Below are 72,089 nucleotides of genomic sequence, written 5' to 3'. Positions count from 1 at the left end.
GGGATTGTAGGGGAGCACTACCATGCACAACTAAGTCTCTAGCTAATTGTTTTTATGTGCATGTGTGTATGTAGAGACCTATGTGTACACGTGTGTATGTACAGATACATATGTGTGCATGCATATGTGTACATGTAGAGGTCAGAGGACAACTTGAGGATCCTGAGGATCCATCCCTGTGATTTTTCCTAAGACAGGGTCTCTCACTGGATTGGAACTCCTGTAGCCCAGTCTGGCCTCAAATTCCCTATGTAACCAAGGATAACCTTTAGCTCCTAATCTTGCCTTCATCCCCCAAGTGCTGGCTTACAGGCATGTGCCCCCACTCCCGGCCTTTCAGTGCGACGCTGTGCTATGTCCACACAGTGTATAGATGCCAGGTCAGAGGGCTTGGCATAGTCATTACCTCAAATGTCCGTCATTTGTTTTTGCTGAGAATATTCAAGTCTTTTCTGCTGGCTATTTAACAATACTCAATTGTTGCCAACCAAAGTTGTACCGCTGTGTACTGAAAGATAATGTCCCTCCTGTGCAGCCATGCCCACTGTACCCACTAGCTATCACCTCGGCCACTCCTTCCTTTTCCCAGGCTCTGATAACTCTGCCATGAGCTCTGATTTGAAGCTTCTCCACAGAGAGGTCTTTCTGTGCCCAACTTACAGTTGTCTTTATTTTATTTTCTCTAATTTCTTTCCCACTTTCTGACAGATAAGTTTTTTCAAGTGGTGTGTGTGTGTGTGTGTGTGTGTGTGTGTGTGTGTGTGTGTGCACTCTCCTGTGTGTGCACATGCACAAGCGTAGGTACACAGCATGCATGTGGAGATCAAAGGAAAGTTGGTTGTCAGCCTTCACCTTCCACCTCGCTTGAGACAGGGTGTGCTCTTTGCCACCATGCACACAGGACGCTGACCTATGAACTTCCGGAGGATTCTTCTGTCTCTATCTCCATGTTGCTGGAGAAGCACTGGGGTTACAGACTCACAGTGCCACATCCAGCTTTCACATGGGTTCCAAGGGTTCGAACTCAGGGCCTCCTACTTGCATAGCAAGCACATTTACCACTGAGCCGTCTCTCCAGCCCTGTCTGTCCCCTTCTGTTTTTCAGAACTAGTTCTTCTTTTGAGCAGTGATGTAATGTTAAAATTCATTCATTTGTTCATCGGTGTTAACTAATATACAATGGACTGACTGTAGGAAGCAGAGGGAGCTCTGAGGGAATGTGTGCAGTTGATATTGATGTAGGCATGGCTATGTCAGTGACCCCAGAGCCTCAGACCCATGAGAAAATGGCAAAGCCTTCCTCTGGTCTATATGCAGATATTGATAGTGTAGGCATAAAACGTCCACCATAACTTTCTTCCCCAACAGATATGTACAGCCTGAAGACTGCTCCCCTACAGAACCTGGCCTCCGCTTGACTGTGTATAATATACAAACTAGGCACCCTGGGTGTTGCAGTTTCTCGATCAGAGAGCCCAGACCACCCGAACGCAGCTTTCTGTACATGTCCATTTCTTTACTTACTCATCACACCCAGCCAGGTCAAGTCTCTGAGGCTATACAAGCTAGGAATACATCAATTGTATTAACTAATTGAGACAATTAACATTGTCCATCATTGCCAAGTGATCCCACCTAAGAAGATACAGTTATCCTTCATGAAAATGTTTTTATTCTTTCCCTAAAGGAGGAGTCTTGGTCCCAAAGGTCAGTCCTAGCCCTGAGTATCCAGCTACCTAAATGTTGTGGAATAATCTTTTTGGACATTGTGAAGATGCATCTCTACCAAGGCACCTTCTTTTGGTTTAATAAAGAGCTGAATGAGGGCTGGAGAGATGGCTCAGCAGTTAAGAGCATCTGGCTGCTCTTCCAGAGGTCTTGAGTTCAATTCCCAGCAACCACATGGTCGCTCACAACCATCTGTAATGAGATCTGGCACCCTCTTCTGGTCTGCAGGCATACATGCAGACAGAACACATACATAATAAATAAATTAAATCTTTAAAAAAAAAAAAAAGAGCTGAATTATCCAATAGGTAGGCAGAAAAGGATAGGAGGGACTTCTGGGCAGAGTTAGGAACCAGAGAGGTGAAGATTAGCCAGCCAGACACGGAGGAATTGGGACACACAGTACTCAGCAAAGGTAAAAAGCCATGTGGCAGAATGTAGATTAATATAAATGAGTTAATTTAAGTTTTAGGAACTAGTTGGGAACAAGCCTCAGCTAAGGCCAAGCTTTTATACTTAGTAAGAAGTCTCCGTATCATTATTTGGGAGCTGGCGGGACAGAGAAAGTCTGAGTACACCTAAACTCAACATTGTAAAGCCAACTTCCAACAACTAACAAAAGCAAAAGTGAGAGAAAAGGAAACGATTTGAATATACAAATAAACATGAATATGTTAAGTAATCATGTCAAGCTTTATATATATATGGCTGTCCTGGAATGATATTTTGTATTTAATTTGTGTCTTAGTCACTGTTCTATTGTTGTGAAGAGACACCATGACCAAGGCAACTCTTATAAAAGAAAGCATTGAATTGGGGGCTTGCTCACAGCTTCAGAGGTTCAGTCTTTATCATTCATGGCAGGGAACATGGCGGCAAGCCTGGTACTAGAACAGTAGCTGAGAGTTACACCCTGATCCTCATGCAGAGAAAGCAAGGCTCAGTTTGGCACAGGCTTTTGAAACCTCAAAGCCTACCCCAGTGACACACTTCCTCCAACAAGGCCACACCTACTCCATGTAACCAACCCTTTCAAACAGTTCCATTCCCTGGCAACCAAGAGTTCAAATGTAAGACCCTTTGGGGGCCCATTCTTGTTTAGATCACCACACTTTGTTTATATAGGTGTATGAGCCACAGCATAAGTGTGGAGGTCAGAGGACAACTAGTGGGCATCCTCTCCTTCCACCATATAGTGCCCAGGGATGGAACTCAGCTTGTCAGGCGTGGCAGGTCTACAGTTTTGTTTTTGAGACAGACTCACTGTGTAGTCTAGGGTAGACTTGAACGCATGGCCTTTTGTCTCAATCTTCTGAGTGCTAGGATTACAGGCATATACCTCTGTGCCTGGCAGACACCATTCTTAAATCCCATCTGTGGAATATTTCTTTACGCTGTGTGAATATATGTCACTGTGATTGGTTTAATAAAGAAGCTGACTGGCCAGTAGCTGGACAGGATAAGGTTAGAGGGAGAGCCAAACAGAGAATGCTGGAAAGAAGAAGGGCGGAGTCAGGAGTCTCGACCAGATGCAGAGAGAAGCAAGATGGGAATGCCGTACTGAGAAAAGCTACCAAGCCACGTGGCAAAGCTACCAAGCCACGTGGCAAAGCATCAATGAGAAATATGGGTTAATTTAAATTTAAGAGTTAATAACAAGTCTGAGCTATTGGCCGAGCATTTAATAAGTAATATTAGGCCTCTGTATGGTTTCTTGGGAGCGGCTTGTGGGACAGAAACTTCCACCTACACCCATCACATAGCAGCCACCAAATTTCATCCTAGTCGAAGGTCAGTGATTTCAGCCAGTAAAGTAATTCTTTTGTTTACAGTTTGTTCAATCCCAAATGTCTCATCTCCCAATACAATAGAACCATTGTGTGTCACCTGGAGGGAGAATTCCTCCCATGGGGCCTGAGACCTCTAAATGAGCAGAGCTCAAAGTTGACAAAAAAATAAACAAGCAGGCCGTGTATCATTGAGAGTAGAATGGGACCCAGTTCCACACTTGGTCCTGATGTGTGAGTTCTGGATGGAGAAAACAGCATCTCAGAATGGTCTCTGATTAAAGTATACTTTCTATCCTGTAAAATGGAACCTCGTTTGTTATAGTTTGAATCTGAAATTTACTCCCAGACTTGTGTGTTTGAATATTCGGGCCTTCACTGGTGGTGATTTTTTTCCTGCTTTTGTCTTTTTGAGACATGGTCTTGCTATGTAGCCTTGGCTGGCCTGGACCCTCCCCATGTATACCATGCTAGGCTTGAACTCAGGTCTGCCTGCCTCTGCCTTCTGAATGCTGAGATTAAAGGCATGCACCATGGCCTTTTGACCATTTAAACTTTTAAAATTTGCCTTCTTCATCATCACCATCACCATTGTGTGTGTGTGTGTGTGTGCGCGTGTGCGAGTGCACACGTGCACGCGTGCAGGCAACCCCATGGAGCCAGTCCCACTTTGGCAAAGGTTCTGGGGATCAAACTCCCATCATCATCAGGCACGTACAGTAAGTGTCTTTCATACTGAGTCATCTTACTGGCCCTGGTGGTACTGTTACGTGAGGTTGTGAAACAAAGAAATGAAGATGGAACCGAGCTGAAGGAAGCAGGTCAGTGGGGAGGCAGGCCTTGAAGTTTTATTTATGTATTTAGTTATTTATTTTGAGATGGTCTTACTGTCTAGCTCTAGCTGGCCCAGAGCTCACAGACCAGGCTGGCCTCAAACTCGGAGATCTGCCACCTCTGCCTCTGGGGTGCTGCAATTAAAAAAGGCATGAGCCGGGCGGTGGTGGCGCACGCCTTTAATCCCAGCACTCGGGAGGCAGAGCCAGGCGGATCTCTGTGAGTTCGAGGCCAGCCTGGGCTACCAAGTGAGTTCCAGGACAGGCGCAAAGCTACACAGAGAAACCCTGTCTCGAAAAACCAAAAAAAAAAAAAAAAAAAAAAAAGGCATGCCCGACCACACCCAGCGTCCTTGAAGTTTTCTAAGTCAGCCCTACTTCCTGCCTGGAGGCTGCCTCGTGATGACAGACTTGGCATAACCACCTGCATATGCTCCTGCCACCATGGAGCTGCCTGCATGCATGCCTTCCAGGTTACGATGGGCCGTATGCTTCCAAGCCGTGAGACAAATCCTTTCTCCTTTAGGTTGCTTTACCTGTTAGTTGGTCACAGGGACAGGAAAAGTGACTAATACAGAAAACTGGTACATAGAAGTATTTATTTGTGATAAACATGACTGTGTGGTTCATGGGGCTTTGAAACTGGTTTGTGGGAGGAATGTGGAAGAATTTGGAGCTATGGGATAGAAAGACTCTAGGCTATTGTAAGAGAGCTTACATAGGCCATTTTGGAAGACGTTTCAAAGACCAGACTGCTGTAGCAGGCTTTTTCTTGGGCCACCAACCAGCTCCCAAATCATGACATGGAGACTTCTTATTAGTTATGAATGCTCAGCCTTAGCTTAGGCTCATTTCTTTTTCTTTTTTTTAATCTTTTTTTAAATTTTTTTTTAATTTTTATTTTGCAATACAATTCAGTTCTACATATCGGCCACGGATTCCCTTGTTCTCCCCACTCCCGCCCCCCTCACCTTCCCCCCAGCCCGCCCCCCATTCCCATCTTCTCCAGGGCAAAGCCTTCCCCACAGACTGAGATCAACCTGGTGGACTCAGTCCAGGGAGGTCCAGTCCCCTCCTCCCAGGCCAAGCCAAGGGACCCTGCATAGGCCCCAGGTTTCAAACAGCCGACACATGCAATGAGCACAGGACCCAGTGCCACTGCCTGGATGCCTCCCAAACAGATCAGGCCAATCAACTGTCTCACCCACTCAGAGGGCCTGATCCAGTTGGTGACCCCTCAGCCATTGGTTCATATTTCATGTGTTTCCGTTCGTTTGGCTATTTGTCCCTGTGCTTTATCCAACCTTGGTCTCAACAATTCTCGCTCATATAAACCCTCCTCATTCTCACTAATTGGACTCCCAGAGATCCACCCGGGGCCTAGTCATGGATCTCTGCATCCAGATCCCTCAGTAGTTGGATGAGGTTTCTAGCTTGACAATTAGGGTGTTTGGCCATCCCATCACCAGAGTAGGTCAGTTTGGGCTGTCTCTCGACCATTGCCAGCAGTCTGTTGTGGGGGTATCTTTGTGGATTTCTGTGGGCCTCTCTAGCACTTTGCTTCTTCCTATTCTCATGTGGTCTTCATTTACCGTGGTCTCCTATTCCTTGTTCTCCCTCTCTGTTGTTGATCCAGCTGGGATCTCCCGCTCCCCCAAGCTCTCTTTCCCTCGACCCTCGCCCTTCACTACCCCCACTCATGTCCAGGCTGTTCATGTAGATCTCATTCCATTTCTCTGTCATTGGGCGATCTCCGTGTCTTTCTTAGGGTCCTGTTTTCCAGGTAGCCTCCCTGGTGATGTGAGTAGCAGTCCAGTCATCCTTGTTCCACATCTAGTATCCTGCTATGAGTGAGTACATACCATGTTTGTCTTTCTGAGTCTGGGTTACCTCACTCAGGATGATTTTTTCTAGATCCATCCATTTGTCTGCAAACCTCATGATGTCATTGTTTTTCTCTGCTGAGTAGTATTCCATTGTGTATATGTACCACATTTTGTTTATCCATTCTTCAGTTGAAGGGCATCTAGGTTGTTTCCATGTTCTGGCTATTACAAACAATGCTGATATGAACATAGCTGAACAAGTGCTCTTGTAGTGTGGTTGAGCATTCCTTGGGTATATGCACAAGAGTGGTATAGCTGGATCTTGGGGGAGATGGATTCCCAATTTTCTAAGAAAGCGCCATATTGATTTCCAAAGTGGTTGTACAAGCTTGCATTCCCACCAGCAGTGGAGGAGAGTTCCCCTAGCTCCACATCCTCTCCAGCATAAGGTGTCTTCAGTGTTTTTTTATCTTTAGGCTCATTTCTTGGTAGCTCTTATAACTTAACTTGTTTCTCTTCATCTATGTTTTGCCTCAGGGCTTTTTATCTTTCTTTCCTTCTATATATCTTACTTTCACTGCTTCTTGTGTCTGGCTGGTGGCTGCTGCTTTCTCCCCTGTTCTCGTCTCTCCTTTTTCTCTTGAGCCAAGATTTCTCTTCCTACTCAATTTCTCTGCCTACCAGCCCCACCTATATATCCCTTTCCTGCCTAGCTATTGGCCGGTCAGCTTTTTATTAGACTAATCAGGTGCCTTAGGCAGGCAAGGTGAAACAAATGCAACACATCTTTACACAATTAAACAAATGCAGCATAAACAAATGTAACACATCTTTACATAGTTAAAATAATATTCCACGGACTGGAGAGATGGCTCAGAGGTCAAGAGCAGTGGCTGCTCTTCTAGAGGTCCTGAGTTCAATTCCCAGCAACCACATGGTGGCTCACAACCATCTATATATAATGAGATCTGGCTCCCTCTTCTGGCCTGCAGGGATACATGCAGACAGAACACTGTATATGTAATAAATAAATAAATCTTTTAAAAAAATTCCACCATTGACTGCTGATGGAAATGTAGACAGTAAAGACAGTTAGTTCTTACTAGATTTCAGATGAGAAATCTGAAGTTTACTGGGAAGTGAGCGTAGAGGCTATTTTCATTTGAATGTGTGAGTTACTCGAAGTTGTGAGCTGCCTGATCTGGTACTGGGAACCAAACGCAAGTTCTCTGTAAGAGCATCAAGTGCTCTTAATCACTGAGTCATCTCTCCAGCTCCACCCCTTTTATTTACTTTCTTTTCTATCATATCATCATCATCATCATCATTTGTTTTGCTTTTTGAGACAGGATTTCTCTTTGTAGTCCTGCCTGTCCTGGAACTCACACTATAGACCAGGAAAGCCTCGAACTCAGAGATTGCCTGTCTCTGCCTCCTGAGTGCTGTGATTAAAGGCATGTATCACTACCACTTGGTTTATTAAGACCTCCTGCCTCTGCCTCCTGAGCAGAGGGATTAAAGGTGGGTGCCAGCACAACCAGCTGCTTCTCTCTCTCTCTCTCTCTCTCTCTCTCTCTCTCTCTCTCTCTCTCTCTCTCTCTTTGGTTTTTTGAGACAAGGTTTCTCTGTGTAGCTTTGCGCCTTTCCCGGGACTCACTTGGTACAGGCTGGCCTCGAACTCACAGAGATCCACCTGGCTCTGCCTCCTGAGTGCTGGGATTAAAGGCGTGCACCACCACCGCCCGGCTCCAGCTGCTTCTCTTTTTCCACCCCCCCCCCCATCCACCCTGTGACAGGGTTTCTCTGTGGAGCCCTGGTTGCCCTGGAACTTTCTCTATACAGCAGGCTGGCCTTGAACACAGATTCACTTGCCTCTGACTCTCAAGTGCTGGGATTAAAGGCATTTGCCACTACACCTGGCATTGCTTTCTTCTTAAAAAAATTTTTTATTCTATTTCATATGTATAGGTGTTTTGCCTGCATGTATGTGTATCACACGTGTGCATGCCTGAGGAGGCCAGAAGAGGGCATTAAATCCCCTGGAGCTGGCGTTACAGATGGCTATGAGCCACCATGTGGGACTTGGAAATCAAAGCTAGTCCTTTGAATGAGCAGCCAGTGCTCTTAACTGCAGAGCCATCTCTCCAGACCCTAGAGTCTCTCCTCTTTATCCAGTCCAGGACCCCCTTCTATTAACCCAATATGGATACTCCCTCACAGGCATGCCTTGGGGTTTGTCTCCAGTTGGTGGTCAGTGCTCAGCACTGCAGGCAGGCGTTGTCAAGTACAGACAACAGCCTACACATTTGTGTACTTCTGTACATTGAGCGCTTCTAAGACTTTCTTTCTTTCTTCCTTCCTTCCTTCCTTTCTTTCTTTCTTTCTTTCTTTCTTTCTTTCTTTCTTTCTTTCTTTCTTTCTTTCTTTTGATGTGCATTGGTGTTTTGCCATGGGTGTGGGATCCCCTGGAACTGGAGTTACAGACAGTTGTGAGCTGCCATGTGGGTGCTGGGAAGTGAACCTGAGTCCTCTGGAAGAGTAGTCAGTACTCTTAACCACTGAGCCATCTCTCTAGCCCCGAATCTAAAGATTTTTATTGGATCATTTATTTGATATTGGATCTCTACAACACTTCTACTTTGCAGTTTAATAATCTCCAATGTAAATTTAGACAGGAGTGCATCCACAGGAGTGCATCACTAAGTGCATTGTGAAATGCAGAAGTCTGTTGAATATTAGCTGATGTTCAAAATGCTATTGGAGCTGTAGTCTGAGCTTAGAAAACACAGCTACTGTAAGTTTGTGGGAGTGAAGACTTTTAGTGTTTTGGGTTTTCTGAGATTTTTTTCCACCATAATACTTTTATTATTTGGGAATTTCACATTATGCACCCCATCGTACTTCCCTGGCCTCCCATGCCCACTTCCACCACCCCTGTGACCTCCCCCCTCCAAGAAAAAGAAGAAAGATATAAAAGAAGGAAAAAAGGAAAAATCAAGCAAGTCCAATTTGTTCATATACTCATTGGGGAGCATGGTTAAATCCCAGTGGGCAGTCCCCTAAAGGACCGAGTCCTTCCCCGCCCGCACCCCCATCAGAAGCCAGGACCGGGTCCTTCCCCGCCCGCACCCCCATCAGAAGCCAGGACCGGGTCCTTCCCCGCCCGCACCCCCATCAGAAGCCGTCAGTTGTGGAGAGCTATATTTCGGCATCCTTATCACAGTTTTTTGTTGTTTTGTTCTTTTTTTTTTTTTCGAGACCCTGTTTCTCTGTGTAGCCCAGGCTGTCCTGGAACTCTCTGTAGACCAACCTGGCTGGCCTCAAACTCTGAGATCTGCCTGCCTCTGTCTCCCGAGTGTTGGAAAGGCTTGCTCCATTACCACCTAGTAGATATGCACATCTTAAGATAGGCAAATGGCCGGGCGGTGGTGGCACACGCCTTTAATCCCAGCACTCGGGAGGCAGAGCCAGGAGGATCTCTGTGAGTTCGAGGCCAGCCTGGTCTCCAAAGCGAGTTCCAGGAAAGGCGCAAAGCTACACAGAGAAACCCTGTCTCGAAAAACCAAAAAAAAAAAAAAAAAAAAAAGATAGGCAAATGAAAACTTAAGTCAGATCGAACTTAGGAAGTTAGCTTTGAAATGCAAAATTTATATACCTTAGATTTAGGCATTCCTTATGAGTTTAGGAGTAATAGGTCTTCATATTTAAATTAACTTTTTAAAAAAGATTTTATTATTTATTTTTGTATATGAGGGCTTTATCTGCATGTACAACTTTATGCCAGAAGAAGGCATCAGATCCCACTAGAGATGGTTGTGAGCCACCATGTGGTTGCTGGGAGTTGAACTCAGGACCTCTAGGAAGAGCAAGCAGGCAGTGCTCTTAACCTCTGAGCCATCTCTCCAGCCCTAAATTAACTTTTTAAAAAGATTTATTTTAGCCAGGTGGTGGTGGCGCACACCTTTAATCCCAGCACTTGAGAGGCAGAGGCAGGCGGATCTCTGTGAGTTCGAGGCCACCCTGGTCTACAGAGCGAGATCCAGGAAAGGCACAAAGCTACAGAGAAACCCTGTCTCGAAAAACCAAACAAACAAACAAAAAAAAGATTTATTTTATTAGTATGAGTGTTTTGCCTGCATGTATGTCGCTGTACCACGTGTATGCCTGGGTCCAGTAGAGGTCCGAAAAGGGCATCAGATGCCCTAGAACTGGAGTTACAGATGGTTGTGAGCTGCCAAGTGGGTGCTCGGAACTCAGGTTCTCTGCAAGAGCTCTCGGTGCTCTAATTCACTTGAGCCATCTCTCCAGCGCCTTAAACTAACCCTTAAAAACAAAGTTAAAAAAACGGAAGACCAGACTGACTACGTACCATGTGACAACTGCTGGCCAGGGAACATAAGTTATTTATGTGTTAACAGCGTGAATCCGCTTTAAATCCTTGGCATGAATTGTGGGGCCTGGATGAAAGCGGCCGAGACAGGGGCTTTAGCGAGCTGGCGAAGCGGAGCACCCGGAGGAGCAGGCGCGCCGGCGGGAACCCCGGTGCCAGGGAGCACTCCGAGGAGCGGGTGTGCGGGCGGGAGCCACGGTGCCAGGGAGCACCCGGAAGAGCGGGTGTGCGGGCGGGAGCCACGGTGCCAGGGAGCACTCCGAGGAGCGGGTGTGCGGGCGGGAGCCACGGTGCCAGGGAGCATTCGGAGGAGCGGGTGTGCGGGCGGGAGCCACGGTGCCAGGGAGCACCCGGAAGAGCGGGTGCCCGGGCAGGAACCACGGTGCCGGTGGGGCGGGGGAGGCACAGTGAGAGAGTCCCATCCAGAAAGCTGGTGCGGGCTGACCAGGCTGTGGAGGGAGGACGGCGGGCGGCGCGACAGGGCCTGGCGGAACACAAGGCTGCGGGGAGCGGAGGACCGGCGGAGGGCCTTGCTGTGCGCGACGCATGCGCGGAAGGGGGGTGCGGTCTGGGCTGTGCAAGTCTGAGATTGGGGAGTGTCAAGCGGGTTTCTGAGCTGGTTTGTACCGTGAAAACAGCATTTTGGAGAGGTTGAGGCGGGTCCTCGGACCTCGTGGACAGGTGCCTGCACGGAGAAGGGTGCACTCCAGGGAGTTAGTGCTCGGCGGGAAATACGGCCGCTAGGAGAGAGACGGCCAAAGCAAAGGGCAATGACAAAGGTTTTTTTTTTTTTTTTTTTTTTTTTTTTTTTTTTTTTTTTTAATGGAGTAGCAGAACTTGAAAAGCAGCGCAAGACTGGCAAAGGGAGGGGCAATTTAATGAAAGGTTTTGGAAGAGGGTAGGAGAAGTAGGGAAATGCCATTTGCTGCTACTGTGTATCTGAGTCGTCTTGAGTCCTTAATTAAGGACTTGGACGTGACAGATACCCGTTTAAGACCACGGAGACTACCCAGATGCTGTCTCCCTGGACAAAGCAGTTTGAGATTATGTACAAGGCATATGAGAGAAGAGGCCTTAGGCGCTTGAGACAGAATGGCACCCATGAGGTGCCCAGACGAACAAGCGGAGAAGAGCAAGAGGGACGAGGTCCTCGAGCCCCAAGGCCAAAGATAATGAATGTTGTGTGACCTCCGATAGTGTGTGTGGTATGGCCTGGTCCTGAACCGAGCCATGTGACCCAGCGCTGAGATTTTACCTGGTCCAGACAGAGACTGGCAGGTGTTCCTCGAAAGTTGAAAGACTCACCAGACAGGATGAAGGCCTGTGTTGAGTATAAAGAGAGCGCTAAGAGGAGGGGGAAGTCCCCAAAGTGAAATCGTTTTCAATGGTGTCAGATCCGAGTCACCTCACCGTTATATGAGGGGTGGGTGTGGAAGAGGACACCAAGACAATTAACTGCGGACTAAGGAATTTGTTGGAAGAGTCACTAAAACCATGGACATACATAGAGAGGGGTAACGGCATGTAGAGGCTCTGAAGTGAGTTCAGGCCCCACCACCAGAGGCAGACAGCATGATGGGGTCTCAAGCATGTCTGAGCCTGTGTGGAGAAAGGAAGTCTTGTGAAAGGAAGTCTAATGTCGAGGGAGGTTTACAGAAGAGCCAAGGCCAGGGTCTCTGACTTCAGGTAGGCTGCAGGTAAGAAGGTGGAGAACATGACGTGGCATTCTTTGCTGTAAACTCACTATCCAGGTAGTGACCATGGCTAGGTAGGAAGTCATAACCCGTGTCTTAGGTGTTTGTGGGTTATCTGCCAGAGAGGGAGAGCTGCAGCAAAGAGGTAGCTAGATTCTCACACAGAACAATAATCTGTCTACTTGTGGAATTCCATGAGAGACCTTTATGTCTCTTTTTTCTTTTTTTTTTTGGTTTTGGTTTTTGGTTTTTGGAGACAGGGTTTCTCCGTGTAGTTTTGGTGCCTGTCCTGGATCTCACTCTGTAGACCAGGCTGGCCTCAAACTCACAGAGATCCACCTTTACTTGAGTAAACAGGAAGTGTAGAGCTGTGGTAAAATATTGTGTCCCCTAAAATACTGTGCACACTAATAAAGCTTATCTGAGGATCAGAGGAAAAAGCTAGCCACTATATTAAACATAGAAGTCAGGCAATGGTAGCACACTCCTTTAATCCTAGCATTCAGGAGTCAGAGATCCATCCGGGCCACCCTGGGGAACAGAGCCAGGCATGGTGACACACGCCTTTAATCCCAGCACTAACCATAGAGGTCTGGAGATCTATACAGACAGACAGGAAGTGATGCAGCTGGGCAGAGAGAGGAAGTGAGATGCAGAACAGAAAGGCATATAGGTGTGGGTATACAGGAAGTAGGTCTCTTTGGCTGAGGATTTCCAAGTGGTAAGAACGTGGTGCCCCGGCCAGCGGTGTGTCAACGGGGCGACCCACCTGCGGGAGAGAATGAAAGGGACGGGGAGACACAAAAGAAGACAGCAAGACAGTGTTCTGATCAAGCTGCAAATTTTATTCTCCTCAGCAAGGCTTATATAGCATGGGAGGGGGAGGGGGCAGGAAGGAGGGAAGGGGTGCACGACGTGCCATACGTGCATGCCTCGACCCACGCAGCTGGAGCACGAAATCTGGCCAGGGACGCCGAGGTTAAACAGCACTCTAGACACCCAGTTCAGTTCGTCAGGGAAGCAGCTCTCTTTATTCATACCAACATGGGCTTATATACCCCTCTAACAGCAGAAGTCGAAAAATGGTTACTCTGTATCCGTAGGCAAGCCAGACACTGTTTCCCAAACAGGAAAAACCACAGGGGAACTGATCCCCAGCACCCTCCGGAACCCAACTGCACATTTTTCACACAAACAACTTAACTGGGACAGGACAAAAAAGGGCATTTGAAATTAAGGCAGCAAACTTACTGCTGCTGACACGTACAGGTGAAGGGAGACGTGCAAGTCGTGAGGGTGTCGTGCTAGGTGGTAAGGTCACTGGTCAGGGCCCATTGTTCTGTTGCTATGCTACCTGACCTACCTGACCTGTTCTTTATCTTTGGGGGCATCTGGTTTAGGGCAGGGGCTTGTTCTCTGGCCTAGCTAGTACTTTTCCATGGTCCATGTTTGGTCCCTGACAACGTGGCTGGCTTCTTTCTGGCTCTGGGTTTTTATTTTATTTTTTTAATTTTTTTTTAAATTTATTATTATTATTATTATTATTATTATTATTTTTTTTTTTTTTTTTTTGGTTTTTCGAGACAGGGTTTCTCTGTGTAGCTTTGCGCCTTTTCCTGGAACTCACTTGGTAGCCCAGGCTGGCCTCGAACTCACAGAGATCCACCTGGCTCTGCCTCCCAAGTGCTGGGATTAAAGGCATTCGCCACCACCACCCGGCCTGGGTTTTTATTAATAAGACCATTTAGCAATCTGTCTTACATAGAGCAAACAACTTCCAAAAATAAGAAATGACAGAAATAGCTGACTGTCTAGACAGTCACCCAAGGTTCCTCTGCAATGTTGGGGCATCCATCTTTGGCCTACAAACCTAGAATATCTGACAGACTTATCTATGAAGCAAGATTTTTGAAGGACTGACCTACCTTGTCTTGGCAAGTTCTGCAGTCACTTTCTTTTGTGACCTGCTTGTCCAATTTGGACAGTATACTGTCAGCAGTTGAGGCAAGGGCAGTTTCTTGCCCAGGAGCTAACCTTTGCTACAAAGAAAGTAATCTCCATATGGAGTTTCTTCGATGCCCATCATCTTCTCTGAAGTGGATTGGTGCTGCCAGAAGCAGACATGTCTCATTGTCATAAAAAAAAGAACCTTACGTTATTAGATCATCTTAAATACCATATTTTTGTAGATCTCTGAAGTGTTTGAAGACCACCTGTCTATCTAAAATTATCTCCGTTTGACCTTGAAAACATACCTAACCTGACTACAAGTTTGATTGTTATAGGTGACTAACTACTAACCTGCATTCCTTTATTATCCTAAATAATTTGTAATAATAACTTCAAGGACTAGAAATTTACATTACATTGTTAGATGAGCTGTATAGGTACAATATCTTGAACAAGAGTAGAAATGTATGTACAGTATGTTCTAATCAAAATAACCTTAAATTTATATCAATATCAATGTAAAATATTTAAAATTAGTAGTTACTTTTTAAAAGTAGATTCAAAAATCTACTTTTTATCCTATTTCTTTTCTTTTTATTTATTTGTTTTTTTGAGACAGGGTTTCTCTGTGTAGTTTTGGCTGTCCTGGAACTCTCTCTGTAGCCCAGGCTGGCCTCCAACTCACAGAAATCCACTTGCCTCTGCCTCCTGAGTGCTGGGATTAAAGGCATGTGCCACCACCTCCTGGTTTATCCTATTTCTGTATCCCCCCCCCTTTTTTTTTCTTTTTAGAACAAGATCTCTGAATCTAATCTCCTTTGTTCAGCTTTTTTCCTGACCATTACCAATAACAACTTGTAACCAATCCCCCTAAATAATGACAAATATCCATAACACACTGAACGACCACAAACTACCCACCCCACCTCTTGGGAATGTGGGTGCTATGTTCTTAAAATTACTTCTTGCTGTCTGGGGGCAATGGCATCTTTAGGGGACCCTGAAAAAAAAAAGATAATTTTCAAGTCCTAGGAGAGCTAGCTGTATCATTTGTTGTCCAGTCTCTGTGTAATGGGAAAGTGCCGGGCTTGTCTCAAGTCCTGGCTAGGGTAGTCTGTGAAGCTGGATCATCTCAGTTATCCACCTTGAAATTGTCCTGAGCAGTTTGTAGTTCAAAGCCAATCTTTAGATGGTGTTTGTCAGCTTAGTGGTGTTACCACAGTCCATGTGGAATCATCATTGTGGGATCCCATCATCTTTTTGGAGACTTCAGAGATCACATTAGGTCAGATTATTCCTTTTCTTGGTAATTTTTTCTGGGTAGTTCTCCAATCTTTGAATGCTTATTTGTACAAAGGTCTTTAAATTCTTAAAGATGGTTGTTTTTATTTTCCTGGAAAGACAAAACAAAACCCTCCTCAACTCTAACTTTGGGGAGTTTCCCTTTTGGCAAGTTATATCTGATCAAATGAAAAGCATTTGTTAATTTTATTAGTTTAGATTGAGTGGTCACGCTGTTTGATGAACTATCACCTCTTGTAATCAAGAGGTCTCTCTTGTTCAAATATCATCTTTATCAATTTTTGTTTATGGTTTTCTCTGAAATTTTTGTATTATTTTCTAAAGCTGTTCTATTTTCCAGAGCAGTATGGTTTTTTACAATAGGCATTAGATTCTTTAATTGCTCTGGGAAGGAGTTTTCTCCACAGTGAATGACTGAACCAAATTTGACATGGGGGCCTGAGAAAAGCCCCTTAAGGCATTTCCTGACAGCAAAAGGTTACATTGTCTGCCCCTTGTTGATCTGCATTCATTGGTCCAACGTCTGCCTTTGCCATACGTTTTGCATACTCCAGTAGGGAGGGGCCTTTTGTTTGGATTATTCCTAGAAAAAAAAAAACATTGTTTCTAGGAATGCTCTATTTTCAATACCTTTTTAAGGTACCTTATTTGCCACAATTAAAACGCCTGAAATTTTTCTTCAAGCCTTTGGAAATCACCTCTCCTATCCAAGCATCATCATGAGATTCAATATTGATTGTATCTCAGATCCATTCCTCTATGGGTGCTGATCTTGCTTTTAAAGGCCTAACTACCCTTTTGCATTGAGAATTAGCATTTTCAAAAGCCAAAGATTCAATTATTATTTGTTTAGCTTCTGAATTTGGAATCATTCTATTTACAGCTGAAGTCAATCTTTGTATAAAAAAACAGTGAAGTTTTCTTTTGAGCTCTGTATAACTTTAGTAAATGACTCAGTTCTCTTTCTGACTTCCTTCAATTCTGTCTCAAGCATTCAAAGCTGCTGCATGGCATAGAGCCAGGGTGTTCATTATATAGAGACTGTCCTTGTAAATCAGCATAATCACCCTCTCCAAGAAGTTGGTCTTGGGAGATTTTAATACCTCTAGCCCTATTACTTTGTTAAATGGTCCTAGCCTCATCTTTCTACAAGGTCCTCCACTGTAACTGAGGACCAGGTTCCAATACTGCTGTAACCAAGTCTCTCCAGTCTTGTGGGACAATTCTGCTACTAATTGACCATAAATTTAACATCTGCTTTGCAAAAGGTGAATGAATACCATATGAGACTATAGCTTCCTTGAATCTCTTTAAATCTAACATTTCCACAGGAATCTAGTCAGCTCTTACACATCCCTGGGGATACCTGTCATTTGGCAGTTGTTCCTGTAAGGTGACTGGATAAATTACAGTTGGTTGTTTGATAACCTTGGGCTGTTACTCTCTAATTTTATAATGTAATGATGAGGTTGGTTCCCCTTTAAATTCCTCTGTCTGGGTCTGATTATCTATATGATCTGTTTTAATACATTTTTCTAAAGTTTGTATCTTTGCACTCATATCAACCAACTTTTTTAGGGATAAACCAAGAATTATCAAACTGATAATAATAATTATCAAAATGATAATTAGCATTATGTCAATCCTGGTTAAGTTGATTATCCTTCATTTAATTGTTCCATTTTTAAATTGTTCATCGTGTAATCATACAAAGACCTAATTCTCTCCATTGTAATAGTGTTTCCCATTTTTTAACATGGGAAAAAAACTTTTTTAAAACTAATTCCCTCCTTTAAGAATTCCTGAGGGGCTGGGTGGTGATAGCACATGCCTTTAATTCCAGCACTTGGAATCCACAGGCAGATGTCTGTGCATTCAAGGCCAGCCTGGTCTACAGAGCGAGATCCAGGACAGGCACCAAAACTACACAGAGAAACCCTGTCTGGAAAAAAAAAAAAAAAAAGAATTCCTTGGGGGACAACTGGGGGTCAGGGGATGGGAGGAGTGAAGAGAGGGGGATTTGTGGTTGGTATGTACAATGAATAAAAAATTCTTAATAAAAAAAAGAATTCCCAATTGTCTCACCAAATCTGCTGATGATGCTGAAGATGATGGCAAAGTGTGAGGCTGACTGCTGCTGCATAGAGCAGTAGGAGCCCAATCGGATGTCAAGGCAGCTGCCTAGTGTGGCAGCAGCCTGAGAAGAAGGCCAAGGAAAAGCCCACAACCCACAGGAGAGAAGAAGCCAAAGAGCCAGCCTCTGCAGGGGGAATGTGTGAAAGTGGCTAACCCCCAGAGGCATTTGGAGCCCAAGTGCCTGTGGAGTTTGATGCAGAGAGGCGGCAACAGAAAAAATTCCAAACTTGCTCAGAGGCTTGGGGACAAAAAGAAAGGAAAACCTAGCTAGGATCACTGCCTGGCCTCTATAGCTAACTAGTGGCTAGCTCCACTTTCTGATTTCCAGCCAAGCTTTATTTGTCAGAACACAAACAAAATATCACACAACACATGATATAAAACACACATAGAATAAATAAAGAGAAAGTTAAAAAAAATCACCTAAAAATAGGTGCTTTGATGAGTTAATTGTTTGAAACCTGGGGCCTATGCAGGATCGCTTGGCTCAGCCTGGGAGGAGGGGACTGGACCTACCTGGACTGAGTCTACCAGGTTGATCTCAGTCCGCAGGGAAGGCTTTGCCCTGGAGGAGATGGGAATGGGGGGCGGGCTGGGGGGAAGGTGAGGGGGGCAGGAGGGGGGAGAACAAAGGAATCCGTGGCTGATATGTAGAACTGAATTGTATTGCAAAAAAAAAAAAAAAAAATAGATGCTTTGATATACAAAAACAAAAACAAAAAAAAAGCCTTGTATAAGAGACTAATACTTCCATCTGGCAGCACCTCCCAATCTTCCAACTTTAGGTGCCCATCACCACAGCAGAGAAAAACTAGGTGTTTTGTTCTTAGGCTTCCGTGTGTGTGTGTGTGTGTGTGTGTGTGTGTGTGTGTGTGTGTGTGATATCAAAGGAGTCATGGCTGGTGGAGATGCAATCCAGAAGTGTGTGTGATGGCTATTCTTGGTTGTCAACTAGACTACATCTGGAATTAACTAAAACCCAAGAAGCTGGGTACATCGGTGAGGAACTTTTTCTTAATATCATACGAAGTGGAAAGACCCACTTTTAATTTGGATCTTTTGAGGTGGGAGGATCCACCTTTCATCTGGGCCGCCTTCTGCTGGCAGCCTCTCTAAAGGACACTGAAGAAGGAAGCTTTTGCTGCTTGCTCTCACTCTCACCAAGTCCACTCCTCCGCTGGCGTTAGAGCCGACTTCTTCAGGATTCTGGTGCATACTGAAGACCCGCTGAGACATCCAGACTAGTGGACTGAATAACCACTGGATTCTCAGACCTTCCATTGGCAGACAGACATTGTTGGACAAGCTGGACCACAGCCTGTAAGCCACTCTAATAAATCCCATTCTATAAAGTTCAGTTTTTATAGAGAACCCCGACTAATACAGGTTTTTGTACCAGGAGTGGGGAATTGATGAGACAGACCTGACTGTGTTGTTTTTGGGAGGACTGTGGGAGGACATTAGAACTTCTGAGTGTTTAAAGCTTGGTGAGCTTTTCTGTAGGAGCATGGAAGATAATGTTGAGGGCAATGCAGAAGATGGAGGCCTGGCCTGTGAAGTTCCAGAGGGAAGTTTGAGAGTCCCTTAAAGACTCTATCAGGCATTTGGTATTTTGAGTTGAGAATCTGTGGTTTTGGTTAGCTGAGGCTAAAGAATCACCCATGATTAACAAGAGACCAGCATGACTGAAGTAAAACCTTTGCTTTACTGGAACATTGATTGTTGTTTTAAAAATGATAAGTAAGGCAGTGGTGGCGCACGCCTTTAATCCCAGCACTCAGGAAGCAGAGGCAGGTGGATCTCTGTGAGTTCGAGGCCAGCCTGGGCTACAGAGTGAGTTCCACAAAGGGTGCTAAAGCTACACAAAGAAACCCTGTCTCAGGGGGAAAAAAAAAAAGGACATAAAAATGATAAGCAGCGCTATGTACCGTGCAGGAAGGTCATGAGGCACGAGCCATGACAAAACCCAGTATCAGAGCTTTATTGGGAGGAAGGACAAAAGAACCAGGCCTGGGGAAGAAGCACGTGCAGAGAGCAGAGAGAGAGAACAGAGAAGAGATAATGGTGGGGAGGAGAGCACAGAGAAGAGGGAGGAGTCTGTGTCCAGCTTTTAAGGGTTCCCGTGAACACGCACAGGTGGGTTTACAGAGCTACAGAGCTACGCCACGCATGTGCTGATTGCGTGACCATGCAGTGTGCTGGCACGCACTGATGATGTAAGACGCAAGACCCCTTGCTTAGCTCCTGAACTGCGCATATGTGGTCATGCAGCTGGAGTGGTGGCAGAATCCTAACATTGATACTGGTCATCTGGGGCTGAGAAATTAGTGGATTTAAAAAGAGACTAACAGCTGGGTGGTAGTGGTACATGTCAGGCGTGACTGCTTCACAGAGAAACCCTGTCTCAAGAAAGAAAAAAAGTGAGGGAAGGGGGAACTAACATCACTGAGGTAAAATCTTCTGGGAATTGTTTCCTGAGAGTGAGCACACAGAAGCTGTGTTCCAGTGGTAGCCAAGACTGTACCTAAAGCTGGTAGCCAAACTTGGTCATGTATAAGAGTCACCTCACTCAGGTGGTACTGGCTTGGAAGGCATGAAGGTCTCATGGGGAGTGGCTGAGGCTCGGCACTGAGAAGCCATTGGTAAAGGTGCAGCTCAGTGGCAGCTGAAGGCCCAAGACTGAAGGGGTCCTGCAGAGAAGTTGAGAGTTAGCACACGAAGAGAGCCCAGGAGAGGCTGTTGGTGAACGTGCTTCCCAGCGGCAGCAGCAGAGGACCCCGGCATTTTTGAGATCCCAGTATCATGAGATGACCACCAAGAACAGCAGCAGCCATTTAGTGGGGCAAGCTGGAGCCTAGAAAACAAGCTGTGTGTGCAGCCGATGGCAGAGCCAGAGAAGTGACCCAGGCCCTTTGGAGGAGATCAGAAGATCGTAGGAGGATCCCAGACATTAGACGTTGAGTTATTTACACAGTTTAGTTGTGCTTCAATCTGATTGTAACTTTGTCCTGGTTCTTCCTTGTTGAAGTAAGAAATCATTTAATTTATTTTTTATTTTATAAATTTAACAAAAATTGTTATTATTTTTGTTTTGTTTTGTTTTTTGAGAAAGGGTTTCTCTGTGCAGCCCTGGCTGTCCTGGAACTTGTTCTGTAGCCCAGGCTGACCTCGAACTCAGATCCACCTGCCTCTCTCTCCGAGTGCCAGGATTAAAGGCACGCACCACCACCCGACTTAAATAGACTAAATTTTAAAGTGTTTGATTTGTAAAGTCTGTGGGACTTCTTAAGCTTATAAAGTGTTTTGTATTGTGATGTTTATGTCAATGTATGGTCTTGAGGATGAACAAGAACGGAAAGGGTGTGGCTTAACAGTGGTGTTTGTGTGTCAAGGTGACATGGGGTTAGTTGTGTTGGCTAATTTTATGTCAACGTGACACAGCTATAGTCATCAGAGAGGAGGGAGACTCAATTGAGGAAATGCCTCCATAGGACTGGGCTGTATGAAAGCCTATAGGACATTTTCTTAGTTAGTTATTGATGGGAGAGGGACCAGTCCATTCTGGGTGGTGCCAACCCTGGGCTGGTGGTCCTAGGTTCTATAAGAAAGCAGGTCGAGCAAACCATGAGGAGCAAGTCAGTAAGGAGCACCCCTCCACTGCCTCTGCATCAGGGACCTCCAGGGTCCTGCCCCCATTGCTTTTGATGAACTGTTATATGGAACTATGAATGAAAAAAAACAAAACAAAACAAAACAAGACCTGGGCTAGAGAGATAGTTTAGTGGTTAAGAGCACTGGCTGCTCTTCCAGAGGATCCAGGTTCAATTCCCAGCACCTACATGGCAGCTCAAAACTGTAACTCCAGTTCCAGGGGATCCAACACCTTCACACAGACATATATTTAGGCAAAATACCAATGCACATAAAATAAAAAGTAATAAATTATTTTTAAAAACACACACACAAAAAGCCTTCCTCCTCAAGTTGCTTTTGGTCGTGGTGTTTTACCACAGTAATAGTAACCCTGACTAACCGCATGCCAATGCAGGCTTGTTCCCCACGCTGAGAGAGATGTGCTAACAAGAGACCGCTCCTTTTCAGTTCTGGCCCTCTTTCTCCCAAAGCTTTCTCCCAAAGCAGGTATGAACTGATGCGTTCCCAGTTGCCAGGGCTGGTGGTGGGGAAGCCGGTGGGAATGCTCAGGTTTGTGGGGCCTGGCACATTCCCTTCTCCCCTGAGATTTCCTTTGCTCTTTCTGAGGCCAATGCCCCACAATTAACCTACAGATGCCAGGATGCCTAACACAAAATTTAGCCACAGAATAATTGCAGTGCCTGAAGAGATGGTGGTTAAACTCGGGGAGGAATCGTCTCATCCCCTTTACTGCAATTAGAAAATGGGAGCTAGGGAGGGGGAGCTTCCCAGACAGGGTGAGAGCATATTCCTTTCTCTCATAATCACTTTCCAGGATCTAGGCAGAGGTACTGTCACAGGTGAGGGAGAGAGGGAGGGTCTAAGGAAATACGCTCTGTTCTAAATCCCTTAGTCTATCTGTGTTTAAAAAGGAGAATCCCGGCCGGCAGTGGTGGCGCACGCCTTTAATCCCAGCACTCGGGAGGCAGAGCCAGGCAGATCTCTGTGAGTTCGAGGCCAGCCTGGGCTACCAAGTGAGTTCCAGGAAAGGCGCAAAGCTACACAGAGAAACCCTGTCTCGAAAAACCAAAAAAAAAAAAAAAAAAGGAGAATCCCTTCCAGTCAGTTCCACAACACAAGCCAAGAAGTGATCTTGCTCTCTCAGAGAAAGAAAGTTACTCAGTCAATGAATCAAGGCAGGTCATGTAGAGATAGCACATCACTGGCAGAGTCAGGATGAAGATGGGATCAGGGAACCAGTGAGATGGCTCAGCAGGTAACTTCACTAACCACCAAGCCCAATGACCTGAATTAGATACCTGGAACCTACTTGTTGGAAGGAGAAAATCAGCTCTTACAAGTTGTTCTCTGATCTCCACACATGCCCTGTGGCCTACACATGCCCTCTGCACAAATAAATAAATGTAATAAAAAATGTTAACTCAGTATTGAGGGAGACCAGCTTCCCCCAACCCCTTACCCCCACAGGGTACTCGAGCAGGGAGAAATAAGGACTATGTAGATAGAAAATATAGAAAGGAGAGAGACAGTTAAACAAACAAACAAACAAACAAACAAACAAACAAAAAACCCCACAGGATAGCCTTGGGAGGGCCTGCGTCAAAACCTACCAGTCCTTCTGTCTCTACTAATGGGCTTCTAAAGGAATGCCAAGGGGTGGAACAAAAGACCTCCCCCCAGCACAGCCAAGTGCAGACCATTCCAGATACCTGGTGACTGTGCATGTTGTCAAGCCATCCCCTAACGCAGCCCTGCTGTGTAAAGCAAGCTCAGATCTCACTAGGAAGCTTTTGTGGGTCCCCACAGGGTATCAGTTATGTCAGGTAAGTCAAAGCGGGAGAACTGCCAGCCTGAAGGGTGATGGTCTGGTGTCAGGTGGAGCCCAGGGGGAGGAAGGGTTGACTTAGTTCCCCTTCCTGTTGCTGTGTTTGCTGTGATAAAAACAACCTGGTCAAAGTAGGTTGGCTCGGAGTTCTAGGTTACAGTCTGTCACAGCAGGGGAGTCACAGGGGCAGGAGCTTGAAGTGCTTGAGAGCAGAGAGCAATGAATGAATGCATCCATGCTAGTGTTTGGTTTGCTTTCTCTGCTCTTAGACAATGCCCAGGGAATGATGCCACCCACGGTGGGCTGGTCCTCAGTTAACGTAATCATGGTAATTATTAACAGAAATATTCATGGGCAAACCCAATCTAGACAATCCTTGATTGTGATTCCCTTCCTAGGTGATACCAGATGGTACCAAATTAAAGTCAAAACTAACCATCACACCTGGTTCCTCGTAAGGATGTGCGTGAACTCCAAAGGGAGCTGGCCTAGTGCTGCCACCTGCTGGGAGGCTAGGCTCTGGTCAGCAAGCCACAGTAGAGATTCAACTCTCCTGCTTTTCTTTTCAGCATTGGGGGCTTGAGTTTTGGCTGGAGGACCTTAGACAATCTGGAATGGCAGCTCTTTTTTTTATGTTGGCCTTTAAAGGTGTGTGTGTGTGTGTGGAAGTCAGAGGAAAAGCTGCAGGAATTGTTGTTCTCCTCCCCATGTTGGTCCCAGGGGTCACACTCAGGTTGTCAGGTCTGGTACCTCTATCCACTGAGCCATCTCACCTGCCTATAAGAACTTTTTCCAGATACAGCTGAAGGCGGACATGGTGGCACATGCCTTTAATCCCAGCACTTGGAAAGCAGGGGTCCCAAGGTCAGCCAGGGCTACATAGTGAGCCCCTGTCTCAAAGGAAAATAAAAAAATAAATAAATAAGTTCCAGCTGGAAACTGTCAGAGGCTGTAAGCCAGTGGGTCAAGACTTCTTTGAGAGTCAAATGATCTTTACACAGGGGTCACCTAAGACCACTGGAAAACACAGTTTTATCTATAATATCTATTAACGTTATAATTCATAACAGTAGCAAAATTACATTTATGAAGTAGCAATAAAGATAATTTTATGGTTGAGGTCACCACAACATGAGGAACTGTATTAAAGGGTCACAGCATTAGGAAGGTTGAGAACCACTGCCATAAGGCTTCTGTCTGACCTTGAGTGATAAACATCACCTCAGGAGGATAAAAACAGTAAGGTTCCTTCGTCTGACACGCCGTCTGGTTGTCAAAAATATGATCTGGTAAGAAGGTCCACAAGCAGTGCCAGAGGGTAGCTCTTGCCAGAAATCATCAATTTCTTTACAATTTTCCCCCAGTCAAACCAGGGCATGTAGGAACTTTTGTTTGTTCGGGTCTGTGAGACTGACTAGCTGCCTCAAACCTCATTACTGTCAATATGATCTCGAACCAACACTATTAACCATTAATTAAGAACAGGTAAGTTTTAGCTTAAAGAATGAAGCAGAGGTGGACATTAGTGTTGCACATCTATGATCCCAGTACTTGTGAAATGAAGGCAAGAGGCAGTTCTGGGCAAGCCTGAGCTCTCTCTACAGAGAGAGGCTCTGAAACCTTTAAACACTTTTAAAAAATGTATGTTGTGGGGCTGGGGTCAGGGGAGATGGCTCCGTAGTAAAGAGTTTGTACTGCTCTTGCAGAGGACCTGGTTTGGTTCCCAGCAGCCATGTCAGGTAGCACAAACCTGCCTGTAACTGCAGCACCAGGCAGGGGTGAAGTGGGGGTCTGAACTCCTGGCCTCCTTGAGCATCTTCATGAACATGTACATAAACACACCCACACTAAGAATAAACCTGAAAATCTGGGTGTGGTGGTGTACACCTTTAACCCCACCACTTGGGAGGAAGAGGCAGGTGGCTCTCCATGAATCTGAGGCCAGCCTGATCTACATAACCAAGACAGCCAAGACTATAGAGTGAGACCTGTCTCAAAAACCAAAAATAAACGTTTAAAAAAAATGAAAATGGTCTTAGTTGGAAACTTAAGGCCAATTTTATTATAATTGTCAGGCAGACTCCAGGTTGGCTCATAAGGAAGTACGTTATGTGCATGCCTTGGCTGTTGTTGGTTGGTCTTTGGTCTTTTGGGGGGGCCTGCCACCCAGCTCCCAAATAAATCATTCACAGAGGCTTATTCTTAATTATGAATGCCCAGCCTTATCTTGACTTAGTTTCTAGCCAGCTTTCCTTATCTTAAATTATCCCATCTACCTTTTGCCTCTGGGCTTTTCCCATTCTCTTACTTCAGTAAATCTTACTATTACTCCATGGCCTGATAGTTGTTAGTTGGGTGGCTGGCCTCTGATGTCCTTCTTTTTCTCCTTCTCTGGCTGCTAGATCTCTCCTGTTCTCCCAAACTTCTTCTTCTATATATTCTCTCTGCCTGCCAGCCCTGCCTATCCTTTCTCCTGTCTTGCAATTGGCCAGTTCTTTATTAGACCACTGTTGGGATCAGAATGGCTCTGACCCCTCTAAGATTGCCCCCACCTCCCCTGTTCTGAGTGTGCCGAGGTCAGGCTGTTCTGCGGATGTTTTGCTGTTTGGTATATCTCGTGGTTTGACAGCTGTGGCTTCCTGGGGCATGATGACCATTCCTTGACCCTGGGTGCTTGATAAACAATTTTGTTTGTTCCTCCTGAAAGGGTATATAAGATGGGGAAGAAAGAATAAAGCTAGTCCTGATGCTTGCAACTTGACTGGTGTGTGCTGTGTTCATCCCAACTTCCCTTGCCAGGTTTTAGGCCCAATTGCTGTGCAGGCATGGCAGACCACCAGGTGTTTTAGACAGGCACAGTAACACAGCTTCACAGAGTTAAACAAATGCAACGTAAACAAAAGTAACACACCTTAAAATATTCTACTACACTTGGCAACTGGTTTGAGCCAATTTCCTCCACCCTATGGGCCTGTCCTACTACAATGAGGAATTTAAATGCCCCATCCCAGGACCAACAAAATGTATAGTTGCTAAAATACTTATTAAAAGAACATTAGCTGCACAATTATTGCAAATATTAAAGATACAAATAGAATGGCTCCTGAGACAAAGAATAAGTCAAGGGAAAAGGCCCTTCCTCAGGGAAAAGGAGGGGGGAGTGTTTAATCAAGAAAAAAAGATTTTCTTGATAGAAGGGAAAGTGTTTAATCAAGGCCTACAAATAAAAGGGTCCCATAAATAAAAAATAGAGGAAAGAAAAAAGCCCTCTTCCTAGTAGGAATAGAGAAAGGGGAAAGGCTCTGATAAAAAGAAGAAATTCATGTCAGCTGGAACACAGCGCTCTCTGGCTGCACACTGCCTGTCAGCTCTGTCAGCCAAGGGCACACCAGCACAGAGCAGCATCACCTGAACTGTCAAAAATGGCAGGCAGGGCTCCACTGCGGCAGCATCAATGAGCTAGCATGGCCCAGCACTTAGAAATTTTTGTTTGTTTACTTAATTATGGTTTAAAGGCTTTTTGTTTTTCCCTCAGTGGGAATAATTCAATATCAATGGTCCCTTAATGGGAGAAAAAATTAAAACAAGCCCAACCACTAGCACAAAAACAATCACAACCAGGGAATAAAATACTGAATCAATGCTATTTAAATTTCTAGAGATATCCCAGGCCCAGAACCAGGGCTATGAGTTAGCCCACCCCAACATCCGCCTCATCGATGGACTGCTGGAGCATGGGAAGGGGCTGGACCTGAATATCTAAAGCTACAGGATCTCCATGACACAAGGCAACAACAGGATATCCAAAAGGAGGGCCCAGTATTAAGGGTGCAGCAGAAGCCAGAGGCCTTGAACCAGACCAACGACTCATTTTAATAAACACAAGTAAAGATGTATAGACTAAAGGGTATGCTGTGTGGCTCACTGTGTCTGTCACACCACAGCTTCCATGCTGAGACTTCGGGTTTTTTGTATATTAGTTAGGTTTTTTTTGTTTGGTTTGGTTTTTTGTTTTCTTTTAAAATTTATTTTATTTTGTGGGGGAGTAGGTGGCAAAGGCAGAGGAAATGAAGGGTTGAGATAATGGGATTGGGATGCATGATGTGAAATCCACAAAGAATTAATTTAAAACAAAGTTAAAAAAAATTCCCAGAGGAACTAGTCATTCAGTATATGGAGGATGTTATCTTCTCTTGATTGTTTGATTGATACTTAAATGAATGCTTAATTTTTATGGTAAATAAACTAAAAAAAACCAAAATTCATAATTTTGAACCATATCATTGGGTATGTTCTTGTCTGTTTATCATGACTGAGGACTTGGCTCTGCTCTTTAAGTTGCTTTCTGGAGACTCTTTGCTTAAATTCTAAAAAAAAGTAGCACCTGAAACAGAATGGGTTATTAGCTTACTAAATAATATGGATGCTAAGGCAAAAACTCATAGAAATAATCTCTTGCTGACAAAGAGCCTACAAAAATTATTTTTCCACTAAAAAACGCAGGTAGATTGTTCTACACAGTGAATGATTGACAGGTCACATTAATGTGTTACTTGGGATCTATAAAAAGGGATCCTCTTTTTAAGACTTTATAAAAATACTCCTTGGGTATTTTTAAAGTTACCTCTTAAAATCCTATAGACATTGGTTTTAATGCTTTTATAGATGACTATGTAGAGAGAAGCTGATGATAGAATTGCTCAATTATATATATGTGCATATATATATATATATATATATATGATCTGGCTGCAGAAGCCAGCCCTTCGCTTTTATTTTATTTTTATGTATTTTTTATTTAAAAAAAAGATTTCCTTTCCTTTTACATACCAAACTCTGTTCCCCCTCCCTCCTCTTCTCCCACTTCCCCCACCTACCCCCATCCCCTCCTCATAGAGAGTTACTCCCATATCTTAAAGGTAAAGCAGCTCCAATATGTAGGACAGGAGGTTTTGGAAGTTCTGGAAAGAAAATATAATTGTTATTAATGATGAGAGGCCAAAGCTAAAATTACAGGTAAATAGCATTGAGATTGAAGGTTTAATGGACACTGAAGCTGATGTATCTATAACATCTCAAGAATCTTAGAATCCCAATGGCTTTTACAAAAAGTCTCCACTTAGTTTTTAGGCATTGGAATATTATCTCAGGTGAAACAAAGTATGGAGTGGATTAAATGTATAGGATCTAAAGGACAAGTAGGGATATTAAAGCCTTATGTGGCTGATACAGCCATGACTTTATGGGGGAGAAATTTGTTACAACAATGGGGAGCTCAAATTAATATTTCTACAAGTTAAGAAACAGCTCACAGCCAGGTGGTGGTGGTGCATGCCTTTAGTTCTAGCACTGAGGAGGCAGAGGCAGGCAGATCGTGGTGAGTTCAAGACTAGCCTGGTCTACAGAGTGAGTTCCAGGACAGCTAGGACTGTCACACAGAGAAACCCTGTCTCTAAAATCAACAACAACAACAACAAAAAAAATTAGCTCATAAAATGTTGTTAAAAGTAGATACATTCCTGGAAAAGGTATTGGAAAAAAATAATCAAGGAAAATCACAGGCTATACATGTTGTCCAACAACAGGACAAAATAGGAATTGGCTATCCAAATTTGTAATAAAGGCCACTGCCAGTAACTCAATTGTTCTGCCTTTAAAGTGGCTAACTAATATGCTTGTATGAGTAGGGCAGTGGCCCTTAACTAAAGAAAAATTATAGGTACTTGTTCTTTTAGTGGTTACCAAAAGAACAGTTAGATACTAACTAAACATTGAGGAAACAACTAGTCCTTGGAATTTTCTTGTATTTGTAATAAAAAAGAAAACTGGAAAATGGAGAATGTTAACTGATTTGAGAGCTGTAAGTAAAGTAATTCAACCTTTGGGATCTTTACAGTCTGGAATTCTTTTACCATCTTTATTACCCAAAGACAACTATTATGTTATTGATTTGTTTCTTCACTATCCCTTTACAAGAACAAAATAGAGAAAAATTTGTGTTTACAGTCCCTATTTATGTTGTGGGATATTTGTACACTGTGTGAAAATATTTTGCTGTGATTGGTCTAATAAAAAGCTGAATAGCTAATAGCTAGGCAGGAGGTATAGATGGGACCTCTGGGCAGAGAAAAGTAGGAGGAGATAATCAGGGCACAGAGGAGACACCAGTGAGACGTGAAAGGAATCAGACATACAGAATGAAAGAAAGGTAAAAAGCCACATGGTAAAATATAGATTAATAAAAGCAGGTTGATTTAAATTATAAATGTTAGTGGAACAAGCCTAAGCTAAGGTCAAGCATTCAAAAATAGTAAGTCTCCCTGTCATTATTTGTGAGCTGGCAGCCCAAAGAAAAAATCTGATTACATACTTATAATAATGCCCAACCTATAAAGAGTTATCAATGGAAAAATCCTTCCTCAAGGAATGTTAAACAGTCCAACATTAGGTCAATATTTTGTGCACCAACCACTGGAAGTGGTTTGTAAACAATTTCCTCAATGCATTATTTGCTGTATATAGATGATATTTTATTATGCTTCTGACAGATACCTTAGAAAGAATGTTTAATGTAGTACAAGAAATTTTACCTTGTTGGGGATTACAAATTGCTCCTGAAAAAATACAAAGAGGATATTCTCTTAATTATTTAAGATTTAAATTAAGTAAACAGGGAATCCATCCACAAAAGGTACAGATTAGAAGAGATCAATGTACTCTTAATGATTTTCAAAAATTATTGGGTGACATTAACTGGTTGCAGCCTACCATGGAGTTATCTACTCAAGAGTTAAGTGTAGCCGAATGTTTTTTTCAGGTCCCGCCCAGCCCTGTGGTCCTGCAGCTGCTTATCAAATAATCATTCAGAGTCTTAATATTATTTACAAACTGTATGGCCTATAGCAGGCTTCTTGATATCTAGCTCTTAAAACTTCTTTTTAATATATCTTATTTTTTTTAAGATTTTATTTATTTATTATGTGCACAGTGTTCTGTCTGCATGCATGCCTGCAGGCCAGAAGAAGGCACCAGATGTCATTACAGGTGGTTGTGAGCCACCATGTGGTTGCTGGGAATTGAACTCAGGACCTCTGGAAGAGGAGCCAGTGCTCTTAACCTCTGAGCCATCTCTCCAGCCCTAGCTCTTATAACTTAACTCAACCCATAACTATTAATCTATGTATCACCACGTGTTCCATGGCTTTATATGAGTCCCATTACATGTTTTTCCTTCAGTAGCTGGCTTGTGTCTCTCTAGCCTCTGCCTTTCTCTTTCCTGTCTCTCTCCTTGGATTTCCCACCTGCTCTAAGCTGCTTTGCCATAGGCCAAAACAGCTTATTTATTAACCAATGGGAACAATATATATTCACAGCATACAGAAAGACATCCCCCAGCAGATGGGCAACCCTGATTCTTCTCAAATGATTTATGATTGACAACAAGAAATTAAGAAAACTCTTTCAAAAAGCTTACCTGATGTGACAGAAATGGATGTTATGGAAAGTCTGGCAGATAAGTTAGCCTCTTTCGATCCTGTATATCACTTTTACAGATTTCTTGTTCTAGCAATTGTTATCCTTGTTCTAGCAGTAATAACTTTATTGGCTTTAAAATGTATTTGGGCTTATTTGCATAAGATTGTAAAACAAAACCATAGTGAAAAGGCTGTATTTGCTGTAAGCCTCCATAATCTTCAACATAATTCATTATAGCCTAAACAGAGGGGGAGATGTATCGGGGAATCCTTCAGTGCATTGCAGCTGGCTTGAATTCCTGAGTGTTAGCCCCTGGGCTTTGAACTGTCTTTCTACCGTTTGTTACTGATGCCTTTTGTTTGAAGTGTTTGAATCTTATCTGAGTTCTTCCTGAAGGATTCAAAGCTTTTGAAAAACTTGGTTATGAGAGTACTTGGAAAACCAAAGGTTTTGTGACTGAGAATTGCTTTAGCATTTTGTTCCTTCAAGGAACTCAGGATTAGAGGTTTTGGTATTCAGAAACTGACCTGCTAAGGTGTAAATTGTAAAACAATAAAGAGGCCTTTTGCAAAGAATATTCAGTCAGTTCACCAGAAGCTGATTCACCTTGCTGCTTTGCTAAGTCAAAATTCATCCTGGACGGACTCTGATTCTTCCCTGGACCCGTGCACAACAGAAACACCGACAAACTGCTGCAGTGGAAGGGCTTCCTGAGTCAGTGCAGAGCTCACTTAACGACCTTGTCTCTTCCCTTTTTGGGTTTTTGCTTTTTGTTTTCTCTATGTAACCCTGCTGGCCTCGAACTCAGAGATCTGCCTGCCTCTGCCTCCCAGAGTGCTGTAATTAAAGGCGTGGGCCACCACCCACCTAGCCCCATTTCTAACATGTCTACATGTATACTGATTATGGAAGTTACTGGAACAGACAGTCTCTTGAAGGGTGTTTTCTAGTCTGTGTAATTGACAAACCCATTTGGATTAATTCCTAAGGGAGGGGACAGTGTGTCTTTGTAATCATATAGTATTTCCGGTAGTTTACAATATCCAGTCTCTAGCTAGAGCCAGAGGCAGGACTGAGATCCCATTCATTTGACCAAAGATCCTGTGAGATTCAAAAGACTTAAAAATAGCCGGGGCGGTGGTGGCAGTGACAGCGGCACACTCCTTTAATCCCAACACTGGGAGGCAGAGGCAGGCAGATCTCTGAGTTCAAGGCCAGCCTGACCTACAGAGTGATCCAGGACAGCCAGGGCTATACCAAGAAACCCTGTCTTAAAAAACCCAAAAGAAAAGATGTATGAAATGGACATTGTTTTCCCTTAGTAGGTTCCCACAAAGCCTTGCAACCCCGACCTTCCACCCTTTAATACGGTACTTTAAATACCAAGGAGGGGCAATTATGACATAGGGGATGAGGTTCAGAAGTGATTACTGTGGAGGGGACCCAAAAGAGCTTGACCACACAGCTGCCATGACAGGCTTAGAGGCCCAGACACAGCTGCTAGCAGGCAACACCTGAACCCAGGAAAAGCCATAAACTGACCACACCCAGTAGGGCCTGCATCTAAGAGGAAATACCTGACATTCCAAACATTCCCTATAGCCCTAGACAAATGTCAGCTAATGTCCTGAACCGCCAGGAAATCCCCTCACCCCAACCTCTGCTATGATAAAAAACCCCACCTTGCCTGGGCTCAGGGCTCTCTGCTCTCACCACTGGGTCAGACAGACAGAGAGACCAAGCTCAGGGCTTGAAGATAATAAAGGCTCTTTGCTTTTACAAGCGTGATTAGGTCTCCAGGTGGTCTTTTAGGGATCCCTGTGATCTGGGCATAACAATTACGAAGGAAGTGTCCATCCTCAAGAGTCTGACAAGTCACTGCTTAACAGTATGACCAGGCTGTGAGGCAATGAGGCTAGCTGCCTCGCGGGACCAGCTGCCCCAGTGTTGAATGTCACTGGTGTCCTGTGCCCTGGAGGCCTGCCAGAGGCGAAGGAGTTTGCAATGGAAACAAAGAGGCACCAACAAGCCTTTCTTCTGCATCGTTCGTCTGCGCCCTCTACTGGCAAATCAGTACTCACTCGTGCTGTGTCTAGTGGCAAGCAGAGCAAGAACAGCTTTGGAGCCGAGAGGCAACTCCAAGTGATAATTGACACAAGTGAGGTAGGTACTCAGAAAGTGTCTGCTGCAAATAACAAGCTGTTTGTTTTTACACAAAAGTAGCCAAGTTTACTTTATTGTGTCCCTTTCAAATAATTGAGGTGCCGGGGATCTAGCAATCTGGTGTTGGGGTTCAGATGGTCTCCAGTTCTTCCTGGGTACAAGCTCAAACTGCAGGCATGACATAATGCCTAGGAGGAATGTCTTTGGGGCAAAACCAGGCCACAAGGTTAGGGTCAGAGACTGCTCAAGCTGTGCCTGCAGAGCTCTCTCTAGTTTTTGCTAAGTAAACAATATATAAAGTGTGGAAAAATAAAAATGGTCATGCCTAGGCAACCCAAGGCTCATGTTAGGAAACACTGGACTATTAAATTATATCCCCGGGCAGTTTTTGTTTGACAGGGTCTCACTATTCACTGTGTAGACCAGGCTGGCCTTGAACAGAGATCTGTCTACATATACCTCCTGAATGCTAGGATGAAAGGTTTGTGCCACTATGTCTGGCTTATCATTTTTCTGACATAGGATCCTGCTATAGCCCAGGCTTACTTTGAACTTGGGTGTCTCTTGCCTCCGCCCCTGAATTATAGGGTCACAGGCCACCATCCCCAGCTTCCCTAACTTCAACTCTTGTGGAGTTTGTGAACTCTGGGAAAAGACTATAGATTCAATCGAATTATAATTAAAGATTTATTGATTAGCTGCTTGTTGTGGAATATTACTTTAACTATGTAAAGACATGTTGCATTTGTTTCATGATGTAAAGATGTGTTGCTCTGCCTGCATTAGGCACCTGACTGGTCTAATAAAAAGCTGAATGACTAATATCCAGGCAGCAGTGGGACAGGCGGGGCTGACAGGAACAGCGAATAAATAGGAGGAATCTAGGCTGGAGAAAAGAGAGAATGAGGAAGAGAGGCAGCCACCAGACAGACAGACAGACAGTAGGACATACAGAATGAAAGGTAAAAAGCCCCGAGGCAAAACATAGATGAGAAATTCATTAAAATAAGTTATAAGAGCTAGCTAGCAACAAGCCCAGGCTAAGGTTGAGCATTCAAAACTAATAATACGTCTCCGTGTCATGATTTGGGAGCCGGCTGATGACCCAAAAGAAAGCTTGCTACCTTGGGCTTTCCAATGTGGGGCCGGAATTTTCACATAGGGCCTTAGAGAACTGAAAAAACAAACAATAAAAACAAATGGATACAGCTCCTCTAAGAGACTCTGCCATCCTGTGAGCACTTAAGAAGCAAGTAGAAACAAAATCGTAGTAAAAACATCTGTCAGTGTGGGCACCAACTTCCTAGAGCTGGGTCAATTAAATGCAGCTCTGGATAAACACTGAAAGGGGCTTAAGGCTCTGCTCTCATGAAGAGGGGGCTTAACCAGCCACAGAGCCATGGAGGAGGGTCTAGCTGTCACTTAGCAGTTTAAGGTTTGGTTTACATGGTCAGAAAAAGCTAGAGACATGCAGTAAAGACAGGTCCAGAAGGAAAAGTCCTTTAAACAGGTTACAGTGTGTTTAAAAATGTGCACAGACTTAAGAAAATGGGTATAGACAGTCATAGGAAAAAATAGTTTAAAAATAGTAAGAGTAAAGTAATAGAAAGGAAAAAAGCCACATAAAGATAGAAAATACACAGGGAGCCTGGACCCTGTATGGTGTTATGGTGACTTTGAATTTTTTTTGAATAATATAAATATCTGTAACCTAGAAGACACTAAATAGAAAATTATAACTAGACATCTATAGGAACTCAGAAAATGTTGGTATCCAGTTGTTTTTGTTTTATTTACAGAGTTTTAACCATATTCAATAAGCTTAAAAATCTTAAGGTACAGAACATTTTTATTTTAGCTGTTTTAAAAGCACACAGTGTCCTTTCTTGGGCTGTTTTTGTTGTTTCTTGTTTTTCCTCTGTCCTAGAATCAGATGGTCTCTTGACATAATACAGATTTTTGAGGAAAATTTTTAAACAAATATGCTTGGGTCATGAGAGGGAGGCCATAGCCCAACTCCAGAGCCAGCTTTTTAATAAAGTAGAACAGCATACAACAATATTTTAATATTATCCATATCCAAAAGACCTGAATTCCTGCAAAACCTAACCCAGCAATCAGATGGAAAAACCAGAGCAAGCATTAGAGTGTGGGCCAGCTGCATCCGTGACGTGAGCAGCAGGTGGTGGAACAGGCGCCTTAAGGAACTCATGTGGCCCAGCCCAACAGTGCAGGGGAGTGGTGTCAGCCAGAACTCCACGGTGAGACAGGAGCTAGCTGGGAGATACAACCTTTAGAAGCAGAATGAGGGGAAAGGATCTCAAAAGAAGAGCGTGGAGAACTGCCTGATGTACCTGTGGGACTTAATCAGCAGGCTCCAGCAAGGCAATGAGACAGAGACAGAGTAAGCTGTAGGAGGAACCTAGCACAGAGGCAGCCAGGAGCAGTCCATCTCACGAAAACCCTGAAATGTTATAGTATGCAGCTCAGGGGCAATTCGGCTGTGCTTAGTTTGATTCCCATCTCTGAAACAAAGCTTGAAAATACAACTCCAACAGACAACAATGGCAAAAGACAGTACAATAACATAATCAGGAAGACAAGATGAACTCAAGACATACGGTGACTACCTTCATTCATACACCAAAACCAGGAAGTAAGGTGTCCATAATCAGGAAGACAAGATGAACTCAAGACATACGGTGACTACCTTCATTCATACACCAAAACCAGGAAGTAAGGTGTCCCTTCTGCCCCAAAGACTGGGTTTATGATTGTGTCCAATCTTATGTTTTGTCTCTTTAAATGTCCGGACTCCAAAACCGAACAGAACAACTCACCCATCAGTCCAAGCTTCAGAAACAAACTATGGGGAGCAAGCCAGTAAGCAGCACCCTTCCATGGCATCTGCATCAGCTCCTGCCTCCAGGTTCCTGCCCTGTTTTAGTTCCTGTCCTGACTTCCTTCAATGATGAACAGTGATGTGGAAGTGTAAGCCAAATAAACCCTTTCCTCTATAACTTGCTTTTTGGTCATGGTGTTTCATCACATCAAAACCCCTAACTAGGACACCATCCACGCGCTGCCTTCTCACTGTGGTTATTTTTCTCTTTTTCAGTGCTAGGGATCAAACCTGGGGCTTTGCAAATGATAGGTATGATGGTGGGATCTTACTGTCCCCTCCAAATTCATGTTGAAGGGTTGGTCCCTAATGCATCAGGGAACACCCAGAGCAGAGCCCTTGGAAAGCCATCAGCTTATGAATGCTCTGACCCAAACATTAACTAAATGGACTCCTGGGAGGTTGCAGAAACCTCAGGTGGATCCATGTTGGAGGAATAGATCACTGGGAAATTGCCCTTCAACAGTGTCTTGTCCCCTTCTCCACCTACAATTTCTTAAAACTTGGTTAAGAAATTAATTTTAAAAATTCATATATCGTTGAGTGGTGGTAGAAAATGCCTTTAATCCCAGCACTTAGGAGGCACAGGCAGGAGGGTATGAGTTTGAGGCCAGCCTGGTCTACAGAGCAAATTTCAGGACAGCCAAGGCTACACAGAGACTTGTCTCGCAAAGAAAAACACTTCCCCCAGCCAGCAGTGGTGCACACCTTTGATCCCAGAACTTGGGAGGCAGAGGCAGTTGGATCTCTATGAGTTTGAGGGCAGAACAACAGAGAAACCTTGTCTTAGAAAAAAAAACAAAACAAAACCAAAATTTCCTATCTACTGGGGACTAAAACATTTATAAATTACAACAAGCAGGAATTATACAAATTATTAGAAAAAATAATCACAGTCTCTCAGCTTCTCAATGCTCACTTGTGATCATGGTACTTGGCCTATACCAGTTAACAGTGAATCTCTGCTGATCACTGGACCATAGAGGTCTGGACAAATTCTCCCTGCCTAGAGAATCACTACCCACCCCATTCCAGTCCATTAAAACCTCCTATACACTACACCCCATAATCATATCCTGTTCAATATACCTACCTTCTTCATAATCCCCCTGCCCCCCCCCCCCACAGGGTTTCTCTCTGTAGTCTTGGAACGCACTCTGTCGTCCAGGCTGGCCCCAAACTCAGAGATCCTCCTGCCTCTGCCTCCCAAGTGCTAAGATTAAAGGTGTGTATCACCATCACCAGCTCATATAACATGTTATGACATTTTCCTGCTAATGTCGAAGAGTAACAGCCCTCTGATTTGAGGGTTATGTAAAATTCACTGTGCATCTGAACCTTGCACCCGTCATTGGGTGGAAACTCAGAAACATGTTTGGCAAATGAGTCCAACTTAACTTAGCTCTGTGGCAAAAAGCAGACAACAAGCAACTATATAAATTCTCAACAGACTTTTAATAATTGAGGTGGACCTAGGAAAAGCTAAATAGTCTGGTCACAGCGACAGAAGTGGAGAACTCAGTAGGCTGTCTGAGACTGCTGCTGGCGGTAGCCACCACGGCGCATATACCCTTCGTTTTTTCGGTAACCATCCTTTTGGTCTGCAGGAGAAAGGTGCACAGGAAAAAGGGAGTGAATGCCTGGAGAGAGACAAAGGTGCAGAGATCCTGGGAGAATGGAGAGGCCAACACTCACCTCGGAAATAGCCACCATAGGTTCCCTGCTTATGGTCAAACACCCGTTCATTGTTCTCCACTAGGCTGCCAAGCTTCTCGGCCAGCTGCAGAGCCAAGTTCTGCTGGGCAGTGGGCTCAGTACGGTGCATCACCACTGTCTGTGTCGGCTGGTCCAGAGAAGCCTGAGGGAGAGGGACAGACAGGGTCTAGGTCAGACTACACTGGCTTCTTTGTGACTCTACCTGCTCAATTCACCATCTCTGGCTCTCACCATCAATTCTTCATTAATGATCATCTTGCTGATGATGGAGTGAACAGTGGGTAGATCCAGTTCGAACATATCTGACAGTGTCTCCATACTGGGGAAATAGCCAGGAAAAAGAGGGCGGTTAGGAACTGATTACAAAGCTGGGGTTCTATACCCCCCAGAGCCCATCCTACCTGATTGAGTCATAGACACTGCTGTAGGTAAAGAGGTAGGTCCTCAGTGACTCTTCCTGGATCTTCCTGTGAGAGAACAGAAAAAGGTGAGGTCTGAAGGGAAGGAGACCAGCCAATGTTTTCTTTCCCACCCACCACAGCTTTCGTTACTGCTCACCGAACTAGCATGGTGCGAACTTTGTCAGCCTCAGGGAAGAGGTCCCACACTTTCCCATTCATCTTTTCATTAATGATGAAACTGTGGCAGGTCTTCCAGTCACCCATCTTCATAGCCTTGGAGGCAGCAACCACATGCTCCCTCATTGATTCAGGAGGACCTGAAAGGGCAAGAGTAAGACAGGATTGAAAGAAACTTGAAGCCACGGCTCCTGCTCTCATGAGTACTGTTTAAGGAGAAAAAGAGGCCAGAAGGGCAAATAATCAGACTAAAGACTTTACAGCTCTCCACTCAGTAGCCACAGGGCTGGACAAGTCACTGAGTAGCTGAGACACTGACTTTGGTATGAACCAGTCCATAAAGAAAGACATTTCAGGGATTGCTGAATCCCTTGAAACTGTTGACAAATGGTTGTTGTGTAAACCTTCTTGTGCATCTTTCTAGGAAAAAGGTCCACAGCTTTTCATCAGATTCTCTTAAAGTTCTTTGACCTTAAAAACAATTACTGGGTGGTGCTAGAGCGCCTTTAACCCCAGCAGAGGCAGGCCGACCTCAGTTTGAAGCCAGCCTGGTCTACAGAGTGAATTCAGGGACAGCTAGAGTTACACAGAGAAACCCTATCTCGGAAAAACAAAACAAGAGTCTAGGGGCAGAGCAGATAGCTCAGTAGTCAAGGGCACTTGGCTGCTCTTCCAGAAGACCTGGGTTGAAGTTTTACAACCTTCTGTACTCAAGTTTCAGCAGATGCAACACATTTCTTTTGCTTCTGTGGGTACGTGGTATGTGGCAATACATACAGGGAAAACACACACACATGCACGGCTTTGGGGATGGAGAGATGGCTCTTTCCCAGTTAGAGTCATTAAAGGCTGGGGGGTGGTGGTGGCGCGTGCCTTTAATCCCAGCACTCGGGAGGCAGAGCCAGGCGGATCTCTGTGAGTTCGAGGCCAGCCTGGGCTACAGAGTGAGTTCCAGGACAGGCTCCAAAGCTACACAGAGAAACCCTGTCTCGAGGGGGGGAGAAAAAAAGTCGTTATAGAACCTAGATTTGGTTGTCAGCATCCACAAGCTTCTATAACTCTAGTTCCAGAAAATCTGATACCCTATCATGGCCAGCACCTGCACGCATATGATGCATATAAATGCACACAGACATACATACATACATATACCTTAAAAAAAAATGTTTGAGCTAGGTGTGATGGAACACACCTTTAATCCTAGCTCTCAGGAGGCACAGGCAGGCGGACCTATGAGATCAAGGCCAACCTAGTCTACAGAGAGTTCCAAGATAGCCAGGGCTATAAAGAGAAACCCTGCCTCAAAACAAAACGAAAAAGTTTAAAATATTTCAAATAGGATATTTACCAAACTTCATTAAAAAAAAAGAGAGAGAGACTCTTACTCTACATAACAAGGTAGCTTAGAACCCACTACAGGGAGCACAAGCTGGCCTCAAGTTCTTAATTAATTTTCTTGTCTTTGACTTCTGAATGCTGGGATCACAAGCACGCGATGACACTCAACTCAACCTTACTCCTTTTCACATTACCTGTTGTGGGATATTTGTACACTGTGAAGATATATTGTTGCCGGGCGGTGGTGGCGCACGCCTTTAATCCCAGCACTCGGGAGGCAGAGGCAAGCGGATCTCTGTGAGTTCGAGGCCAGCCTGGTCTCCAAAGCGAGTTCCAGGAAAGGCGCAAAGCTACACAGAGAAACCCTGTCTCGAAAAAAAACCAAAAAAAAAAAATTTTTGAATTTAAGACCAGCCTGGTCTACACCGTAAGTTTCAGGTTGGACATGGCTACACAGTAAGACCATGCACTAAAAAATCAAACAAAAACAAAAAACTGATCAAAGAAACCAATGTTAAGATTCTTGGGTGGTAAAACTCTATTATGTTTACTTGGGTGAAAGATAATGGGGATGAAGCTGAAAAATAGTAAAGAGGTATGTATTAACTGCACTAAACTAGGACAAATCGCTTAAATTTTCCATACTGCAGTTTTATCATCAGGTGAAAGGTAACAAGAGTAGTCACATTATCATGTTTTATTATTAAAGCAAATTTAATAAATTTTGTTTTATTGAGACAGGATTACTAAGTAGCCCTGGGTGGCCTGGAACTTTCTTTGTAGACTAGGCTGATCTCAAACTCAACATGTCTAGAATAACAAATTATTTCTCAGAGACTGTGCCAGGCAGAGGAGGCACCAATATAAAATATAAATCAAATGCAATCATCTTGTGAGGAAGTTATTCCATCAACTTTCCTTAATGCTTATGGGCAAGCAAAGATGCCCATAAGCAAAGATCCAAGAAGTGTACAGGGCTACACAGGCACACACTCACCTAGCAGGGGCTGCCGCTCTCCTACCCGCAGTTGGTGATGGAACTGCTTGCTGATCATGCGTCTTCGGGCATCACTCTCATGGGCAGCCATGTAGGGGATCTCCAGGAGCATGGCAGACACCAGATAAACACATTCCAGCAGTTCTAGGTTGATGTGCAGATGAAAGGGCACCTGTCGGCGTCGCTCTACCTTCTCCTGCTCCTGGTTGCGCTCCTGGAGGCTGCGCAGCAGCAGACCCTGGCCCAGAAGCTCCTTGGCACGACCACTTGACTGGATATCCAGAAGGGCATTATGTGCATCCTTTGTCAGACCTTGGCGGAAGGCACAGATGCCCAGCTGTACCATGGTACGGTTATACAGGATCTGAGCACAAAGGAGATAACATAGGCAAACAGTTCATTTAATTCAGCAACTACACTTAAAGCATCTATTATGTTTTGGCAGTAGGCTAGGGCCAGAGAACAAAACAAATTAGGCCTACCTTCCATTCTAGAGGTGGTGTGTGCATTACTATGAGAGTGGTAATCTAAGCTAAGGAGAAAAATAAACTGAGGGGAAGATTTACAAAGTGAGTTTGTATGGTGATAGAGACTGACAATTTGGTAAAGGCTTTATTGTGAAGAATAGCTAAGAACTAAATAAGCCATATAGATAAACAGGGATAAAGTCCACACTAGAAAAAGGAAATGCAGTGGTCCAGATGAATAACTGACCCAAGTATACTTGAAGAATAAAAGTGATGTAGCTGAGACTTGTCAAAGACTTTACCATAAACCAGGGAGTGGGCATGTGTAAAGCAGGATTTAAAGATGGGAAACCATGGTACTTGGTGATAAACTCTGACTTTGGCTGCTATAATAAGAAACCACATGAGGCCTTGCCTTCTTGTGGGAGGAAAGAGGGGATCTTTGATTGGTGTTGTAAAATGAATGAAAAAATTTTCTTAATTAAAAAAAAAAATAAATAAATAAAAAATTTTAAAAAGGGGGGGGGGCCTGGAGAGATGGCTCAGAGGTTAAGAGCACTGACTGGTTCTTCCAGAGGTCCTGAGTTCAATTCCCAGCAACCACATGGTGGCTCACAGCCATCTGTAATGAGATCTGGTGCCCTCTTCTGTCCTGCAGTCATACATATAGACAGAACACTGCATATATAATAAATAAATCTTTAAAAAACAAACAAACAAAAAAACAACAACAAAAAAACACCCACAGTTTGTACTATTAAAATTTCTCAATTATTTGAAGAGTTTTAATTTATCTTCCTTGTTTCTCAAAATTTAATATTACAGATTTAGAAACACTAAAAAAGAAAAAAATAATAAATAAAAAATAAAAAAAAAAAGAAACTCACAGAAAGACAAAGTGGACATGAAGGCAAACCAAATCGAGATCAGGAGGAAGGTGGTGGGCTGATGATCTCTCAGGAAAAGGGAAAGGATGATCTATTCTGGAAAGATAGCTCAGTGGTTAAGAGCACTGGCTGCTCTTCCAGAGGACCTGGGTTCAGTTCCCAGAACCTACATGACTGCTCACAACTGTCTGTAACTCCTGTTTCAGGAGATTTGGCACACTCACACAGGCATATATGCACATAAATAAAAATAGGAAAAAAAAAAAAGAAAAGGAAAGAAAGAAATGACCAGACAGACTACAAAGAAAAACGGCTCGAGAATCAGACGTAACATGAAAGAAAACCAGGCATGGGGCAAGCAAGGTGACACACACTGGCAATGCCAGCGCTCAAAAGGCAGAGGCCAGTGGATTTGACCCTGTCTCCAAACAAAGAGACCAGAACCAGCACCATCAAACAGGTCACTGAGGTTTCTGGTCAACAAGATGGAAGGATGTGTGGGTTTGCCACTAATCAAGACATGGAAGACTGTAAACAGAAAAAAAAGGGGGGGGGCACAGAGAAGGGGGATTAAGGTTTCTTGTTTGAGGGTCTTGCTGTACTTTGAACTTAAAATCCTCCTGCTTCAGCCTCCCAAGTTCCCGGTGCAGATATTATAGAACTGGTGCTGCATCCCCCAGGGTTGGGAATTAAACTTAGGATACTCTACATACTGGTAAGTTTTCTACTACCTCTGAAACACACAGCCCAAGAGTAAGTTTTATTAACTACAATAATAAAAATATTAAGAGATCATGAACATAAATTCAAAGAACCTTTAAAAAAAATTTTACCCAGAGCTGAAGAGAAGGCTCAGTGGCCAGAAACACATATTACACATTATTACTCTTGCAGAGCACCTGAGTTTGGTTCCCAGCACCCGTATCAGATGGCTCCCAATCACCTTTTGCTTCAGCTTCAGGGGGATCCAATGCCTCAAGCTTCTGAGGGCACCCAAACTTATATGCACACGGCCACACACACATAATTAAAACTTTTAAAAATTATTTTAAAACCAGTCCTTGCCTAATATACACAAGGCCCTGGGTCTGATCCCCAGCACCACATAGTAGCATGGAGGTACAGGACTACAATCCCAGGACTCAGGTGGTAGAGGAAGGAAAATCAGATGTTCAAGGTCATTCTTGGCTACATGGCAAGTTTGAGGCCAAGACTATAGATAGTCCTTTAAAAAAAAAAAAAAGAAGTATTAGCATTTGGGAGTAGGGAGGACAAATAAAACCAGCAGGGCCAAAGAGATGGCTCAGGAGGGATAGGTATTTGCCAGTCATGTGAAGCCACGTGGTTGTTTTTGCAGTTTTCCACAAAACCACCTAAGCAAAATAAGAGGGCAACAGAATATTTGTTATAAATGATGCTGGTACAACTTAGTATCAATGTGAGGGGAAAAAGAGAACTGACCCTAATCTCATACTACATGAGATTAAGTCAAGATAAACTGTAAGTCTAAATGCAAAAATCAAAACCACAAAAGTTTATCAAGAGATAGGAAAAAGCCGGGCGGTGGTGGCACACGCCTTTAATCCCAGCACTCGGGAGGCAGAGGCAGGCGGATCTCTGTGAGTTCGAGGCCATCCTGGGCTACCAAGTGAGTTCCAGGAAAGGCGCAAAGCTACACAGAGAAACCCTGTCTCGAAAAACCAAAATAAATAAATAAATAAATAAATAAAATAAAAAAAGAGATAGGAAAAAAAAGTATTTTCATTTCTCAGTTTCTTAAAGACAGGGCTTTTCTGTGTAGCTTTGGCTGTCCTGGAACTTACTCTGTAGACCAGGCTGGCCTTGAACTCACAAAGATCCACTTACTTGCCTCTGCCTTAAAGGTGTGTGCCACTACTGCTGACTACTTTTATTTATTCTTTAAAAAACTTAAGCCATAACTGGGCAGTGGTGGTGCAGGCCTTTAATCCCAGCACTTGGGAGGCAGAGGCAGGCGGATCTTTGTGAGCAAGGCCAGCCTAGTCTACAAAGCAAGTTCCAGGACAAGAAAGACTACACAGAGAAATTATCTTGGGAAAAAAAAAAAAAAAAAAAAAACTTAAGCTGGGCATGATGATAACATGCCTTTAATCCCAGCCCTCAGGAGGCAGGTGGGTCTCGGTGAGTTCAAGGCCAACTGGTCTATATAGCGAGTTTCAGGATAGCCAGGGCTACACAGTGAGACTCTGTCTCAAAAGACAAAAAAAAGTTAAAAAAAAAATTTTTTTTGTGTGTGTGTTTTGCCTGCATGTATGTCTGTGTACTACATGTGCACCTGGAGTGAGCAGAAGTCAGAAGAGATGTCAGATGATGGTTGGGAGCCACCGTGCTGGGAGCTGAACTTGGGTTCTCTGCAAGAACAAGTGCTCTTAACTGATGGGCCATCTCTCCATATCCTATTTTAAGTTATGTGTAGGTGTGTACCTGCATTTGGGTATGTGTATATGAGGGCAGGTGCCTTGGAAGCCCGAAGTGTAGATTCTCTGAAGCTAGAGTCAGTGACAGTTATGAGCTTCATGGTGTGAATGCTGGGAATTGAACTTGGGTCCTCTGGAAAAATCTCTCTAGTCCCCATCTTCATAAATTTTAAGCAAAGATTTATTTAGACACAACTTAAAAAATATATTAAAATAAGCCAGGTGGTGGTAGCACATGCCTTTTTAACTCAGCACTAGGGAACAGGCAGAGGCAGGCATATCTCTGTGAGTTCGAGGCCAGCGTGGTCTACAGACCTAGTTCCAGGACAGCCAAGGCTGTTATATAGTGAAACCCTGTCTCAAAACAAAACAGAAATAAATTTAAAAAAATACTGTAGCAAAAAGGCACAACTAGGGCTGGAGAGATGGCTCAGAGGTTAAGACCACTGACTGCTCTTCCAGAGGTCCTGAGTTCAATTCCCAGCAACCACATGGTAGCTCACAACCATCTGTAATGAGATCTGGTGCCCTCTTCTGGACTGCTGTCATACATGCTGTATACATAATAAATAAATAAATCTTAAAAAAAATAAATAAATAAAAGGCACAACTAATACAAAAGAGCCTGGAATGAAGTATCTGAAATCTGATAAAGGGGTGGTCATCCAGCCAGGCATGGCAGTGGCCTTTAATCCCAGCACTCGAAGGCCAGCCTGATCTACAAGAGTGAGTTCCAGGACAGCCAGGGCTGTTACACAGAGAAACCCTGTCTCAAAAACCCAAAAGGAGTGGTCATCCAAAATATATGAAGAATTCCTATAACTCCATAATAAAAACATAAATACTCAAATGTAAAAGACTAAGCAGGAGTTGGCCTTTCATCGATGAAATAAAAAAAAATAAAGAAAAGGTATTGTCTAAACCACCACTACCGGGCTAGAGAGATGGCTCAGTGGGAACCAATTCACTTGCTGCACAAACATGAGGATCAGAGTTTGAATTCCCAGGAACCTACACAAATGGCTGGATGGAGAGGAGTGCATTTATAATAAACCGCACTGCTCCTACGGGAACACGGAAACTCCTGGGAGGCCATGGGTCAGCAACAAAACACTCTTGTTTCAAACGAGGTGAAAGGTAGACAGGTTTACAAAATGTAAATGTATTTCCCACAATAAACACAAAAGGGAGCTACACCTCAAATGTGTCTTTTAGTACCTTCTCTATATAAAAAGGTCTCAAAATGTTGCTATACAGAAAACTGGCTGCCCCATTGTCATGAACCCTCCTCATTTCACTGTATTACAGTTATCTAGGTCCCTTTTCTCTCTAGTTTAACTGCTTCAAAAACCCCTTTCCTCTTTCTGGAAAAGTAAGATCACCTCCTAATGCTTTGAACCAGACAGTAGGTAAATAAATAAATGTTGGCTGAACCCAAATCGCTAAGTGGATTTTAACGTTGTGGGATAGCATAAATTTTATGTCCACGTGGGAAAGATCAAGCACCTGTCTGGGTCTGCATTAGCCAAACAGGTGGAATTCTTGTTGAGTCCATTTACCTATCTAAGAAAGAACAGGGGCCTGAGGCCTGGCTTCTCCTTCACCACGAAGGCTGGTTATCTCCTCCACCTACCTGTACTGGTGGATCTGCATGCTGAATGTTGTCTTGTAGGTGGCTCATGAGCATGAGGTCACGGGCCTGATACCAGCGGGAGTGGAGAGCATGATGGTAGATATGGCAGAGGATTGCACAGGTACGGATCCGGTCTGTACGGTCCTTGGCATAGATGTATTTGCAGAGTCTTTCCATCAACACAGCTGAGTCCTCACCCTCATTTTCTGCCTGGTCTTGCTCAGACTAGAGGAATGGAAGACCTTAGTGATGGCTATCCAGCAAAGACCATGGCATTAAATGGCTTAGGCCCAGGAATGAAACACGGGATTCTTTCCAACCTCAGTGCAACCCCTCCAATTCCCCTCCTCTTCTAGTTCAGAAGTCCTTTGGAGATAGAAGACTTACCATCAAGGCCTAACAGATAAGGAGGACAAATGCACACTTCTCTCACTCCTCACATGATTGCCAAGTAATCTCACCTTTGAGGACCCTTCAGGAGGAGTAAGCTGACGCTGATGGGCCTTGTAGTCGAACTTGTAATACGTGTGCAGGATGCGCCTCAAGTAGATCTGGCAAATTTCCTCAGTGGTACCTTTCTCCTCCAGGTAGCGCTGCACACGTTCAATGATGGCACACACTTGTGCTTCATCCTTCAGATGCTCCACATACTCTGGGAGGGAGGACATCCATCCTCATCTCAGATGTGAGTACCAGCTTTCCCAACCAGATGATCAATCCAACCACTTTGGTTTGCCCTCTACAGTTATACCCTGAAAACATCATCCTCTCCCATGAGCTTACCATCTCACGGCTTAGGAAAGGAAAAGTATCTCAATTACCAACTTGGTCAGCAAGGCCTATAAATTTAGCACTTGCCTCCCAAGGGCTGTCCTTTCATTCTGACTTTAATGCTTATAAAACCCCTAAGTTATTATCACCTCCTGTACTCTACCTCTCACCAAAGTCCCTATCTGACTAGGCTTACCTTGGGAGTGAGGATCAGTATTTTGCATTATTTTGGTAAATTCTTCATCCATTCGCTCCACCAGAGTTAGGATGCAGCCGCGTACACGCAGTGGCTGAAGAAATATGCAAAGAAGGAACACAATTAATCCAAGGTTCTAGCCTAATCTCAACTCCTGTCTCTACTATGCCTTCCCAATTGTGCTGCCAATCCCTCCCTTTACCTGATCAAAATTGTTTAAGTTCTCACTCTCTTCCAAAATGTTCTCTCCAACGAAGATGTTGGAATGTGCAACCAAGATATCCATCAGTTCATTGATGCAGTCTAGGCACATCTGCCACATCTCTGGCTGTCAGGAGATGAAATGACAAAGTTAAAGGATGGAATAAACGATGTTTTTGAAGAACACCAAGAATCATAGGGCCTTTGACACCCAAGCCTTAAGACACTGGGTATTTTCTACTGAACCCCCCAACGTAACCCCAGTACCCTTCTGCTCTCACCTTCATGTACGTGGCCAGGTTAGGGTTGTAGTCGTAGAGAGAGGCAATGATATTGAACTTGATCTTGACAATGACACCCTCCCCCAGGTTGTTTTCAGAAGCAATCTGAACCAGCAGCTGTAGCAATTCAATCTGGGTGGCACTGGAGGGACACAGAACTGGCTAAGGCTTTCAAGATAAATGAGCCAGTCTCACCGTTATGCAGGAAGCCCTCTTCAGACGGGCACAATAGCCAGTTCCACGTTTCTTGACTACCCGTGTATGTGCTTCTTGTTTATTTATGGGTTCTTCTGAGACAAGGTCCCATAGAGCCCAGGCAGGAAGACCTTCAACTTCTGATTCTCCTACCTTTGCCACCCAAGTGCTGGTTTTATGAGGTCAGGACTCAAACCCAGGGCTCCATGTATGCTGGGCAAGCACTCTACCAACTGAACTATATATATTATAGCCCCAATCCTTGCTTCTCTTTTAAATTCCCAATAGAAACAATGGTAATGTTAGCCATCCTGAAGTGCTATTTACAAAAGGTCTTCACTCTTCCCATCCTATTAGGTTACATAAGAACTAAAGACAAATATCATTTCCATTTACTTAGCTGTAGTAACAGAAGTTCAGTAAGCTTTCAAACTATGAACACTTAGCCATGGCCCAAGCCCAGGAATCTCACCGGTCTGTTCCCTTCTTGCCTCTGGCCTGTAGAATCTCATTCAGCTTCTTGATGACAACAGCATGAGTAATCTCAGTTCCCTTGGCGAACATTTTTGGCTTCTCCTGGGCAAGAACATATCCTGTCACACGCACGTCAACAGAAACCTGTTCTTGTTTTAGGCTCCTTCCCACTCCAACCAGGTGGGCACCTGTACTCTCTCCTAAATCCACCTCCTTACTCTGAACTCCTCACCTTAACCAGTGGGACGCCACCACGGACCCTTTCCCACTCCCCGCCTTCGTTGTCCTCCTCTTCCTCATCCAGGCGCTTAGACTTCCTATCGTGCTTCTTCTTGGCTTTGTCTTCCCGTTTCTTCTCAGCTGCTTTTTTGTCCTCCTCTGTGGTGGGTGCCCTGACAGGAGACAAGGGGATGAGAGAGGAGTCCTCTTCCCACCTCTGGGGTTACAGGTACACACTACCAATATTAATTTATGCATCGCTTAGGGACTGAACCCAGTACCTCATGCATGCTAGGTAAGCACTCTATCAACTGAACTACATCCCTATGCCCAGATCCCACTTCTCTAAATTTGTACCTACACCAAGTACGCTCAGTAAGTTGATGTCTCTGGGTCTACATAACTATACATTATGTCCACAGCTCTGAGATTAGAGGAGCTAGAGCTTCCAATCAACTTCATTTTCCCTGTACTCAAGTCTTACTCCCAGTACAAAAGATACTGAGATCCAAACCTCAAAGTATAATGAATTCAAACTCAAACACCTGTAATTGTTTGACCTCTCTTATGACAGATCACATTTCAATATAGCCACATCTTTCATTTTAAATTATCTTATTATCTTATGTGTCTAAGTGTCTTGCCTGTACATATGTACGTGCATCATGTGCATGCCTGCTGAGATTAGGATGAGGTTATTAGGGCCCCAGGACTGACAATACAGATGGCTGTGTGCTGTCATGTGGGTGCTGGAAATCAAACCCAGGTCCTCTGCAATAGCAACAAGGGCTCTTAACCACTGAGTCAATTTTTCAGGCCTTTTTTATTTTTTTGGATAGCCTGGAACTCTTTATGTAGATCTGGTAACCTTGAACTCACAGAGACCCAAACAACAAACGCCCCAAACATTTATAAACATACAATTATACCTGATTAAAGCTATTAAAAATTTAAGAGATGCCAGGTGGTGGTGGCAAATACCTTTAATTCCAGCACCCAGGAGGCAGAGACAGGTGAATCTCTGTGAGTTTGAGGCCAGCCTTGTCTACAGAGAGAGAGTGAGTGAGTTCCAGGACAGCCAGGGCTACACAGAGAAACCGTCTTGGGGGGGAAAAAAAAAAGAAGACAGAACATGTCTATGAGATACTCTAAATCCATTAATAAGGAAAAAATCCTCTATGTCCTATACTTCATTTTTCTCTAATTTTGAGGGTTGGAAAAATAGAAAGTAGCTCAGTGACATGCTTGCACAAGTATGAGATCTGAGTTTGATCCCCAACACACACACACACACACACACACACACACACACACACACACACACACACTCCTATACCTATGTAACAACAACTAATGAAAAAAAATAATGTGAAAGAGAGCAAGGGTGGATAGATGTGCGGGTTTGGAAGGAAAGGAAAGAGAGAAATGGGAAATGATGTAATTGTATTATAACCCACCCCCAACACACACACAAAAGCAAGCCAGGTATGGTAGTACCTGCTTGTAATCTCAGCATCCATCCCAGAGACAGACAGATCCCTGGAGCTCACAGCCCAGATAGCCTAAGCTATGCAGCAAACTACAGGACAATAGAAGACCCTGCCTCAAAAAAAATAAGGCAAGGTTGGGCATGGTGATATACCATTAGTCTTCCATCACAGCACTTAGGGGGCAGATACTGTTCGAGGTCAGCCTGATCCATACAGTGAGATCCTGTCTCAAACAAAATTAACTTACAAAGGTGAGTAGTTCCTTAGGAATACCACCCAAAGTACACCTTGGACTTCCATATATACACATGCGCGTGCACGCACGCGCGCGCGCGCACACACACACACACACACACACACACACACACACAAAATAAAAATGTGAGGGCCTGGGAGATAACTCAGCAATTAAGAGTACTGGCTGCTCTTCCAGAGGACTCAGGCCCAATTCCCAGCACCCACATAGTGGTTCCCAAGAGTCCGTAATTCCAGTCTCAGGGGATCCAAGACTACCTTCTGGTCTCCAGGGGCTGGGCACAAATATGGTGCATAGATAAATATGCAGACAAAATAGTAAGATTAAAAACAAAAAAACTAGACAGGTTCCTGCTACATACCCAAGCTGCCCTCAAAGTTTTAATTCTCTGTCTCAGCCTTCTGAATTCCTAAATTTTAGCTCTGTCAAGAGTCTATGAATAATGTACATGTGCAGTGCACACTGCACACACAACACTCAATACATAATTACTGAAGACCAAAAATGTAAAGAATATGAACCAGTAATAACATTACTAGATGTCAACAGGTTTAAAAACGAGCTTCATGATAATGTAAATTTGAAAGTTAATTAAAGTAATTATCTTTACACTTTACATACTCTGCATCAAGAAGCTGATTATCAGGAAGGGCCAACACAATAGCAACTACCACTGAGTGCCCACGACATGGCAGTCCTGGACTGAGCCACTTCCCTATGCTACCTCTAACAGCTCTCCTGGGAGGCAAAACTGAAGACTGAAAAGGTGCAGCTTGCCCACTATCACATAAGCAATAGGTGCCAAAGTGAGATTTGTATTTAGAATGTGGTTAAATATTCTAACTCTGGAGGCTTCAAATCCTGTATTTTCCAGTCAAGCTTTGTGACCTTGTACTAAATTCTAAAATCCTGCTGTAAAAGGGGAGCAAAGGGACGGCAGTGGTTGTGCACGCCTTTAATCCCAGCACTTGGGAGGCAGAGGCAGGCGGATCTCTTGAGTTCAAGGCCAGCATGGTCTACAGAGCTAGTCCAGGAAAGGCCCCAAAGCTACAGAGAAACCCTGTCTCAAAAAACAAAAAACAAAAAACAAAACAAAAAAAAAAAAAAAAAGGGAGTGGGGGGAGCAAGGGGCTTCTACCTGAAGAATCCATAAAAACCAAGAACAGCCTTCAAAATGATTAACGGCTTTTTGACCCTCTCACTATAACCCCCAAACCCATTACTTTCTTACTTTTTAAGGAACTTTGAGGCCAGAACAGTTTGTTTTCCTTCCTCTTCTTCTGAGTCTGAATCAGAAGATGTAGAACTGGTGTCCCATTCTTCATCATCTTCAGAATCTTCAGAGTCTTCATCATCATCCTTTGAGGAAAGAGAGGATAAGGAGGAAGTCAAGAGACTTTCTCTGCTCCTCCTGCTGACACATAGTCCAGGTATTTCCATTAGCAGAACAAGAGCAGTTATATGGAATCAAGGTATGTCAAACAGACAACTAGAATTTTGGAGATTACAAATTACCCCAAGGGAAGTAAGTACCACACAGCTCCCCAGCACAGTGCTGGGCCTGGCAGTTAGATCCCAATTCACCCAGTGTTCCAATACAACAGGAAGCCCCTTGTCACGTCAATCCCCGAACTTTCTTTGACTCTCCGAACCTTCTTCTTCAAGAAAGCTGCAGCACTGACTCCAACATCATCCTCATCTTCATCTGAAGAGCCTGGAAGGAAGTGGGAGGAATAAACTAGACCACTGAAGGGCAAGATTGAAAAAATAAACTAGATGAAGGGAACTCATGACTTTCTAACTATCTGCAATAAAGGTTTCTTCTCTCACCTTCTGAATCTTCCTCGTTCTTCTCTGCATCTTCATCAGCAGACTGCTCAGGGTTCTGCATTGAGGGAGATCAGAGAATTAAAGATGTCTACCATAAGCCAGGCAGTGGTGGTGCACTCCTTTAATCTCAGCACTCAGGAGGCAGAGGCAGGCAGATTTCTGAGTTCCAGGAGAGTTGGAGCTACATCCCGAGACCTCCATCTCAACTACAACAAAAATGCCTGCTAAACAGAGCTCCTTCTCAAACCCAGATACTGTTAGGATCTTCCTCTAGTCATGCTACCATGTACTAGTATTCTTGCAGTTTTATCACAGGATCATTTCCATAGTTTAAAAAGTTAGCCTCTAGCCGACTCACCTGCTTGTAGTTTGTGATGTGGGACTCAAAATCTCGGTTGTATTTTCGGATCTTCTGGCGCAAGGTACTCAGAGCCTTGGCATTGTTCTTGTTCATCTTCTTTTTTCCTTCTTTATCCTCCCAGAGCTAACACAGTAAGAAAGGAAGAACAGTGAACAAGACTAAGTGGCATTTTCCACAACTCAGGCTTTATAATCACCTTTTGGACCTTGCTATCTAGATGCCATCTGAACCACGCATTAATGACGACTGTAACTTTTTGTTTGCAATGCTGGGGATTGAACCAAGGCAAGTGCCCTACAACTTTTATATATCTCTACTACAAATACAAAACCCCAAGTAAAAAGTGCTTAAAAACATAAAATACAAGCTGGGGAGTGGTGGTGCACCCCTTCAATCCCAGCACTCAGAGGCAGAAGCGAGGTGGATCTCTGAATTCGAGGCCAGCTTGGTCCAGGATAGCCAGAGCAACACAGAGAAACCCTGACTCAAAAATACAAAAAAACAACAAAACAAAACCAAAAACCCATAATATAATCAAGCTCTTGTCCAAAAAAATAAGTTTTCTCTTCTTGCTTTAGCTCATTTTCTATTTTTTCTTTTCTTTTTTTTTTTAAAGATTTATTTATTTATTATGTGTACAGTGTTCTGCCTACATGTATCCCCTGCAGGCCAGATAAGGACATGAGATCTCATTACAGATGGTTGTAAGCCACCATGTGGTTGCTGGGTACTGAACTCAGGACCTTTGGAAGAGCAGCCAGTGCTCTTAACACCTGAGCCATCTCTCCAGTCCCCCATTTTCTATTTTCTAGGGAACACTGTATGTAATAAGGCGGAGAACCCTGAGGGGAACCCTGGCTACAGGAAAGGAGCATAGCCAGGCCCACATCCCCTTCTGTATGCTCACAGAGTCATACCTCATTAAGATAGTCCTCCAGGTCAGCCAGTATGCGGATATAGAATCGGGGGACACCTTCCTTATCCACAATACTCTTGGCTTTCCCATAGGCTTTTCCCAGGAGCTCAAACTCCTCCAGACACTTAGTGACATCTCGAATCTTCATGGCATTACGGATGGTTCGTATAAGGTTGGTCAGCTCCTCAAATCTGGGTAGGGAGTTCAATACCAGATTAGTTCTGTCTACCATGTAGAAAATAACAACATCGTTCCCTTATCACTCAGCCTCACCTCTTGTCCTTAGCACTTCGGACAACTCTCTTTGTATCCTCCTCATCTTCACTCAGTAACAAAGGCCTGTATGGAAGAAACAGAGACTATTAACCTTCATTCGTAACTACCTCTTCTCAGATGAAGCAAGTAAAGGACTAGGACATCCATACAATCCTCTTTTCTGACCCTGCTCTTCATACTCATCTTAAACAGCTACAAGTTTGAATACAGACTTTTGTCAAACCCTGACAGCATATATGATGGCATCCCCCCCAAATAAAGAGCTTATTTACTGTATGAAACAGCTAATTACATAGTGGCACATACGGCTACAGGAATATCTGAGAAAGAAGCACTTCAACTCTAACAGATAATGGAAAAGCCTTCCAGGAGCTATTGCCTGAACCAGATCCTAGAAAGAAACATTTCCCAAGAGGAGAGGCCACTAGTAAAGAAAAGTTTTAGTGAATTCCGGGGTGGTGGTGGCACACACCATTAATAACAGGACTCGGGAGGCAAAGGCAAGTGGATTTCTGAGTTCGAGGCCAGCCTGGTCTACAGAGTAAGTTCCAGGACATCCAGGGCTACACAGAGAAACCCTGTCTGGGAAAAAATAAATAAAAATAAAAAGAAACTTTTAGGGCTCAGAGGTTAAGAGCACTGAGTGCTCTTCCAGAGGTCCTGAGTTCAATTCTCAGCAACCACATGGTGGTTCACAACCATCTGTAATGAGATCCAGTGCCTTTTTCTGGTGTACAGGCAAACATGCAGACAGAACACTATATACATAATAAATAAATCTTTAAAAAACAAGTTTTAGCACCCCTTTGCTTATATTTCTCTCTCTCTCTCTCTCTCTCTCTCTCTCTCTCTCTCTCTCTTCAAGACAGGATTTCTCTGAGTAGTTTTGGTTCCTGTGGATCTCACTCTGTAGACCAGGCTGGCCTCAAACTCACAGAGATCTGCCTGGCCCTGCCAACCGAGTGCTGGGATTAAAAGCGTGCGCCACCACTGCCTGGCTTGCTTTTATTTCTTTTTAATGAGATGGGCCAAAGCATTCAGTAGGCAAGTTTTTTTCACTTTGGACAGTGTCATGGAATCATATTCACATGGATATATAGATTATATGACACATATATTACATATTGCATCATACATGACATATAATGTATATTATGTTATATATATGACATATATATTCTCGTCTACAATTCTCTGTAAGTCTCTGTGGTGGTACATATATCTTTAAACACTACAGACACACAGCAAAAATATTCAAAGTTTTGAGAACTGTTTCAAAATTTTAACTTGCAGAGATGAGGGAAAGTTAAAAGGTGAACACAGCAGTGTTTAACAATTTGCACACAGAGCCAGAGGACAGGACTGCAGAATCACAACAGACTCGACGCTAACCAAGCACTGAGCGTTTCCTTCCATGAATACAAATAAAGTCACTGAGGACTGCTTGGTGGGAGAGTTTGGCGATGGCCAGAGCGGCACAGGCAGGGAGAGGAGAGGGCCTCGGGAGAGGGAACGTGGGGAAGGAATCGGAAGCCTCCGGCTTCTGATGCAACACTAAGCAGCCGGAAACCCCTGGCCCTCGCAAGTCCCAGCACCAGGAGGGGGCCCTCCGCAGCGCCCCAGCCCACTCGGTCCCCTCGCCCACACGAGCCCCGCCGCCTGCCAACCCGTTCTCTCAGCGCCCCCGGCTCACTGTCTGCCGTAGTTCCCGGAGACGGGTTTGGTGACCTGCTCCTCCCCGGACGACGACGACTCGGACTCACTGTCCGAACCATTGGTGAAAAACCGCGACATGGCGACGGCACTCAAGGGCTGAGGCGCGCGCGGCCGGAACCTGAGGAAAACCGCGGCGTCAGGGCGGGCGGACAACCGCGGCTACCACCTCCCGACCCCGTCCCCGGTCACCGTCTGCTCGGCCCCCACCCCACCCCGTCCTACCCGGAGCGCGAGGCTCAAGAGACACAAACCAGCTGTGCTCCGGTGTCCCAGAGAAGAGGCCAGACAGACGCGACGCCGGAAGAGGAAATGGCTCGTGAGTCACTTCCGGGAAGCACCCAAAACGCTCTAAAGAACTACAATTCCCAGTGGTCTTTGCGCCATCCAGGGCCTGGGACGAGTTTGCTATGGAGGTATGGAGGCTTTTTTCTTTTTAATTAAAAAAATTTTTTTATATTTGTATGGCGTTTTTAAAAATTTATTTATTTTTATTCATTTTACAACATACAGTTCTCCCTTCCCTCAAACTCCCCCCACACACAAATCTTCCCCACCCCACCCCCACCCACTCTTCAGAACCACTCCCATCCACTCCCTATGGAGGCTCCTAAGTCTTAGAGTCTAAAACTTTAACTTGTTGCTTGCTGCTTCCCAGAACCGCCGCGACTACGCTGCAAGACTGAAAAGATAGAATTTGGTCACTACCTGATGGTGACCTGGAATCCCCAGGTAATCCCCAGACTAGGAAGGCTGAAGCAGGAACATCTTGGGTTTGAGGTGGACTAAGAAAAATGTTCTGACTGCACATCTGAAATTCAGAGGAGGAGTCTAAGGGTGGTGGCCGCTGATGGCCAGCTAGGTTTTGGAAAGGTTTTTATTGTTACTGTTGTTTTTGTTTTGTTTTAGAAAAGGGGCCGGGTGGTAGTGGCGCAAGCCTTTAATCCCAGCACTCGGGAGGAAGAGGCAGGCGGATCTCTGTGAGTTCGAGGCCAACCTGGTCTACAGAGCGAGTTCCTGGACAGCCAGGGCTGAAGGGTGAACCTAATTAGTCTTATCAATAAAAACCAAGAGTCAGACGTATCAATAAAAAGTGTCTTGCCGGGCGGTGGTGGCCCAGCACTCGGGAGGCAGAGCCAGGCTGATCTTTGTGAGTTCAAGGCCAGCCTGGTCCACAGAGCGAGATCCAGGAAAGGCGCAAAGCTACACAGAGAAATCCTGTCTTCAAAAACCAAAAACAAACAAACAAACAAAAAAACCGTGTCGCAAGACCACCACAGAGCCAATATCCGATGCAAGTACAAAGGGGATTATTGACAGTAAGCAAGCCCTGGCTTGGTCTGTGTCCAACACACTGGCTAGCCAGGTAAAGGAGGACGGCCCTGAGCTCTCAGAGTGAAGGGTTTTCAAAGGGAAAAACCGCAAGCTAGGGGGTACAAGCTTTTGCATTTCAGGGTCATACTTCAGTTAACAGGAACATTTAGCCAAGAACTACAGAAGACAAAATACATTTGGAGACTCTCCCAGTACTATTGGAGACTTTGATGAATTAAACCTTTGTTTTAGCTTTATAATTATTTCTTGGCCAGCAGCCTACCCACCCTGGGCGGGGGTGGGGGTGGGGTGTCACCTTGACCAGAGTCTTAGCTGGGTGTTTATGTCTCTGGAACTTGGTTCAGCTTTTATCTTAGTATCGCTAGAAATGAAGTTTTCTTTAAAATGGAGCTTGTCTTGCTCTCTCATTCCCTCCTCTTCTTTGTAACTATGAGAGCCCAATCATGGGTCTCGGTTTAGCCTTTCTTGATTTGATCGTCTGTCTCTCTCTAATAAATCACACTCATCTATTTAGGATGCAGGGGCCAAGTCAAGAGTAATAGTAATATAGTAATAGGACCCAACAAAGTAGAGATCAAAGTAGTCAGCCAGGGAGAAGCGTTAAACCATCTCTGGTTTGCTTCCTGGTTTTTTGTTTGTTTGTTTGTTTAAAAAGATTTATTTATTATGTATACAGTTTTTCTGCCTGCATGTGTACTTGCAGGCCAGAAGAGGGCACCAAATCTCATGTGTGGTTGTGAACCACCATTATGTGGTTGCTGGGGACTTGAACTCAGGACCTTTGGGAGAGCAGTCAGTGCTCTTAACTGCTGAGCCATCTTTCCAGCCCTTGCTTCCTGTTCTTTTTTTTCTGTTTTGCCAGCCCCTCTCTCACTTTGGCCACTGAGTCTTTTACTACTCCTGAGTGGTCTATATAGAAACAGCATTCCTCACCCAGTGCTGTACACAATCCTCCCTGCTGGAGGAAGGTCAGATCCAACTCCTCTCTGTTCTGCATTGCAACCTCAGCTAAGGATGTCAGGAACTCCTGAAGATGGGAGATGGAGTTTTCTAATCTCTCTATCTATGGCAGCATGCAAACTGGAATAATGCTGACTTTGGGTGATCAGGGAGGCTGTCCCAGCTCCTAAACCAGCTAACGCTGGCCCCCAACAGAATACTTAGTGTGGGAGCTGTCACAGGTTCTCTCTTAATACGTTTTAGGGATGTAAATTTCAGCTTATAAAGTAGCTCCTCTTCTGTGTGGTAAATTATCCTAGGGACCAGCCGCACCATTACACAGAAGCCTTTCGTATTATGGAGAACCTGGGTATGAATGCAAGGTGTTAAACCTGAGGAGCAAGCCCACCATGTATCATTGTGGGGATTGTTGCAGGGGGATTGTTGCCCCTCAGGGACTTTCTCTATTCCCTGGGAGTCCTGCAACCATACCCTGGAAACACTCCCTGGCCTGCCCAGTCTTCCTCCTCTAGGTCACACAGATCTACATAAAGGTCAGGAAACCAGGTGTTCAGGGGAGCCATTGTTGAGGAGGTGCTGCTGACAATAGCTCCTGTCTTAGCATTCATGATCATCCAGATCTGGTTCCAAGGCACATGTGGATTGACTGCTGTAGCTTGAGTTTTTCTGCCTGGCCCACAGTCAGGGCAAATCTCTCTCACCTGCCAGTCCCACAGCCACTCAGACCCAACCAAGTAAACACAGAGACTTATATTGGTTACAAACTGTATGGCCGTGGCAGGCTTCTTGCTAACTGTTCTTACAGCTTAAATTAATCCATTTCCATTAATCTATACCTTGCCACGTGGCTCATGGCTTACCGGTACTTTACATCTTCCTTGTCCTGACGGCGGCTGGCAGTGTCTCCCTTCCTCCTTGTCCTGCCTAAACTTCCTGCCTGGCCACTGGCCAATCAGTGATTTATTTATTGACCAATCAGCAACACACTTGACATACAGACCATCCCACAGCAGACTGCAGCTGGTGTCAAAAGGATCTGAAGGCCTGGCATGGGTGTAGTGGATTCAGGAAGCTACGCCGTCAACTTTGATGGCTGTGGGTATAGTGAGCAGGATGACAAAAGGCCCCTTCCACCTGGATTCTAGTGTTCCCTGGTGATGTCCCCTGACATAGACTCAATCACCCGGTCGGAACCTGTGGGATTCAGGAGGAACACCAGACTCATAAAGGGCTCTAAGCTTTGGCCACATATGTTTGTGTATTGGTGAAATTATTAAGGCCACTCCATGTAGTTAAAAGGAGATTTATTTAATGGCGTAACTTACAAATTAAGGGATAGGTAGGTCGCGGGGTCTGGGGAAGGTGTATCGCAGTCCAGCGGTGTTCTCTGGAGCTCTGCTTTGTCCACCTCCACCATCCAGCGTCCTGGAACCGAGAGAGTGTCCGCTGATCCAGATCTCGGGTCCCCAGGCGCCTCCCTTGGCCCCGCCTTGTAGGCATGACAGTTGCCGAAGTCTCAATGGGGGTTGGAACTTCCAGAACAAAGCTGGAATGGCTACCCACTACATCTCCCCCTTTTTGTCTAAATAAGAAAATTCTAACCTAATACAAGACTATATACAAAGGAATGGTTATCAAATATTGTCCAGGAATAATGAGGGATAATGACCTAGATAAGATGGAACTACAACCAATGCAAACAATATCAAGCAAGAAACACATATTAAAATCCAGAGAAATATAGAGCATAGGTAAATGGCATGTTACAAAGATCATTCCAAAAGGTGTCCTATCCTAAAGAACCTGAATCTAATACTTAATATGTTCTATCTACTAAGTTGTAACTATAACTGCTAGTCTTCAATCCCATCAAAGACCTGAGAAGGAGTATAATGGTACCTGAGAAATGGTAGATGGATGCAAGCAACTTTTGGGAATCTTGCGAGAGTAGACCGAGACAGCTGGCAGCCTGGACAGTCACCTAATATTTCTCAGCATTGTTGGTGCATTCAAATTGGCTACAGGCCTAAAGTATCTGACAGACCATTTTCAGAAGCAGGAATTCTGAAAGACCATCTTACCCTGTCTTGGCAGAGTACAGTGGTCGCTTTTCTTGTGTCCCGCTTGTCCAGAAAGGACAGCATTGCATTTGTACTGTCAGCCGTCGAGGTAAGGGCAGTTCTTTGCCCAGTAGGCCATTTTGTGCCAAGAAGACAAACTTCCAAATGGAAATGTCTAGAAGCCCAACATTCTCTCGGGATCAAATTGGTGCAGCCAGGAGCAATTGTGTCTCACATCGACAGAATTCTAAGTTATTTAAATGCCATATTCTCTAGGTCTATGAAGTGTTTGAAGATTACCTGTCCATCTGACCTATGTATCTGTAAATATGGATAACCTCACTAACGTAACTATAGAGATGACAAGCATAGGTGACTATAAATCTGTAAGTCTTATCTACCGAAATAACCTAAGGACTATGGCTTCATGTAAACAAAGTAAACAGTCTATAAGCAAATGTACGGTAAAAGGACGATGACTTCAAAATTGTGACAATACACAAGATGTTATAACAGAGGTAGGAGTGTATAGTGCGATATACAATATGACAATAATCTTAAATATATATCAATATTTATAACAGAGGTAGGAGTATGTAGTGTGATATGCAATATGACAATAATCTTAAATATATATCAATATACCAAATATCCTAAACAGAAGTAGAACATACATAAAGTATGACAGATATAAATTTACATTTGTATCAATATACAAATATTTCAAATAAGAGTAGAAATATATGTACATTATAACAAGTATAGTTCTGTATTTGTATCAATATACAAATTATCTTAAACAGGAATATAAAAATAGTTTACATTTGTATCAACATATAAGAATCCATAACAGTGCAAATTACAGTGCAAATTATTTAAGGCTGCTATTTTACTAAATTTGTTTACTAGTATACACAATAATCTACCATAATGTCTTATACCTATCCATTCCATTTCTTCTTTTCCTTTTTTTTTTTTTAAGAATACTGAGTTTAATATTTTCTTCCACCCCCCAACCCTATAACCATCATCCATAACCCTGAGAATTATGAAACCTAAGGGAGAAGGGGCATCGTTTTCTTAGAATTGCTTCCTGCTGTTTAGGGGGTGATGTTATCTCTGTTGGGTACTGTGAGAAAGCTCAGATAGTTAAATCTCAGTTAGACTAACTGTAGGTTCTGCAGCAAGTCTTAGAGTAATGGGTAAGACTGTCTGAAATTCTGGTAAGAAGTGTAGTATGATGATGATTACCATGGCATCATTCTGGATTGGGTAGAGTTGCTGTTGGGGCCCCATCTTCCTTCTGGAGACTTCTGAGATTGCTATTAGAAAAACTTATTTGTTATCAAAATGGAAGATTTGGATTTAAAGAGGACATAGCATGTAAGAAAGGATTCTGAGAAATCAAGAGTAAGCATGGAGAGAATTAGAATCTAGAATACAATGGTCCCTTTTTATTGGTTTCCTTTTGTCCCACACCAGAGGGCTCTTCTGATATGGGACTGAAGAATCTCTCAAACTTTTTTTTAGCAATGTGCTTGGGTTTAGAGAAGGAGTGAGCCAATTCCATCTCCAAAGCCAGCTTGGCTTATAATTGAATTGGAACCACAACTTTTCTAGATTGATAGAGAGGGAGATGTTAGACAGTGAGATTTTACCATGTGTAGATTGGTACCAATAGATTCTTTCTTTTTGCTGTAAACATCCAGATATCCAAGGCCTTATGGTTTTTGGAAGATGGGTGTTTCCATTATCCTGGAAAGACAAAAACAGAACCCTACCCCAACCTTGATTGTTAAATTTTTGTTACAACTTGTAGAGATGTCACATTGGTGGATGATCTTTTACTTATCTCATCAAGGGGTTTTTCCTGTTCAAATCGAATTTTTATTAATTTTGTTGGTATCCATAGCTTTTCTTCTCCTGCAGAAACAAAGGCAAAACCCCTTCCCCAACGTAGAACATATCCAGGTTTCCATTCTGAGGTCAGCACATCCTTGAAATAAACCGGTTGGTTTAGCTCACGAGTTTTGTCTGTCGTCCAATGTCTCTCTGCAGCTGTTGTTCCTTTCTCATGAGCATTGAGAAAATTCAAGGTTAATAAAGCACTATGCAGTCTATTTCTAGGAGTCATTGTTACCTGTTGCTGTTTATTTAGCATATCCTTTAAAGTTCGATTGGATCTTTCTATGACTGATTGGCCTGTGGGATTGTGTGGTATACCTGTAACATGCTTTATATTGTAATAAGCAAAGAATTGTCTCATTTTATTGGAGACATATGCTGGGGCATTGTCTGTCTTAATTTGTACAGGTATCACCATGATGGCCATAACTTCTAATAGGTGTGTAATCACAGAATCAGCCTTTTCAGAACTCATAGGAGTTGCCCATTGAAATCCTGAATAGATGTCAATGGTATGATGTACATACTTTAATCTTCCAAATTCTGCAAAATGAAACACATCCATCTGCCAAATTTCATTTTCTTTGTATACCTTTTGGATTGTTCCCTGCAGGCAATGGAAGTTGGTTATAGATGGAACAAGTAGGACATTTTTTCACAATATCCTTAGCCTGTTGCCAAGTGATAGAGAAATCCTTCTTCAAACCTTTGTTATTTACATGGTATTTCTTATGAAATTTGAAGCTTCTAGCACATTATCTATTAGTAACTGATCAATCTCATCATTACCTTGTGGTAGAGGTCCTGGCAGACCTGTATGGGATCTGATATGTGTTATATATGTAGGATGTTCCCTTTTTCTGATGATTTCCTGCAATTGTATGAATAATGAAGTTAATTCTCTATTATCAGGAATAAATTCAGCAGTTTCAATATGTAAAACAACTCTCTCTGCATATTGAGAGTCAGTGACTATATTGAGGGGTTCTGTGAAGTCCATCAGTACCATAAGAATGGCATACAGTTCTGTCTTTTGTACAGAGCTGTATGGACTTTGTACCACTTTACTTAAGTCTCCTGATTTATATCCTGCTTTTATATTCCTGTCAACTGGCGAAGTCTTAGTTTACCTTTTTGAATCAAATCAGAGATCTTTTCTATATAAGTCTTTAATTTCTTATTTGGTTTACGTGGTAGGAATATCCATTCCAATATAATATCTTCCCTCTGCATCAAAATACCTGTTGGGGAATGTCTGGAAGGGAATATGACAAGAATGCATTTAAGTTCTGGATCCACACGATCCACATGTGCCCACTGGACTCCTTGTATGGCATTAAGAAGATCCTGATCATCCAATTCTATCTGCAAGCTGGGAATAATAGGGGGTGGTGTACCAAACATGATTTCATAGGGTGTTAGTTCCACCTGGTAGGGGGGTTTCTTACTCTATAGAAGGCAAAGGGGAGGAGAGCCACCCAGTCTGCACCAGTCTCCAAGGCTAATTTGGCAAGGGTCTCTTTTAGAGTTCTATTCATGTGTTCTACCTGTCCAGAACTCTGGGGTCTGTAAGCACAATATAATTTCCAATCACTCCCTAGGGCAGTGGCTAAATTCTAACTCACCTTGGACACAACTGCTGGTCCATTGTCAGACCCTATCATGGCAAGAAACCCATACCTGGGCAGGATGTCTTCTAGAAGCTTTTTAAACATTAACATGTATCCGTACTTGCCAGGCTTTATTTCAGTGAAGTCTTACCTCCCAGTAGGCTCCAGGTTTCTTTCCCGGAAGTCTTGTTCAGGATTCTTTTGGATTTGCAACAGTGTTGGTTAATTGACAGGCTTTATATTTGGAAACAATGTCTGTGACCTTCTGGTGTCCATCTTTGATTTTTACCCGGGACTGTCTTAGTAAGTCCTGCATTCTCTGGGCTCCCATATGGGAGGCACGATGAATTTTTCATAGCATCCTTTGTCCCAGGTGTTCAAGCAAAATAACCTTGCTGTCTGCTGACGGCCACCATCCCTGTAGGCACTGCACCATGGTAAGGGACTTTATCCAGGCAAGGTCTTCCTTGGTGTATTGAGGAGTTTCAGGCAAGTCAGGGGGTCCTGGATCCACCAGGACCGGGACCAGAACTGGGCCACTCTGTAGTGCCACCTCTCAGGCATTTCGGTCTGTTAAATTATTGCCCTTTGGAATTTGCCCATCTCCTTTTTTGGTGTCCTGGGCAATGTATTATGGCCACTTTCTTAGGACTCCATAGGGCCTTGAGAAGGGCTTGGATTTCTTTTTTATTTTGATAGTTTTACCCTTTACAGTCAACAGCCCCCCTTTTTTATATATTGCCCCATGCACATGGGCGGTGGTGAATACATAGCAGCTGTCAGTGTAGATATTAACCCTTTTCCCTCACCCTAGTTCAGGGCCTTTGTCAAAGCCACTAACTCTGCTTTCTGAGCAGAGGTGCCTGATGGCATTGGTTCAGCCCAGATTACCTCCTCTGAGGTGGTGACTGCTGTCCCTGCATACCTTTGTCCATTTTGCACAAAACTGCAGGTGACTTCTGCATCAGGCAGGGGAGTATCCTTCAGATCAGGTTGGATGCAGTGTACCTGGGCTAAAATTCCAGAGCAGTTGTGCAGGGGTGCCTCTAAGTCTGGGTCTGGTAGCAGGGAGGCTGGGCTCAGGGCACTGGGCATTTGAACCGTTATTCTGGCAGGGTTGAGCAACAGAGTCTGATAATGAGTCATTTTGGTGTTACTTAGCCATCTATCAGGAGGTTGCTTAAGCTCCCTCCAAAGCATGAGGGGTAGTTATGGTGAGGTTTTGTCCAAAGTCAACTTATCAACCACAAATAAGTGGAAGGGCTTGGTTACATCTGTCAGGCCTAATGCTGGGGCTGACACAGGCTTTGCTGGAGTTTGTTTTCCCTCCACTTTCAGGGTTACCCTAGGTTTGGGGGAGGGGACCGAACCCCGTCTCCCCTAATCACTGTCCATGTCTCTCTGACTAAGGACTTTGGCATCGCCCTTTAGTCACTTTTTTAGGGCATTCTCTTGCCCTTCCTTTCTACAACAAGCACACTGATTCCTCCCCAGCTGGGGTCTTCTATTACCTTTTGGCCTTTTGGACATGTTTGTCTTCCATTTGTACACTTTTTCAGCCATTGTAACTAAGTCTCTAATGCTTTTTTTTTTTAAACGTTGTAACTTCTGTAGTTTCCCTTTCATATCTGGGGCTGCCTGATTAATGAAAGCCAAGATCAAGGCAGCTGTGTTTTCTTGTGACTCTGGATCATGTGTGGGTGTATCTCCTGAAAGCTTCCTGTAGTTGCTCCAGAAATGTAGCTGGAACTTCATCCTGGCCATGTCTAACATCATAGACCTTACTCAAATTTGCAGGCTGCTCTTAGAGCCTGGAAATGGGCTAGGAGCTTCCCCTTACCTTGTTCTGTATTGTAATCCTACTCAGGACGGGTTAGGGGGAATGCAGCATCTATGAGAGCCGGGTTAGCTGTGGGATGATGGGTAAAAAGAACAGTCTCAAAGGTTAATCAGGTCCTGGGGAATCTTAGAAAAAGGGGCATTCTGAGACTTCCAGTTGTACAGGTCGCTGGTAACAAAGGGCCAGTAATAAAAGGACTGATTCCCATCATTATCAGGGGGCCCAGCTACTCTCAAGGGAAAGACAACTGCTCCTGGATCAGGATTTTCTCCTCTCCATCTCCAAGAACCCCTCGCCGGTTCTCCCCCTGGGACAGAGTCTTCAGGAACCACAGAAGGCTCTTCCTGGACTGCTGGCTGAGATCCAGAAGCTAGGGTTTGGTAAGGAAGGGGAGGGAAGATATCTTCGTCAGTGCTTCCACCCTGAAAAATCAAAGCAGAGGGACCCCCCCACTTGGTGGTGCCTCTGTAGTTAGGGGGTACAAGCCTTTGCATTTCAGGGTCATACTTCAGTTAACAGGAACTACAGAAAACAAAATACATTTGGAGGCTCTCCCAGTACTATTGGAGACTTTGATGGATTTTTTGTTTTAGCTTCATAACTATTTCTTGGCCAGCAGCCTACCCACCCTTGGGGGGTGTTGCTTTAACCGGAGTCTTAGCTGGGTTCTATAGTCTGCATTCTATCACATGGTGTTACCTCTCTTTGATCTTACACCTCCTCTTTCTTCTCCTTGTCTCCTGGCATCTCTGCTACCACCTAGATTCCTCTTCCTACTTCTTCTCTCTGCCAGAAAGTCCCACCTATACCTCCTGCCTAGCTATTGGCCATTTAGCTTTTTATTACACTAATCACAGCAATGCATTTTAACACAGTGTACATATATCCCACAATGGCTGGGTGGTGGCCGCGCATGCCTTTAATCCCAGCACTCGGGAGGCAAAAGCAAGCCAATCTCTGTGAGTTTGAGGGCAGCCTGGTCTACAGAGTGAGTTCCAGGACAGGGTCTAAACCTACACAAATAAACCCTGTCTTGAAAAACCCAAATAAATAAATAAATAAATAAATAAATAAATAAATAAATATCCCACAACTGTTTTAGTCCACTAGGTTTCCTAGTGACTGTACCCAGCAGAACTGCATAAGAGATTGATTGGACCATGGGCCTGAGTATCAAGTGTTAGTAAGGATCTACACTTGACTAAACTAGCAACGGGGAGGTCTTTTGCTCCATCCCTTGGCATTGTTATAAAATAGACCTTTGGAATAAAGTTCTGGGTCAGTGGATAAGGATCCAGGCCCACTAGAGTCTATCTTGTGTTTTCTCTCTGTTTCTCTCCCCTCTTTATTTCTAATTCAGTCTCTTATCTCTCATTCCTCAAGAGTCCCTGGGGTAAATAAATGTGGGGGCTGGTCCACCACACACAACATTTCCCCCTTTTTGTCTACATAGAAAGGAAAGGTTTTAACTCTAACATAGTAAAACTATATGCAATAAGAACAATTATCAGATAAGAATTACATTTACAATGTCCAGTCTATTTGTATTTGGCAAATTCAGAGAAAGTACTGTATTATCAAGCCTATCTAAGTGAGTCTAAAGTTTTATACCTAAACCATTTTTTATCGTAACTTGTATTACCATCCTAAAAAAATACCTTTTTAGAGCTTAAAACATCTTCTTAGATTAGCAACTTATGCTTTTGTGCTTCTCAACCTTATAAACTTTATATCTTATATAAATTTCCTTTCTGAATTTGGTAACAAGGAAAACTATACATCTTTTTTTTCTTTTTTTTTTTTTTTTTCTGAGACAGAGTTTCTTTGTGTAGCTTTAGAGCCTGTCCTGGAACTCAATCTGTAGACCAGGCTGGCCTTGAACTCACAGAGACCCTCCTGCCTCTGCCTCTCGAGTGCTGGGATTAAAGGCATGCACCACCACCGCCCACTCAACAAGGAAAACAGTAAAACTATAACTATCTTGTCTTCAACCCCATCAGAGAACCAAGAAGGATATATTACCTGAGTAAACAGGAAGTGCAGGGCAAGCAACTTCCAAAACTAAGAAATGACAGAGACATCTGGCTGTCTGGACAGTTAACTCAAGATACCTCTGCAATGTTGGGGTATCCATGTTTGGCTTACAGGCCTAGAATATCTGATAGACTTTTTTGTGAAGCAGGAAATTTTGAAGGACTATTCTATCTTGTCTTGGCAAAGTTCAGCAGTTGCCTTCTTTTGTGTCCTGCTTGTCCAATTTGGACAGCATATTGTCAGAGTCGAGGCAAGGGTAGTTTCTTGGTCAGATGGCCTACTTTGCCACATTGAAAACAAACTCCATATGGAAATTCTTCAATGCCCATTATTCTTTTTTGAAGTAAATTGGTGCTGCCTAGAACAGACATGTCTCACTGTCATGAAAAGCCTTATGTTATTAAAACATTTTAAATGCCATATTCTGTAGGTTTTTGACGTGTTTGAAGACCATCTATCTATTAAAATGTATGTCTCTTTGACCTGGAAAATATGTCTAACATGACTTTAAGTTTGATTCTTATACATGACTACTAGCCTTTATTTCTTAATTATACATTTTTAAATGAGCTGCATAGGTAGAATACCTTAAACAAGAGTAGAAACATATATACAGTATGTTCAAATAAAAGTAACCTTATATTTGTATTAATATACAAAAACCCATACCAATATAAAATATTTGAGATTAATAGTTGCTTTTTAGTTTAAAGTAGATTCAATAACCTTTCCATTTATCCTCTCATTTCTATATCCTCCCTTTTTATTTTTAGAAAGAGATCCTTGAATCCAAACTCCCTTGCTTAGTTTCCTCACTTACCATGACCAGTAACAACTTGTAATCAACCCCCCTAAATGATAATAAACATTCATAACCTACTGAATGACCAAATGCCACCCACCTCACCTCTTGGAAATGCAGGTGTGTAGTAGTATTTGCTCTGCCCATGACCTTGGGCTATACCTCTTATAAGGAGTTGGAGAAGGGTCACAGGCCCTTTCTCCCTGCTCCTACCTGTGAGGTGGATTCACTTCCAGTCAGATCAGAGAACAACTTCTGCTGTCTACTCTGTTCTGTAATTGTGAGTGTATTTCCTCAATTTATGTCTTAATAAATCCTGTTACCCATTTAATAGACTCACATGGATTGATCATAATATAGATGTCATGTTCTCTAGACTACTTCCTGTTGTCTGGGGTGATGGCATCTTTAGGAGACCCTGAGAAAATCGGGATAATGGTCAAGTCCTGGGAGACCTAGCTGTGTTGTTTTTTGTTTAGTCTCTGTGTGATGGGAAAGTGTAGAGCTTATCTGAAGATTGGCTGGAGTAGTCTGTGAGGCTGGACCATCTCAGCTAGCAACTTCGAAGTGGTTCTGGATACAGAATTTTGAGGAAACTGCAACAGAGGCATTCTGAGAGTCTGGATCACCTGAACTACTTGTCTTTATTGGTGTCTGGTCCTTTTGTTCTGGAAACACAAACTTTTAAAGGTAACATATATATCTGCATTAACACATGTGTGGAATGTACAGTGTATACAAGTCAGTTAAAGATGATTTTTTGTTTTATATTTGAGCAGGTAAAAGACTTTATAAGTTTCTTTGGACTTTATAACCAAACTGTCATATAAATTTCTATTCATGCCATATGGAAGGATGACATGTAATAGTAAGTAATGAGGACAATGTAACCAACAAGATTTATCATGTCTCATCCAGTCTCAGAGCTGTTCCCATAGTAGAGGGGTCAGCATATACGTCACCTGTCCTGTAGTCTTCCTTGGTTTCTTTTTTCATGTCTGTAGCCAAGATTTTCAGGTCTCCCCCAATCAAATTTGATCTTTATTAATTTTGAAAAGAACCACAACTTTTTGTTTCCTGTGGAAACAAAGGCATAACCTCTCCCCCAATGCAACACACTTCCCACATCCATTTTGAAGCCAAGACATTTCTAAAGTATATAGGCTGGTTTAATCCAGCTGTCTTTTCTATCATCCAGTGTCTCTCAGCAGCTGTCGTTTGCTCATTAGCATTGAAAAAATTCAAAGTCAACAAAGTACTGTACAGGATCCAAATACCTTGTGTATTTCCCATCCTTACGTGGCTTTTTAAAAAATATTATTTTTCTCTCTTTAAAGATTTTATTATTTTTAAACTATTTTTTCTATGACTGTCTATACCCATTTTCTTTTCTTCAGCATCTAAGCACATTTTTAAATGTTTTAGAGGTTTTTCCTGTGTCTGGACCTGGCTTTACTAAGTGCCTGTAGTGTTCCCTGACCATGGAGACAAATCTTAAACTGCTATGTCAGCCTCCACATGGCTTAGCTTAGCGTTTGGCACTGGTGGCTGGCACTGGCAACTGGCTCCAACCCATAGGCAGTGGCTGGGAGCCATGTCTCTGTATGCCTCCAAGCACTGGCACACCTAAGAGACTGCGGGACTAGGAATCCACACCCGTCTCCTTGTCCAGAACTTTTCTTAGCTTTCTCAGGCCCTATGTTTGGCTATTCGAGGCCCCACATTGAGCACCATATATAGTCAGATTTTTCTTTGGGCTGCCAGCTCACAAATAACAACACGGAGATTTATTACTAATTATGAAAGCTCAGCCTTAGATTAAGCTTGTCCCACTAACTCTTATAATTTAAATTAACCCATTTATATTAATCTACATTCTATCCCATGGCATTATCTCTCTTCCATCTTGCACCTCCTGTTTCCTCTCTGTGTTTCCTGGCATCTGCACCATGCACCTAGATTCCTCTTCCTACTTCCTCTCTCTGCCCATAAGTCCCACCTAAACCTTCTGCCTAGCTATTGGCCATTCAGCTTTTTATTACACCAATCACAGCAATACATTTTCACACAGTGTACAGATATCCCACAATATCAGAGGCCTGAGGCTTTGCCTTTGCCTGCCTAGCTGCATGCATCTGTCTGTGGGTATGTGTGCCTACCTCTTTGTGGCCTGTGTCAGTCTTTGTGTATGTATATGCCTGCTTGCAGCTCTCAGGACTAAGTCACTTTTCTGTTGCTGTGAAGAAACCATGTATGACCAAGGCAACTTATAGAAGAAAGAGTTTATTAGGACAGAGAGTTTCAGAGTGAGTCCATGACCATCAGGGCAGAGAGCATGGCTCATGGCACCGGAGCAGGAGCTGAGAGATTACATAACAAAGAGGGAGGGAGGGAGGGAGGGAGAAAGAAACTGGGAAAAACATGGGCTTTCAAAACTCAAAGCCTCCAACCAGTAATACATCTCCTCTAACAAGGCCATAACTATTTCTGTTCTTTTTTTTTTCTAAGACGGTGTTTCTCTTTGTAACCTGGCTGTCCTGGAACTTGTTCTGTAAGCCAGGTTAGCCTTGAACTCTGAAGTCCTCTGGCCTCTGCCTCTGGAGTGCTGAGGTTAAAGGCATGGGCCTCCAAGCCTGGCAAGGCCACAGTTCTAAATCTTTCACATGTGTGACTTCCCATAACAAACAAAAATTTAAAAAAAATTATTTAATGTCCAACATCTTTACCAATAGAGGAAATACAAATCAAAAGTCAAAGTGAGATGCCACACCCACTGGAATAGCTGTAACAAGACAAAACTATAACTACCAAAAGCGCGCATGTGCACGCGCACATGATGTGGAATATTAAAGATGTGTTACTTTTGTTTATGCTGTGGAACACTTGTTTAATGAGGCAAAGGTGTTGCATTCTTTTATGTTGCACTTATTTAACTCTGTGAAGCTGTGTTACTTTGCCTGTCTAAAACACCCGATTGGTCTAATATGGAGTTGAACGGCCAATAGCAAGGCAGGAGAAAGGATATGTGGGGCTGGCAGGCAGAGAGAATAAATGGGAGGAGAAATATGAGAGGAGCAAGAAAATGAGGAGAGGAGGATGCTAGGAGCCAGACATGCAGCCACCCGCCAGTCATGGAATAAGAGTGAAAGTAAGATACACAGAAATAGAAAAAGGCAAAAGCCCAGAGGCAAAAGATAGATGGGATAATTATAGTTAAGAAAAGCTGGCTAGAAACCAGCCAAGCTAAGGCTGGGCATTCATAAGAAAGAATAAACCTCTGTGTGATTTATTTGGGAGGTGGGTGGTGGGCTCCCTAAAGGAGTAAAGAGTACCAACAGGTTGGCATAGGCCTGTAATTCCAGCAGTCAGGAGACTGGAGCAGGACGATTGAACATTTCAGGCTTATAGTAAGTCCCTATCTCAACAAATAAAGTCTTCCTTCCTTTTTTCTTCTTTCCTCTCTTCCTCTTTCCTGTTCCAAACCCCAGAATTTCACTATGAAGTCCAGGCTGGCTTAAACTTGAGATTCTCCACTTCAGCCCCTGAAGATTTGGAGTTTAGGTGTATGCCGCAGTGCCTGGTCCAAAAGGAGAAATCCTTTAAACAGATTACAGTGTGTTTAAAAATATGCATAGACTTAGGAAAGAAAAGAAAATGGGTATAGACAGTCACGGGAAAAAATAGTTTAAAAAGAATAGTCTTTAAAGAGAGAGTAAAGTAATATAAAGGAAAAAAGCCACGTAAAGATGGGAAATACACAGGGAGTCTGGATCCTGTATGGTGTTGTGTTGACTTTGAATTTTTTGAATAATGTAAATATCTGTAACCTAGAAGCCATTAAACAGAAAATTATAACAACCAGACATCTATAGGAACTCAGAAAATGTTGGTACCCAGTTTTTTTTATTTTATTTACAGAGTTTTAACCATATCCAATAAGCTTACAAATCTTAAAGTACAGAAAGTTTATATTTTAGCTGGTTTAAACCACACAGAGTCCTTTCTTGGGCTGTTTTTGTTATTCTTTGTTTTTCCTCTGTCCTACAATCAGATGGCCTCCTGACACAGGACAGTGATTTTTGAGGAAAATTTTTAAACAAACATGCTTGGGTCATGAGAGGGAGGCCATAGCCCAACTCCAGAGCCAGTTTTTTAATAAAGTAGAACAGCAAACAACAATATTTTAATATTATCCATAACCAAAAGACCTGAATCCCTGCAAAACCTAATCCAGCAATCAGACAGAGAAACCAGAGTACAAAGCAGCATTAGAGATAAAAATGTCTGAGTGTGGGCCAGCGGCAGCAGTGAAGTGAGCACTTCCTATTTAATCAGGTAATGTTACATCCTTCTCGGGTCTTCAATGGCGTTAAAGACTAGATAGTTATAGTTACAGTTTTCTGTGTTACTAAATTCAGAAAAGAAACTTACAAAAGAGATGTAAAGTGCATAAAGTTGAAAGACATAAAAGCTTAAGTTGTTCATCTAAGAAAATGTTAAGTTTAAAAAGGTAGCCGGGCGGTGGTGGCACACGCCTTTAATCCCAGCACTCGCCTTTAATCCCAGCACTTGGGAGGCAGAGCCAGGCGGATCTCTGTGAGTTCGAGGCCAGCCTGGTCTACAAAG

General features: G+C 43.6%; 1 protein-coding gene across 2 annotated transcripts; it reads right to left on the bottom strand.

Moving 5' to 3' along the window:
* Positions 1–37,102: 37,102 nt before the first annotated feature.
* Positions 37,103–55,179, bottom strand: LOC131914324 (eukaryotic translation initiation factor 3 subunit C). 2 transcript variants are annotated; one of them, XM_059266921.1, is made up of 21 exons: positions 55,143–55,179; positions 54,898–55,038; positions 53,202–53,267; positions 52,930–53,119; positions 52,010–52,135; positions 51,652–51,706; positions 51,459–51,535; positions 51,053–51,180; positions 48,089–48,248; positions 47,855–47,958; positions 47,188–47,329; positions 46,908–47,033; positions 46,706–46,799; positions 46,200–46,390; positions 45,739–45,963; positions 40,296–40,659; positions 37,941–38,100; positions 37,784–37,849; positions 37,614–37,701; positions 37,362–37,524; positions 37,103–37,267 (listed from the first exon to the last, which is right to left on the bottom strand). In XM_059266921.1, exons 2-21 carry the CDS (start codon positions 54,996–54,998, stop codon positions 37,185–37,187), a joined length of 2,709 nt encoding a protein of 902 aa, XP_059122904.1. In that variant the 5' UTR covers positions 54,999–55,038; positions 55,143–55,179; the 3' UTR covers positions 37,103–37,184. The 2 variants fall into 2 exon arrangements, with proteins under 2 accessions (XP_059122904.1, XP_059122912.1); XM_059266929.1 differs by having other exon boundaries at positions 51,474–51,535.
* Positions 55,180–72,089: the final 16,910 nt, after the last annotated feature.

The sequence above is a fragment of the Peromyscus eremicus genome, chromosome 1, assembly GCF_949786415.1.
Source record: "Peromyscus eremicus chromosome 1, PerEre_H2_v1, whole genome shotgun sequence".
Lineage (NCBI taxonomy): Eukaryota > Metazoa > Chordata > Mammalia > Rodentia > Cricetidae > Peromyscus > Peromyscus eremicus.
Note: the sequence above shows the minus strand (reverse complement) of the source record. Positions and strands in the feature narration are given on the sequence as shown.

Bases quoted from the DNA above. Each gene is read 5' to 3' on its own strand.
- LOC131914324 (XM_059266921.1), bottom strand. From the start codon at position 54,998: ATGTCGCGGTTTTTCACCAATGGTTCGGACAGTGAGTCCGAGTCGTCG. The intron at 48,249-51,052 runs GTAAGAAAGTAA...GTCTCCTGTCAG, and splicing joins GCCTCAAAGTTCCTTAAAAA to GGCACCCACCACAGAGGAGG. The intron at 47,959-48,088 runs GTGAGGAGTTCA...GTTCTTGCCCAG, and splicing joins GTGGCGTCCCACTGGTTAAG to GAGAAGCCAAAAATGTTCGC.